We start from the raw sequence: 72,089 nt of genomic DNA, 5'->3' as shown, positions 1-72,089 counted from the left end.
TGGGCCACTGTGTTTTCTCATTCCAGAACTCAGAATATAATTTCATAGAAACACAATCACTAACTCTGTGAAGTTTGGAAGTGTGCATTTGACACCTCTAATCTGATTCTGGAAATTCAGTTGCCTATTTAATCTCCAGACCTGTTCATTTAAAATATAGATAAAACTCAAAATTCTTATGGTCTCCCTAAAACCCCAAATCTGTCCTCCTTCATTTTTGTTTGCTTAGTGTTTGTGGCAGCATTCATTCTATTTAATAAGCCAGTTACCTACTAATAATCCTTGACTTCACTCTCTCTTATCATCTACCATATCATATCCATCACCAATCTTATCTACTTTACTTCCTAGATTCTTCCTTAATCTTATCACAGTACTCTGTGTCATTCAACGCTATAAGAGGTAAACTAATTCATAAATCTAAATTTCCCTGCTTCCTTTGAGTGATCATTTTTATGGCAGAAAAGTTTATTAAATTTTTTTTTCTGTTAGTCTTCCCTGTATATTTCCTTCTGAAACTTGATCCTCCCCTTCCAATTTCAAGCAAGTATCTGGGACTCCCTAAGAATCTTTGCCCCAGGAAATGTGCCATTCTTAAGCATCAAGATATGAAGGAGATTGCAAGGCAGATAGAGGGTTAAGAGCCAGTGGGTAAAACAAGCAGTGCCTGACACTAAACTTGTTACTGGACAGAGCTCTGGAGCTGCACCAAGTCATTAGAAAGACATAACTGGAGGAAGATATAGGGAAGTCAGGTGAGAATTATGGTATATCTATCTCACTATTTTAGCATTGCACAGTACATTGCACAGAAACATTTACCAATGGGAAGGGAAGGTACCAGTGATCCTTAGAAGACCAGAGGGACTTCTGTAACACCTTTGTATTTTAGGATTTTTATAAAGCTCTGGTAGTATAATGTACCTCAAATAATGGCTACATCTGAATTCTCTACCTGTTCAGTTAAAGATTTAAATTCATTTAAATCAAATAAAGAACTACTGGTTTTACAGCAGCAATTCACAGCTGCTTACTTATATAGAAGATTTAGAACTAAATCATGGCAGCTGTCACCAATATATGGCAAACCCTTTGCTTGTTTAATTTTAAATACCTGGAATAATTCACCTTCCACAAGAAAACTGAAAAAAGAATAAACTAAAGAATAAAACATTTTTACCCATTTACACATTCTCTTTATAAGGATTCTTGTAAGGTTGACATTTTATTTCTGGGAAAGGGAAAAAAAGTAAAAACAATCTGAAAACTTAGAAATTGGTTTCTCTAACTAAAACTAAAGATCTTAGTACTGAATATATAGTATTATGTCATATGCTTTATTATTCAATATATAGAAATAATTGTTCATGTTTATTGGGAAGGAAAAATATAGTTTTATTCCTAGTAGATACTACATGATAAAAGGGGAATGATGACCATTTCTATTTCCAAAGGAAGAGAGGGAATTCAAAAATGCTATGCCATAAAATGTTAAATTCAACAATTTAATATATTTTGAGCATTTTGAACTCAATGTTTTGAAACATTTTAAAGGTATAGCATATATATGTAATTTTTACATGTTTAAAATGAGTTGTTCAATTGTTAAGATTTCCTTTTTAAAATTAAGATTTGCTAGTCAGACCTAAGAATTGCCTCCAGAGGGTGACCAAGTTGCATCACTGCAAAAAATTGCATCAAAATTTAACTTTGCTTCCAACAAAAGCATGGATTTTCTAAAGTTAGTTTGAAAGAACAGTAATAATAGATAATCTTGAAAAAACTGCCATCAACCGAAGTCTGAAGAGCTCTGCAAATATTGGATGTTTAAGAGGGAGACTACCTCTAATTTGATCTTTGGGAGATCAGGGACCTTTGAATCTAGCCCCACCTCACAAAGTTGCTACTAGATCAGCAAAACTTGTCATTAGTTCATTCATTCTCCAATTTTCCTCCTCACTAAAATCTATATTCCAAACATCTTGTATTAGCAGAATTTGGCTTTGCATTTCAATGGACTTAGATTCAAAGGTCAGCTCATCAACTGGTTGATACATTATCTTGTAAACAGAATTTCATCTGAAGAATGAGGTAAATAATATCTTCCTCATGTGTCATGGTTTTGTGAGAATTAAATGAGATAAATGTGGAAAACACCACAGTGACTGGTGTGTAAATGTTACCTTTGGCCCATTTCTTTTGTTTCTATCTTTTTTCTCCCTCCTTCACATTGAGAAAGAGAAAAATAGGATCTAATTAGGTCATTCACTTCAGTGTTTTAATGACATGTTGGTCTTTCATTACGTGTTCCAAAAATATGTTTTTAAAAATCTCATAGAAATAAAATAGTGATTAAGTTGAAATAATTGATATTTCTCAATCCCCAGGCAGAAATATATCTAACAAATTTTGTAGGTTTGTTATTCCTTGACTCGGTAATGGTTGCAATAAATAAAGAACTATTTCTAGTTGCAGAATCCATCCAGTTGGCTCTTACCTTGTACCAATGGATTATTATTTCTACTTATTTCATCCTTATTTAAGCAACATCCCTGAGAACATTAGTTGAATTTACCTTGTCACAGCTCTTTCATTTTATTCCTGACCTATATATAACCAGCAAATAATTACTTTTGATTCTTAAGAAGTTTCTCAAAAGAAACTACATAATCTACCATAGATTGTTTTTATAAAATAATCTTCCTGTGGGTATCCCTAATTTTAGTCATGAACCAAGATGGCCTTAATGTTTGCATCAGTTTGACTGCACTGTAGACAATTTTCCTCTTGACTGTAGGCCCCTAACGTCCCTTTTCTGAATACATTTACTTTTAAAAAGTTAGAATTGTAATTTTTTTCTCTGCCCCTTTGGGATGCACATTTTCTCCCAGTAACCTGATAGTTGTACAACCCAGGAATATCTTTCTTAAGAACCTGGGAGCCATCTCTTTGAAACATAATCTTTGAGAAAGATCGGAAACCTACTTCCTGGTCTCTGTGGGGAGTATGGGAGCCTAACTTTGGTAAGGGCCAGTTAGCAAACATGGACAATCTTATCACATTGACCACCCCCACTCTTCCCCAATATTGTCTACTTTTTCCCTATAGCTTACCCTGGCACTTAAAATCTTTCCTGATTTTTGTTTCAGCAGAGTTGAGTTCAGTTTCTATCCCTTATTGCAATAGTCATGATCGCTATTGCAATAGTCTTGAATAGACTCTTTTTGCCTGTTCAACCATCTGGTATAATTTTTCTTTGAAGTAACTCCATCACCAACCCTAAACTGCCTAACAAGTTCAGATTAATCTTTTCACTTATTATTTTTTCATCATGATAAGTATTCCTTTAATCTCTATCACCTGTTTCATCCATCTCCCTATCCTTTCCCCTCTGGTAACCATATTCGTTCTCTATAGCTAAGAGTCTGTTTCTTGCTTTGCCTCTCTTTTGTTTACACATTTGTTTTGTTTCTTAAATTCTGCATATGAGTGAGGTGGTATTTGTCTTTCTCTGACTTCTTTTGCTTAATATTATACTCTCTAGCTCTGTTCATGTTGCAAATGACAGGATTTCATTCTTTTTATGGCTGGATAATATTCCACATCTTCTTTATCTATTCATCAATCGATGGGCACTTGGGCTGCTTTCATAGCTTTACTATTGTAAATAATGCTGCACTAAACAACAGGGTGCATGTATCCTTTTGAATTAGTGTTTTTGTAATTTTGGGGTGAATACCCAGTAGTGTGATTACTGGATCATAGGTTAGTTCCATTTTTAATTTTTTTAGGAACCTCCATTTTGTTTTCAGAATTGGCTGTACCGGTTTTCATTCCCACCAACAGTGCACTGGTATTCCTTTTTCTCCTCAACCTCCCCAAGACTTGTTTCTTGTGATTTTTATTTTAGCCATTATGGCTATGAAACTTTAAATCACTCTATATTTCTTATGGCATAAAGCCCACCACTGAAACTCCTCCACAGTCTTGGAACTTCCAAATTCATAAGTCTTATCTTCTAATTCCTGACTTCCTTTCTTTAACAAAATAGGTTTATTACCTTTCCAAATGTGGCTAATATTTCCCCAGTATGAGATTTTTATGTCTTTTCTAACTTTTTTAATATTTGAAAATTTTTATAGCATTTTCCCATATATAACAACTAAAAAATGCCACCTCAACTTTTTGCAAATAGGAAATTTAACATAGGAAATTAATAACACCAGTGATGAAGTTAAGAAGGAACAGTGAAATAATGAAGTGATTAGCAGGAACATGAACCTACTCTTACTGGAAAGACAAAATCAAGGAGTAGGTTGAATGAGTGAGATCTTTCTTTTTTTCTTATTGAAGATGTTTATCACTATAAACTCCCTCTTAGAACTGTTTTTGGTGCATCCCAGAAGTTTTTTGGTGTGTTGTATTTTTATTGTCATTTATTTAATACATTTAAAAATTTTCTTTATTTTTTGACACATTGTTCAGAAGTGTGGCATTTAATTTCCACATATTTGTATTTTCTAGTTTTCCTCCTGGTATTGATTTCTAGTTTCATAGCACTATGTTTGGAAGAGATACTTGGTATGATTTCAATTTTCTTAAATTTGGGAAGACTTGGGGCGCCTGGGTGGCTCAGTGAGTTAAAGCCTCTGCCTTCGGCTCAGGTCATGATCCCAGGGTCCTGGGATCGAGCCCCGAGTTGGGCTCTCTGCTCTGCAGGGAGCCTGCTTCCTCCCCCCTCCCCTCTCTGCTTGCTTCTCTGCCTACTTGTGATTTCTCTCTCTCTGTCAAATAAATAAAATCTTTAAAAAAAAATTGGGGAAGACTTGTTTTGTGACCTGTCATATGTTCTATGCTGGAGAATGTTTTCTGTGTGTTTGAGAAGAATGTGTATCCTGCTGCTCTTGGGTGGAATTTTGTGTATATGTCACTTAGATCCATTTGTCTGCAGTTAAAGTCTAATGTTTTCATACTGATTTTCCGTCTGGATGATTTATGTATTTCTGAAAGCGGTGTCTTGAATTTCCCTGCTATTACTGTGTTGTTGTCTATTTCCTCCTTCTGATCTGTTAGTATTTGCTTAATATATTTAGATGTAGTGATGCTGGGTATATATATATATATATATATATATATGATTGTTATATCCTACTGATGAATTTATTCCTTTATCATTATATAATGACCTTCATCACTCGGTTACTGCTTTTGCTTAAGGTTTAATTTGTCTGATACAAGTATACCTACCCCTGGTCTCTTTTGGTTGCCATTCCTTTTTTTTTTTTTCTTTAAGATTTTTTATTTATTTATTTGACAGACAGATCACAAGTAGGCAGAGAGGCAAGCAGAGAGAGAGAAGGAAGCAGGCTCCCCGCAGAGCAGAGAGCCTGATGTGGGGCTCTATCCCAGGACACTGGGATCATGACCTGAGCCGAAGGCAAGGCTTTAACCCACCGAGCCACCCAGATACCCTTGGTTGCCATTTCAATGGAGTATCTTTTTCCATCCCTTTACTTCAAACTTATATGTTTCCTTAAAGCTGTCTCCTCTAGGTAGCATAGAGGTAGGTCGTGTGTGTGTGTGTGTGTGTGTGTGTGTGTGTGTGTGTGTGTATTTAATCTTTCTAGGCACTCTGTGCCTTTTGATTGTAGAATTTAGTTCATTTACATGTAGACTTACTATACACCAGTAAGGACTTCTATGTTTTGTAGTTCCCCAGTCCCTTTTCCTTCTCTTGCTCTCCTCTCTTGTGAATTGGTGATTTTCTTTAAGTAGAATGCTTTGTTTCCCTTTTCTTTTCCTTTTGTGAAACTACTGTAGGCTTTTGCTTTGTAGTTACCATGAAGTTTACATAAAACATCTTATAGATATAGCAGTCTATTTTATGATGATAACTTTGATCATAAACAAAAATGCTACCCTTTATTCTCCCTCTTATATTTTTGATGCCACTGTTCCCTCTTTTTGTATTCTACTCATTGATAAGTTATTGTAGCTATAGTTATTTTAATAATCTTGTCCTTTAAACTTTATAGTAGATTTAATTGGTTAACACAACACCATGTCACAGTATTGGAATGTTCTGAATTGTCTATATACCATATACACTTTACCAGTGTGTTGTACATATTCATAGTATATATTTCATATTACTAATTAATGTCCATTGATTTCATCTTTAAGAACTACTTTAAGCATTTCTTATAAGGCAAGTCTAGTGGTGATGAACTCTCTCAGCTTTTATTTGGGAAAGTTTTTATCTTTCTTTTATTTCTGGAAGATAGCTTTTCTCCAATAATTCAAAAATAATTTCTTTTGATGCTATCTCATAGATCATATAGATTTTCTTTTCATTATTTTGTTGTTATTGTTCTTCCCTGACTGGGTAATTTTAAAAGCTCTGGTCTTCTTCTTTTTTTATCTTTATTTTTATTTATTTAAGTGGGGGAGAGAGCACAAGCAGGGCGTGTGGCCAAGGGAGAGGGAACAACTGAAAATAGAAAGGCTAAAATTTTTCAGAATTTTCCTGCTCAAATCTGGTTATATTGCCAAAGGCCAGTTTGCAATTTGAATACACATTTGGGTTCATTCTCCTCATCTATAGCTGCCACAATAATCAGTTATGAGCCAGAACTATTCTTTCTGTACAGTGATAGATACCATAACTCCTTGAGTCACCTAATTTTCCTGTTGGTACAGTTACAATAGGTTTGGAAGTACAGAGAGCAAAACAGTACTCAGATGGACTAACTGTGCAAATGGTTATATAATAGATTGGAGGCACAAGAAGAGGGGAAAGCCTCTGGGTTTGTGACTCTAATTTCTCAGGTAGAAAGCAGTAGCCTGTGTCAGAGGGGCTGAGTAATGGAAATATTTCAGACAGAAAGTTACATTTGGTCCTTGATACAGATGAACTTCCCTTGTTTATGGTATATTAGATGTCACTTTGTCTTTTTTAAATAGTTCTATGTTTTATAGGATTGTTATCTGAGGCAGCTGGTGGGAGTAGAAAAATATTTCAGGAGGTAATAGAATTTTTGAATTATATTGCGACTAATATCAAGTGGTGTTATTTTGTATGGAAGGATAGAAAAAGTTTATGAATCAATGTCACTGTATTCAAGTGGGGATCCTGGTTGTTCTAATTATAGGAAAGATAACATGTATATAAGGATTTACATGTTAACTTGTGGAGATGGGGATGAAAAAACTGATACGAAATAAAAGCAAAATTTGGAAATTTCTTAAATAACCCATAAAGTAAAGTATTTGTACCTTTGTGTTTATAGTCCTGAAGGGCAGTTTTAATGTGAGACCATGAGAAGCATTGAATTAGACAAAAGAAAGCAGCCAGCCACAGGAATGTGTACAACCAGAGATTTCTTTTTTAAAGATTTTATTTATTTGACAGACAGAGATCACAAGTAGGCAGAGAGGCAGGCAGAGAGAGAGGGAAGGGAAGCAGGCTCCCCGCCAATTGGAAAGCACAATGCCGGGCTCCATCCCAGGACCCCAGGATCATGACCTGAGCCGAAAGCAGAGGCTTTAACCCACTGAGCCACCCAGGCGCCCCTACAACCAGAGATTTTGATTTTGAAACGATTCTGTCTTTATAATAATTGTTAAATACTTAGCTATGGTAAATAATTCTAAAGCATTTCTGCTTTTTTCTAAGATTTATCTTACATTTTTTATTTACTAAACCTCTATATTCTTTTTTTTTAATTTTCCCACATTTTTATTTTTTTATTTTTGTTTTATTTATTTATTTATTTTATTTTCAGCATAACAGTATTCATTATTTTTTCACCACACCGAGTGCTCCATGCAATCTATGCCCTCTATAATACCCACCACCTGGTACCCCAACCTCCCACACCCCTGCCACTTCAAACCCCTCAGATTGTTTTTCAGAGTCCATAGTCTCTCATGATTCACCTCCCCTTCCAATTTCCCCCAACTCCCTTCTCCTCTCTAACTCCCCTTGTCCTCCATGCTATTTGTTATGCTCCACAAATAAGTGAAACCATATGATAATTGAATGTCTCTGCTTGACTTATTTCACTCAGCATAATCTCTTCCAGTCCTGTCCATGTTGCTACAAAAGTGGGGGATTCATCCTTTCTGATGGAGGCATTATACTCCATAGTGTATATGGACCACATTTTCCTTATCCATTCGTCCATTGAAGGGCATCTTGGTTCTTTCCATAGTTTGGCGACCGTGACCATTGCTGCTATAAACATTGGGGTACAGATGGCTCTCTTTTCATGACATCTGTATCTTTGGGGTAAATACCCAGGAGTGCAATTGCAGGGTCATAGGGAAGTTCTATTTTTAATTTCTTGAGGAATCTCCACACTGTTCTCCAAAGCGGCTGCACCAACTTGCATTCCCACCAACAGTGTAAGAGGGTTCCCCTTTCTCCACATCCTCTCCAACCTTTTTTTAATTTATTATTTATTTATTTTCAGCATAACAGTATTCATTGCTTTTGTACTACATCCAGTGCTCCATGCAATCCGTGCCCTCTCTAATACCCACCACCTGGTTCCCTCAACCTCCTACCCCCACACCACTTAAAACCCCTCAGATTGTTTTACTAAACCTCTATATTCTTAACATAAAGCATTAGATTTTTTTTTATTGCCATGAAGATTAAATAAGATAATAAATGTGGATACTCCAAAAACAAAGTCTGACACACAATATATATTAAATATATTGCAGGATTTGAATAAAAATTTTCCTTGATCAGACATGATATAATCTGTTATTCAAAAAGTTAAAGGCAAAAATGTGACCACCCATTTCCCTGCATTCCAAACTGATTATTATTATTTTCTCATGAAAGAGCTTTCATTCTCAAGCCTTTGGGTATTGATCTTACAACCCTCCAAAGAGCAGCTTTTTATAACATGACTCCATTGTAAAGTGAAATAATTTTCCAGCACCTACTTTGCATGTCCTACCGGCTATTGAGCTACAGAAGTGGTAGAAGGGAGACCTGAAAATGTAGATTAAGGATCATCAGCATATAAGAGATAATTAAATACATGAAAATTGGTGAGGTCCATAGGAGTAGAACATAGGATTATTACAGTATTTGGGAGCTGTTTGAGTAGGAAGAAGAGTGAAGGTGGAATATGATGAGAATTAAGTACTAAAGAAGCCAAAGGGAGAAAATATTTTTTAAAAAGATATGGGATTAATTATACTACTTACCAACTAACTTATTCTGAGTACTTTCTGAGTACATGAGAGATATCATTTATTGAATTATCTATGGATTGGTGGGACATGTAATATTGGCCAGTGATGTATGAGTGGACTTAACATATGTCACTTGTACAGTGGAACAATTAACCATTGTGAGTCATTACAGGGTTCTGCTTTCCATCTAGTTTGGCAAATGGCAATGTTCATGATGATGGTTGTTCCTTCATCTTGAATCCCTGAATGACATGAGAGAACCTCTCTCCCTCATTGCCCAAGTAACCTATGATGGTCCTATTTCATGAGAAAGAAATAAATTTACTGTTTTAAGTAATTAGAGATTTTAATTAGTTGCAAGTGCACACATCTTAGCTTATTTACTTATTCTGATCACAGTTGATGGTGGAAAGTGGTTCATTTAGCTAGGAAAGATATGTGAAAAAGGATACAAGGACATTGAATTTAGCTTATTAGATACATTAATATCTATCTGCTTACCTATACATATATACATATATGTATGTATATATATGCATATATATTATATATAACTCTATGTAAAGAGACATATAAAACTATACATATATAGCTATATAAGGAGAGAGGGAGAGAAAGGGAGGGAGGAAGGGATAACAGATCATTAGAGGAAGCATCAGAAGGAGGTAAGATATTCATTTTTTTTTTCCTTCTGAAGAATGAGAAGATGAGTAATTATGGATCATGGATGAGGGAGAGATACGGGGAGAGTGGGTGGGTGGTGCTCAAATAGGATGAGTGAGTGGGTAAGGTTTTAAGATTCAGGATTGGATAGAATGGGTTTGAAATCAGAGATAGGTTACTTAGGTTTATTCAGGAAGAGTGATGCCCCTTTCTTTACTAGTAGAAGGAAAATAAGAGAGAAGCAAGAATATGTTTAGTATTAACATCTAAATGGCATCTTACATTTTATCAGGGAAGGGTGGCAGATTTTAAATCCTGTGATAGAAATGCTAATCACTATCATTATTCTGGCATAATGCATACTGTGGACAGCACCCCTTCTGTTCTCACTGTTTTCGGATCCTCCCACACAGAACTTCTCAACTTTTGAAGCAACCTTTCTCAGAGACATTTGCCATGTGTAGTTCATACTCTGAGTTTTAAAAAGGACAAAATTATATTCAGAGCAGCTAACAATTTGCAAAGGGTCTATCACCTTGAAAAGAATAATTTGCCATTAGTCCAAAGTTTACCTAATAAATTGATTTCTATTGTGAGAGGAAGAATCTGTGGGAACAAAATTATAGAGGGAAAAGTCACTTAAGTCTATCTAATACCTTGATGTGGAAATTAGACCAGTGTGTAACTCAGAAATTACATATAAATGCCAAAGTCTAAACCAGGGGTTCTCAAATTTTGGATGGCATCAGGATCATCCAGTAAGCTTGTTAAAAATGCAGGTTTTGGGGACCATGCTGAAATTTCCTCTGTCAGAATATTGAAAGGAGAGGTCCAAACTTTTGTCCAAGTGTTGTCTGGTTCTGAGTAGAGGGCCTGTACTACTTAGGGACCAAAAAAGCCAGGATCATAGACCACAGGGTGTTAAAATCTGAGAGGGATCTTTGTGTTTGTCTATCAAATCTTCACATTTTATTAATGTGGAGACTGGGGCTTAAAAGGTATATGAATCCTTTTTATGGTCACAAAGTGGCATATGAGGGCTAACAATGGAAGATTTTGACTTCATCTTCTGTGCTTAACATTGGGTATACTCATATGACTTTTTTTTTAAAGATATTATTTATTTATTTGTCAGAGAGAGAGAGAGCAAGAGCGAGTACAGACAGAGTGGCAGGCAGAGTCAGAGGGAGAAGCAGGCTCCTTGCAGAGCATGGAGCCTGATGTGGGACTCGATCCCAGGACACTGGGATCATGACCTGAGCCGGAGGCAGCTGCTTAACCAACTGAGCCACCCAGGCGTCCCCTCATATGACTTTCGTCTGCTGAAATTATTCTACCATCTTCCTCGAAAATGTTATTTCTTGTATTTCCAGACATTCTGCTTTTTCTCTGAGTGTTTTAATTTACAAGGGAAAAGGAAAGCTACCTAAGTTTGTGGGTTGATTTTCTGAATTGTATATATTTGTAAAAGCGGCAAATTACCCATGTATGTGGAAAGACTTGAAGTACTACTCTCTGAAATATAGGTACTTGCTCTTTTTTTAAAAGATTTATTTATTTATTTATTTATCAGAGAGAGAGGGGGGCAGAGAGCAAGCACAGGCAGACAGAATGGCAGGCAGAGGCAGAGGGAGAAGCTGGTTCCCTGCCGAGCAAGGAGCCCGATGTGGGACTCGATCCCAGGACGCTGGGATCATGACCTGAGCCGAAGGCAGCCGCTCAACCAACTGAGCCACCCAGGCGTCCCTAGGTACTTGCTCTTTGCCCTGTGTTCCCACCCAACCCCATGAACAAAGTTTATTTCCTCCAGAAGAAATTAATTTGGGGGTGTAAGTAATTTCTTTTTACTGTGGTTCTTTAAAAGACTGCTGTTTTGGAAAGAGCTGACTCATTATCTTAGCCAGTAGCTTCACAAAACAAATAGGTTTTTGATTATTTCCTTTTGTGATTAGAAGGCTTCAGGGCAGGAAAAAAACTGCTAGAGACCTTTTATTTGAGGGGCAAAATATATTGATACTACAAAAAAGGGGATTGAAAGACAACTAAAGATAGCTTATTGAACAATATTTCTGGGGATTGGCTCAGGAAGTGCCTCACAAAACAATTGGGAGTAGTCAATGAGAAGGGCCTACCACTGATTATTTTCCACCCTTTTCACCATCAAATGAGAAGTTAAACTTAAGTCAACATGTTTATAAACAACTCCATATATTAAATCCCTTCTCCAGGGATTTCTCTTTGAAATACCTAGCGATTACATTCTTATTTGCTTGGAACCTATACTGCTATAATAACTCTATTAGGGGATACATTCCAAATTTTGATAAAGAGAAAAAAATTGGTTATTATTTATTATTACTCCTGCTTAATTCATTGATATTTTTGTATTGGAGTATTTAACTTATTGTTGTTTTAAAAAAATTTCTCATGGACTATAATGCCATAAACAAAAATTAAAATATAAACTATCGACTAGAAGAAAATCCAGGATTTAGTTAACAGCTTTAAATAAAGCCTGCATGTCAAGAAAAAAATTAGTGAATTGGGGTATTTCACCTTAAAGCATCAATGATACACTATTTTTTATTTTTCATTACATTGACAAAAATGAAAAAGAATGTCACATTCAGTCTTGGCAAAGCTGTGGAGAAACGTGCATTCTCATATACTTTTGAGAGCATGTGGATTGGCCTATCATCTTTTAATGGGGGTTAGTATCAAGTACTAAAATTTAAAATGTCCACAACTTTGATATGGAAATGGCATGTCTGGGAATACATGCTTGAAAACCCTTGCATTTGCCCTGAGCCACTCAGGTGCCCCAGCAGCCTCCTTCTTATCTAAAAGCAGCACCAACACAAACTGTTATGTGGAATAGGTTTTGTGGTTATGGGGAGTACAAAATAGCATGGGATAGTAATTCACCTACATTTAAAGGTAAATTGCTGTTCTTTGACTATTTCTGCTACTGATATGTCTCTGTGGCCATTTTTCTTCCTTAAACTGTATTTTGACTACTTTTTCTCTTCTTTTCTGTATGTTCTGGGGCTCTCCAAACCCTGAAATCTTAGTTTGTCAAGAACAGATTCTAAAGCTTACTACTTGATTTTTAAAGTAATCTAGCTCTCAACCTCTACCCTTGGATATTTTAGAAATTTCAGTCTTCTTCAATGTGTCTCAGTTAAGAATTTGGGCAGTATAATGCATATTAAGAGCATAAGGCATTACATTTTTTTTTGTAACATGAGATTGACATTTTTTAGTCTGTCTTTCAGATTCAATCTGATGAGCTCCATAAATTAATAATTTTCATACAAGTATAAATATAAACATTTGATTTACGGGGTCTTTTACATGACTACATAATCCTAGCCTAAAGCTCTATCTTCCACATTTCTGGATCACCTGTTAGAGATAGTTACCATAACCTTGTTGCTTAAAGTATAAAAGCCAACTAACTACTCTCCATTGAAATAAGTTATTTCTTTAGTGAATTACAGAGCTGTCATCTTTTTAAAACAGCTCTAATTTATCTTCATTGTTCTAGTAATTTTATTCTCTATGTACCCTAATGGTATTTGAAAAGCACACTATTGACTAATAGAGCCATTCCCCCAAACACTTATTGAGTCCCTACTATATGCCAGGCACATGGTGTTCGAAGTTTTTGGAGCACAATGTGGAACAAAACATAAAGCGTTCCCTTTTTATCTTCCCTTTTTATCCTGGAACTTAGGTTCTGGAAGATGGTTAAACTTATGATGTTCTATCTATTTATCTACTTACTTGCTACTTTACTTACCAATACAATAAACTTTTTATGTATGGTAGAAAGTATTAAGTTCTATGATAAAAAATATTTGATAGGTTTTGCTGATATAACTACCTCCAAATATTAATGTTTTTAGCAACACATATTTCTTTTTAAAAAAGATTTTATTTATTTATTTGAGAGAGAGAGAATGAGAGAGAGAAAGAGTATGAGAAGGAAAGTGTCAGAGGGAGAAGCAGACTCCCCGCTGAGCAGAGACCCTGATGCGGGACTTGATCCCAGGACTCCAGGATCATGACCCGAGCCGAGGGCAGTTGTTTAACCATCTGAGCCACCAAGGCGCCCCACATATTATATTTCATACTCCATCATCTGGAGTGTGGCTGGTTCCTGTGGCAGTGGGGAAAGAAAGTGACAAATTAAGTATGGCTCCTATAGGCTTCTAATGAGAACTGATACGTGTCACTTATGCTCATTTCATTAGCCAAAGTAAATCAGTTGGGCAACTTGAACTTATAAGTGTGAAGTATAGTTTTCTCATGATCCTGAATAGAGGAAAAATACAATCTCTATAAACTGTTCTAATGACTTTTTGTGTAAAGAACTGGGACATATGATGAGGACAGGTTGCATTTGTAAAGAAGTTTGTAAAGATAGGTTTAATGGAGAAGATATGATTTGAATCAAGACAGAGCAGACAAAAGTTTTGGCCATGGATAAAACTGGGGTTTGGAAACCCTGTTTTTTTAAAAAACAATTTTCCAGATTTAGGAAACAGCCAGTGTAAAATCATCAGGTAAAAGCATGTTCAGACTATGTCAGGAACAACAAAACCAAGTGGCTGAAGTAGAATGAGCAAGATGGAGGACAGTAGGAGATCATATCAGAGAGAAAAAGAATAAACAATAATATTTAGGGTGTTTAGGTAATAATAATAATAATAATAATATTAATAATAAGGTCATAATATTTAGGGCCTTTAGGTCATAAGCCTGGCCTTTACTTCAAGTGAAATGGAGAGTGATGAGATCTTGACTTTCTTGCAGACTGGGCCTCTTTCTCATCTATCAGGTCTTCACTACTCCTGTTATGAAAGTATTTTACTCTTTCGTTTTCCCTGATCTATCTGCAAACACACTCATATTCCATCATCAACTGATGGTCTCCAAGTTTGTTCAGGATCCCTTTGTGGCTGCGTGTAGAAACATTTCTGCCTTGCCAGGATTCTGCTGACCTCACTCCATTACTTAACCACTGGTACCCACCTCTCCTCTTCTTGTTATTACGTACCAAAGCATTTACACTTACTGTCCCTCACACTTTCCAAAGTCTCTGACTCAGTAATGCTGCCCTTCAAAATCAGTTTTTCTTGAAAATACCAGAGGGCACTTGTATATTTTCCAAGTAATTTTCCTATGTTTTCTCTACTAGGACACAGTCCATATCACTGAAAGATGCCTTTCATTAGTGTGTGGCACAATGTAATGGTTACCAATTATGTTCAGAATAAAGAAGTTTTTGCTCAATATGGCAATGTTACTTTTCTGAAGCAAAACACAATAATTGAGGTTTGCAGAGAGTCTTATTGCCATACCAGAAGCATACAGCTTCAAGTAAAAACAGAAATCCTTCTCAAGTCTTCTCAGAAGATAGCCTTGATTAATACATCTGTTAGTCTGTTTGGGCTAGTGTAACAAACATATCCTAGACAGGGTGGCTTATAAACAGTACAAATTTTACTTCTCATAGTTCTAAAATCTGGGAAAGTCTAAGATCAAGGCACTAAGAGATTCAGTGTCTGATGAAACCATGCTTTGTGGTTCATAGATGGCTATCTTTTTCTATGCCCTCACATGGCAAAGGGGCAAGGCAGGTCTCTGGGCTTTAATAGAATGGCACTAATCCCATTCATGTAGGCTCTACCCTTGTGACCTAATCACCTACCCAAGGCTTCACCTCCTAATACCATTACTTTGGGGTTTAAGGTTTCAGTATATGAATTTTGGAGAGACACAAACATTCAGTCCGTAGTATTCTGCCCCAGCCCTTACTCCTTCAAAAATTTAGGTCCTTCTCACATTCAAAATAAAATCATTACATTCCAACAACCCAGAATTTTTAACTCATTCCAGCAACAACTCTAAAGTCTAAAATTTAAAGTCTCATCTAAATCAGATACAAATGAGACTCAAAGTATGATTCATCCTGGGACAAATTGCTCTCTAGCTATGAATTTATGAAACCAAATAAATGATGTTCTTCCAAATACAATGGTGGTACATGCATAGGGTAGACATCTCCATTGCTAAAAGGAAATATAGGAAAGAAGAAAGAGATAAGGAATCCCAAGCAAGTTCAAATGACAAAGCAAACTCTATGAGATCATAAGGCTCATAAGTAATCCTCTTTACTTGATGTTTTGCCTTCTAGGCTTAGCAGGATGGCCCAGGAGTGGCTCTCAGTAGGTATCCTGTGGCCTTTTTGTGCTTGAGTTTCAAGTCTATGGCTCTGTGTGGCCCCATCCTTTGAAACCTAAGTAGAGGCAGGCAGCCACGACTGCATAGTTCATATAATCTGTGTGCCAATAGAGATGGCACCACGTGAACACCACCAAAATTTGTCACTTGTGCTTTCTGGACAGGTGGCTATGGAGGTGTGTACTATACCCAGGAGACATACATGAGCAGACAGAAGACCACTGGGCTAGAGTACGTAGAATAGAGCCTGGGATGTGAGCCAGTGCCAGGCAGCATGACCATGGTCCCACAGGCACTGGTGAATCTTCCTTTGAAACCACTCTGGCCTTTGGCCTTTCCACTCTGTGCCTGTGTCCGGAGCGGCAGCTCTTCTTAACTCTGAATTGCATTCAGTCATTTTTCCATTGTTTGGGAAAATAGCTGCCAGCTTCTGTTGAGATGGCTGATACACTCTAATCTTCTTTTGCTTGGCCACACCCTTACTGTTTTACTGTTCTTTCCTGACCATGCTTTCTCATTTATTGTTCTTACAAATACATAGCGTGAGGATTTTCCAAATCTTTGAGTTCTGTTTCCTTTTCACTTAACAATTCCATCTTTAGGTCATTTCTCACTTCTCATATTTTATTCTGAGCAGTCAGGAAGAGCCAGCTTGCAGCTTGTTTTGAAAAAGCTTTGGCTAAATATCTATAATATCTAAGTATCTAAATACCCAATTTCATCATTCCCAAGTTCTACTTTCCACAAAACACTAGAACATGAGCACGATTCAGACAAGTTCTTTGCCACTTTTGCCATTTTGTGACAGATCATCTTTTATCCAATTTCAATGACATGTTCCTCATTTCTGTCTGAAACCTCATCAGAATGACCTTTATCATCTATATTTCTACCAACATTCTGTTCAAGATTATTTACATGTTCTTTAAGAAGATTGAAGTCTTCTTTACAGAAGACAGAGCTCTTACCAGAATCATCTTTAAAGTCCATTTATGCTGTGTAGACATTTTCCAGTATAAACTTTAGAATTCTTCTAGCTTCTACATTTTTTGGTTCTAAAACCAATTCCAAATTTTTAGGTATTACAACAGCACCCTTACTTCTTGGTCCCACTTTTTATCTTAGTCTGTTCTGCTGCTATGACACCTTAGACAAGGTGGCTTATAAACAATAGAAATTTATTTGGCACCATTCTGGAGGCTGAGAAATTTAAAATAAAGTTAAGAGCAGAGTCCTTGTCTTGTGAGGGCTCACTTTCTGGTTCTTTGAAAGCCATCTTCTCACTGTGCCCTCATATGATGGAAGGGGTGAGGGAGCTCCCCTGGGTGTCTTTTATGAAGGTACTAATCCCTCATGAGCACCTTACCTTCATCATCAAAACAACCAAAGGCCGCATCTCCTAGTAACATCACATTAGGGGTAGGGTTCCAACATATGATTTGGTGGTTGTGGGGGGAGATAAACAGTCTATAGCAATATCTAAGCACAGTTTCTAGAGGGAGAGAATATCTGGGTTTGAATCCTGACTCTGATACTTACTTGTGTTCTTGAATTCTCCTCGGTTTCCTTGCCTCTTAAAAAACAAATAGGATATATCTTACATGTATTGCTGCCTGGCATGTAGTAAGTGTTCCATAAAGTAACTTTTATTATTCATGCTCATGGAAGTCAGTGTCCATGTAAAGGCCCTAGACTACCCCTGATTTAGTGGAATGATCTGAAGCCTAAGCTTTCTTTAGTCATAGACAGTCTCCTGGTTTTCTTGGGATTTATTTTATACTGCTATTCCTGTGAGAAATCCCATAATAAATTGAGTGGTAGTTACTGATTTCTTGGCAACACCACTCTTCCTCTTTAGTTTCCTTACCAAAGCCTGAATGAAATGGTTGCCTCTGTCCTATCATTAGGACATTAGCACACAAAATTCCTATTGGGTAACAAGGAATGCTTGAGCTACAGTGTATATACTGTAAGTCAAAGCTGTCTACCTATCAGTTACAATATCAATAAACAGACACGTTTTACACATGCCAGCTACTAGTGAAAGGACTAAGGGCCAAAGGATCATGGCTATTCTGTAGCTTTTGCCAGCAGGCCTGTGGCTGCTTATGTTTGGGGATTTTGCATAGAAGCCTAGAAGTCATTGGCTAATTTGAGTAATGAGAACTTCAAATGACTGAAAACAAAAAATTATTTTTGGAGTTAGAATATTTTTTGATTATATAGTTACATTAGAGATGTCTACTCTTTGGTACAGTAGAAGTATAGCATATGGAATCAGTATTTCCTAAAATAAAAGTGAAGAAAATCAGATTTACTTTTGTTAAGAATTCTCAAATATTTTCTAAAAAAGACATAGTCTGCATGGAGAACTGGGTATGGTGAAAAAATAATGAATACTGTTTTTCTGAAAATAAATAATTTAGTTAAAAAATAAAGTTAGCATTGCACACACACACACACACACACACACACACAAAGACATAGTCTGAGATTGCAAAATTAGTTCAAGAAATTATCATGCCACTTTTATAATCAGTCCCTCAATGATTCCGTCCTGATGCCTGCCATTTGTCCTATGCATTTTTGGTCCTGGATTTCAAGGATCTGTTTGGTTGTCCCAATGGTATTGTTACAGTCTACCCTCCTATTTATCCTTCACACATTCTTTGTGCTCTAATGAAATTGGCCAAATCTAATTTTACCCAAACATGCTCTCTAATGTTTCTCTTCTGTGTGACTACTAACACTGTTCTCAGTGCATAAAATTCTTCCCATCCATATAACAATGTACCCAGTATTCAAAGTCTATCTCAGATATCTTGTCCTTGATACATTTCCAGAAATCCCCTTGTAATTGATCTTTCCCTCTGCTGGAGACTGAAGTTCTACAATCTGTTGTCTGTAACTCTCTTATGGTCTGTATATCACTTTCTTCTTCTTCTTTTTCTTTTTCTTTTTTTTTTTTTTTGGCCATACTTCTACATTTTCCTTACAGCTACTTGGCTATATATGCCTAAGAGGGATTTTTTTTTTTCGTCATCTTTGCCGATATATTTATGTTCAAGGTGAGGGGACAGGCACCCTCTAATATGCCATACCTACAGGTTTCTTTGCTAAAAATGCTGTTCGAGGGGTTTTGTTTTGTGAAAAGGAAGTATCTGAGAAATCACTGCCCTTCAGCCCAACCTTGGGGCAACCCTTGGTCAGCACCCTTACAGATTTAGGATTATGGAATCCCAGCTCCCTTTCTTGTGAGGAGGTTGTGGAGGACAACTCTGAGGTAAATTTATACTCCAGAGCTATCTTGTAGTATCATGCTTTATTTACTCACTACTGGGATTTCAGATCATATCCTATATAGGCTTCCTCAAATTTCCCATTCTATTTCCCCCACTCCCTTTATAAATCACCTATACAGCAATCCCTACCTCAAGGTCTCTTTCCAGACAACCGTACCTAAGGCAGTCCTGATGTGAAAAGCTATATCCTATTCATCCTCTTACTTCCCAGAGTTTCTTTTTCTTTTTTTTTTTTAAGATTTTATTTATTTATCAGAGAGAGAGGGCAAGAGAGCAAGCACAGGCAGACAGAATGGCAGGCAGAGGCAGAGGGAGAAGCAGGCTCCCTGCCGAGCAAGGAGCCCGATGAGGGACTGGATCCCAGGACGCTGGGATCACGACCTGAGCCGAAGGCAGCTGCTCAACCAACTGAGCCACCCAGGCGTCCCTACTTCCCAGAGTTTCTAATAGAGTGCCCAGTATATAGTAAATCTTTAAATATTAGCAGACTAATAAAAGAAGAAATGAATATATGAATAGTGACTTCTTTATTGGTATTTCAGAGAGAAGTCCAAGTAGTTATCTCAAAGAGTAGAAAAAGAAACTTTTAGCTACTAGCTACTGTCCTTTATCAAGTTTCCCACTAAATCTATCGGCATTTCCTCCCTTACAATTGTTCTGAGAATAAAGGGATAGTATCAGAAAGAAATTGTTCATCCATGCAATCAATCTTTATTGTACATCTATTATTTATCATGATCTCTTAGAAGGATTTTTTTATTAAGATAGTTTTACTATATTTTGTTGATGTAAATGAAACCAACGTGTTCACAGTGAAATGATAATCAGTTAGGTTTTAGGGCACACATTAGATCGCTCTCTTGAGAGTGATGTGATGTTTCCTCTTCAGTCAATGCTCACTCATCTGGAAGTGCTGAATTATGGAACTGGGATAATAATTTTATTACTGTTTAATACTTCAAATATTTAAATTCTCAGAAAAGTGAGTCTTAATACAAATGTTCAATTGAAAATATAAACCAAAAATAGTTTACATGACTCAAGTAGAGGTTTAAGGCTCTATTTAACTGATGTGTATCAAGGAGCACTTGAAGGCCAAGTAACTGCTCAAGTGGAAACAGAATTGCTTTTATAGGGATTGGGGAAGAAAAAGGTACTGGGACAGAATGCAGGTCTTTATTGCAAAACTCAAGGCAGGAATGGTTTGCTGGGCCTCCTGCTTAGGAACATTGGTGCAGTCCCCTTCTTGCAAGTCAGAACAGTTCTTTTCATACTTGTTTTTATAAGTGTTGCAGTTTGTCAAAATTTAGGAGAGGAGGAAGTGGCAACGAAAGGGGAAAAGGGAAAGAGAGGTGAAAATATTAGAAGAGTCAAGGCTCAAGGCAAGGGAAACTGGAATTTTTTAAAATCCTTTGTATAAAAACAATAAAACTGTTAAAAAATTTTAGTAGAAATATCAACAGTTATCTACCTTCAACAATATGGAAACACTGACTAATGCTCTAAGAAACTGGTTGTCATAAAACCCGATGAAAATCTGAAAGTAAAGGCTATGAGTCTGTGACTCCATAACTCTATAATATAAAAGAGGTATCTTGTCACTCTCTTCCGAAATTTGTCTTATTCCATTCCATTTTGTCATATTGCATTTCTATTTGTATTTTATATTTCTATGGTATTTGAATTTAAGCTTGCATTTTCTGAATTTGTCATGTGATAGTGAAAATTTGGGTTATGTAATTACTTCAGATATCTAATCATGTTAGTCTGTGATTCATCCTGAAAGTTAACCAAATCTGTTGACCATGTCTATTTTAATTCAACTTCACTGTAAGATTCTGTTGAGAAATAATCTAATGATGAAAGCTCATCTAAATCATGAAAATATATTTTAATAATATCAACCCCAAGATTTTCGCATTATTAATTTTTCCTTTCATCTTTGAATGGAACAAGAATCTGCAGCAAAGTGAGATTTGCTGCCTTTACTGCACTCAGCAAACTATAGTGAGGTTTAAGTTTGAGTATTTGTACACTTTAGCTAACGGTTAAATTGAACTGTTTTGGAATCACTGTAAATAGGAAAAACAGCACAGTAGTGCAAAATGTAAAGATGTTACAAAACCATCTCTTTCAAAATGGTAAATAAGGATGTAAATAAAAAAGATTGATAACTGAGTGCTATCCATTTTTTATTGCATTAAATATCAGTTTGAATATATAAAAAGTTCTTAAATAATGCATCAAAAATACATTTTAGACTACACATATGGTATTTAAATGTTAATATGATTCTGAATTAACCATAACATTTTAATGCCTCACATTAAGCATTGTAGTCTGAGAACACCAAAAGAAAAGTAAAAAAAAAAAAAAAGTAAAATATGGTTTAATAATCTTTCTCTCTTGTGCATTTTGCAATAGTCTTCAGTAGTTTATTTATTGGCAATATTACTCTTAAATATTGCTTCTTACTTAGGCTTTCAGGGCCCAAGTGCTTTCTCAAGTTCTATATTTTCAAAATTTGTACCTCATTCTGCTAACCTATAAAATGATATTTCAGAGATCCTGAAAGCCATAGAAACAGAACATAATTGATTATGCAAATGACTTATTGGCATCAAAGTCCTAAACTTGAAGAACAGAAAAATTCTGGTATCTTTAACAAAGCTTAGTAACTGTTTTGTTTTGTTTTGTTTGGTTTTTCTATCTCAGTCAAAAACTGACTCTATACTTAGAAAATGTTCTGAGACTGTTTTATTCTTACACAAAAACCATGACTAGATCTGGTAATTTTATTTTTATTTGTTTATCGAGTAATTTTATTATAAGAATTACTCAAACAATTGTTTGACATCACTTGAGAATAGTAGTTCTATTAAGTATTTATTTATTTATTTATTTTCGCTTTTTCAATTCTCTGTTTTGATGATTTTTTTTGCCTTTTATATAATTTTTTATTTTTTATAAACATATATATATGTTTTGATGATTTTTAAACATAGTTTAGGGCAGAGGAACTGGAAAGACATGACTAGCCTCCAGAAAAGAAAGGAGAGTTATTAGAAAGTTAATTTTGGCATCTTGGGGATGTGTACTAGCCTTAAAAATCACTGGCTTTACTGTCAAATGTAGGTTTTCATTTTCATAAACTCAAACACAGTAATATTTAATACTCTCCTCTTTGAGATGTATTTTTGGTATACTGCATTTCACCCTTTCTTCTTTCTGGACTCAACTATGGAATAAGGAACATTTTTGCTGTTGTTTTACATGCTCATTTTAGATTGGTTTCCAGCCTCCCAGCTCTTTGTTTTATTTCTCCAATATATCACTTGAAAAGTTAAAAAAAAGTAGCAATAATAATAATACAAGGAGACTTCAAACATAAACAAATAACACCTGTCAGTAAGTGCAATTTTTTTCAGGAGCACACATCAGAAGTGATACTTTTTAATTTATATTGGCTGTATCATTTTGCTTCTATATTTCCATCTAAAAATTGTAAACTGGTACTAGAATGGGTAATTCTATGCTAAGAGAACTTTGAATCTTATTTTTTAGACGATTTAAAAAAGTTAAGAATAAGCATTTACAAGACTTTGTGATATACATATGGCTGGAAAGCCTGAAATTTCTTATGATCCCCTGCTACTAACCAAATGCATAGTCAACTAGGTGTCAAGAGATATCTGCACTACCATTTTAAAGGCAACTCTGTCTTAAAATTAATTCAACATTTATTTTTATGTATTTGGTAGTATCATGAATTCAATTAAAATATTTTGAATTTCCTTTGCATTTTGAATTTCCTTCCCAAATTAATATGGGCAGCATTCATTAAGATAACATGCTTATTTTATTTTTATTTCATTTTATTTTATTTATTTATTTGAGAGAGAGAGAGTGTGAGAGTGGAAAGATCAGAGGAAGAGCAGACTCCCCACTGAGCAGGGAGCCCGATGCGGGACTCGATCCCAGGACTCCAGAATCATGACCGGAGCCGAAGGCAGTCGCTCAACCAACTGAGCCACCCAGGCGCCTGTGTATTTTATTTTTTAAACATGCTTATTTTAAAAGTATATTTGTTTTGTTTGGGAGAAGAGTCTTCTTAAACAGTTGACTTTTTCACTGCTGGGACTTGCTCATCTTATCTGGAGAGCAGGTAGAGATGGTATTGGGTGAACCATCCAATTCTTTAACTCATACTCTTGAAAATGCCTGAAAAATGGGTAGGAATGCCTTATGGGTACCAAGAACTTATTTTCATGGGCAACTTGCTCAACATTTGATATAGATGAGGATGACTGCCTTGCCTAGGTCTGTTTGTAGCTGTGTTGTGAGGCAAGGTGGGCCTTTTTATCTGCTTGGCCAGAGAAAGAACCCACAGTAGTCCGCCCCCACCCCCCGCCTCCAATGCAACCACTGCAGATGGATTTAGGCAGATGCATACATAGCACTTGCTCTAGTAGTAGTCACTCTCTCTGGTTCTTCCTTGAACAGGGTACAGAGATGAAATTTGCAGTCTTTTCAGCTCTACTCAAGGCAAAGACAGGGATAGGATGTGACCAAAAGAGAGGATAGGGACCAGGGTCTGATTTCTACCAATGAGGCTACATTAGGAAAAACTACTACCAAGTTCTTTTCTGTGTTCTCTCTTAGTCTGATAGTGACATGTTAAAAGCTTAAAAGTATCATGTAGCATTGCAGTCACTGCTATATTTTGGGGCAAGGATGAAAATAAAGAATCCCTAAGGACCATGGACATAAGTTTTCTGGACGAACTAAATAGATTGAATTCTTTAAATAGTTAATAAATATTCAGAGTGTTTCAATTCTAAAAGCATTTTAGAATTGGAATAGACAGGGATGCCAAGAAAGATTATTTCAAAAGCCTGTAATTTTCTTTGCAGAACCACATGCCTTACTCCATGTAATATTTTTTTTAACACTTTTGAAATAAAGTTGTCAATGTGGCAGGCAAAAATGTGGCAAGCAAATTCCAGTAATAATTACTCTCAAGACAAATAAACTCCAAACATTTGTTCATTTTGCCATTATAAAGTCATTTTTCTCACCCTAGTAGATGTCAAATACCTGATCAATTGAGAGTAGAAAATTTTGTCTCTGGTAACCAGAAATCATCTGACTCTCAGAAATGAGATTTTTTTTTTTTTTAGCATTCCCATTAGGGCTTTCATGTTGGCTTATTAAGACAGAATGGTCAGCTGAAAAGATTACCTGTCCCTGATAGGAAGGGAAATAAAGTTAATGATAAGACAAGCCGGTTGACTATATTCTTTAACCTTCCTCTTAAAATACACAGCCAAGTATCTACCTGAGGACTTAACACCATGGGGAGATCGATCAGTTCATTTTGTTAAGACGTGGCTGATTTATACTTTGACTTGAAAATTTGATTCAGGAAAGCATTTTGTAATTGTATGGGATAATTTTTCAATGGACAAAGATGGCAGAGGAGTAGGAGGACCCTGAGCTTTTCTTGTCCTTGGAGCACAGCTAGATAGTTATCAAATTACTCTGAACACCCAAAAAGTCAATCAGATGTGTGAGATAACAAAATCTGAAAGTCTTCAAATAGAAAAGTAACCACTTTTTGCGAGGTAGGAGGTGCAGAAGTTCACCTTGGGGAGATAGCTTTGGATGCTGTGGTGGGGAGGTAGGCTGCTTACAGAGGCTACCACAAAGTATTAGAAGTGGTAGAGCACAAAATTTGAACTTTTAAGTTCACTACCACTGGGGAAGTGCCTGGATTAAAAGTGCTAAGGTGTCAAAGAGGGCAGAATCCCAGAAGTGACAGGATGGTCTGAGGATACCTGGGGTTGCAGGAAGAATGGTGGCACCAAAGTGCTACAAGGTTCCCAGTATGGGAGCTGGAAAGCTGGCAGAGAGCAGCAGGTTTTGGTGCTGGCTTTGTGCTATAAACTGCAGATTGCGGTGTGGTCATGCAACCACTTTCCTAGGACCCGCTGGCAAATGTGCTATGACCCTTCCCTGGAGGAACAGTGTGGGTCCATGCTGCAAGAGTCTCTGAAATTTGGAGTTCTTGAAACTTGGTCCCACACCTGAGATTGCTTTTCTATGAGGACACACTGAAGAATAGGGGGTACAAATTTTCAGATCCAAGGCTAGAGCAGGGCACGGTCGTTATCATACCACCCATCTACTGAAAGCCTTCAAGGAGCAAAACAGCACTACCTAGTGGAGACCAGAACCGTATACATCAAGCCTAACCCCACTGTGCCCTGGAAAAGCATTTCCTCTGAAACAAGTCGGCCTGAGAATCAGCTAAGCAGGCCTGTCCTCAAGACCAGGACAAATAACAAGCTTACATCACCTTTATTGATCATGGAGTGTTGCAAAGCTTCAGCTCTAGGGGACATAAGATCATGCTTCCTTTTGACGTATTCTTTATTTTTTAATTTTAATTTTTATCATTTTTTAATTTATCTTCTTATACTTTCCAATTTCTTTTGTTAATTTTTAGGATTATTTTTTAAATTTATATATACACATATATATTTGTTTTTTCATATATATTTTTATTTTTGTCTAATGTTATTTTATTTTATTTTTAAATTTTGGGATCTAGATTCTTTTAACAAATGACCAGAACACACTCAAGATCTATTTTTTTGTTCTATTCTGTTTTTGTTTTTCTTGTTTTGTGTCTTTGTTTTTTCCTTTGTTTGCTTTTTGTTTCTTTTCTTTTTTCTTTCTTTCTTTCTTTTTTTTTTTTTTTACATTTTTCGGTTGTTGGTTTTTGTTTTTGTTGTTCTTTTTTCACTTTCTTCTATTCTTTTCTGGAAAAAAATGATGAAATGGTGGAATTAACCCCAAAAGAAAGAACAAGAGGTAGAACTCATGGCCAGAGATGTAATCAATTGACATAAATAAGATGTCTGAACTAAAATTTAAAACAATGAATGTAAGAATACTGGTTGAGCTTGAAAAAGCATAGAAAGCACTAGAGACTCTTATTACAGAGATAAAAGAACTAAAATCTAGTCAGGCTGAAATAAAAAAATGCTACAACCAAGATGCAAACATAAATGGACGCCATAAAAATTAGGATGGATGATGCAGAGGGGCCAATCAGTGATAAAGAAGATAAAATTATCGAAAACAATGAAGCTGAAAAGAAGAGGAAAAGAAAGGTAAGGGACCAGGAAGGTAGAATTAGAGAACTCAGCAACTTAGTAAAATGTAATACCATTCATATCAGAGGAGTCCTGGAAGATGAAGATAGACAGAAAGGGGCAGGAGGTTCATTTGAAAAAAATTATAGCTGAAAACATCCCAAATCTGGGGAAGAACACAGACAACAAAATCCAAGAAACACAGAGAACTTCCATTAAATTCAGAAGAGCTGAACATCGCCAAAGCACATCATAGTCAAATTCACAAAAGACACAGATGAGGAAAGAATCCTGAAAGCAACAGGGGGCAAAAAAGTCCTTATCTTCCAAGAAAAGACAGATCGGGTTTGCAGTGAGCCTGTCCACAGATGTGGCAGGCCAGAAAGGAGTGGAAGGAAATATTCAATGTGCTGAATGGGAAAAATATGCAGTCAGGAATTTTTTATCCAGCAAGGATGTCATTCAGAATAGGAGAGATTAAGAGTTTTCCAGACAAACAAAAGCTAAAGGAGTCTATGACCACTACACCAGCACTGAAAGAAATTAAAAGGGGAAATTTTGAGTGGGAAAAAAAAGACCCAAAATAGCCAAGACTAGAAAGGAACAGAGAATGTCATCAGAAACACCAACTCTACAGGTAACACGATGGCACTAAATTCATATCCCTCAATAATTGCACTGAATATAAATATACTAAATGCACCAATCAAAAAAAGTAGAATATCAAATGGAGAGATCAAAAGTAGAGATCAAAAGATTCATGTATATGCTACCTACAAGCTCATTTTAGATCTAAAGACACCTGCAGATTGAAACTGAGGGGATGGAAAACCATCTATTTTACTAATGGACATCAAGAGAAAGCCAGAGTAGCCATAATTAGGCAAGCTAGGTTTTAAAATAGGACTCTAACAAAAGATGAAGAAGGGTGTTATATCATAATTAAGGGGTCTATCCATCAAGAAGATCTAATGATTGTAAATATTTAAGCCCCTGACATGGGAGCACACACATATAAAAATCAATTAATAATAAACATAAAGAAACTCATTGATGACAATACAATAATAGTAGGGGACTTTAACACCCCACTTACAGCAGTGGACAGGTCATCTAAACATAAAATCAACAAGTATTATGCTTCCATCAGAGAGGATGAATACCCAACTTTTGTAGCAACATGGACGGGACTGGAAGAGATTATGCTGAGTAAAATTAGTCAGAGAGAGTCAATTATCATATGGTTTCACTTATTTGTGGAGCATAACAAATAGCATGGAGGACAAGGGGAGTAAGAGATGAGAAGGGAGTTGGGGGAAATTGGAAGGGGAGGTGAACCATGAGAAACTATGGACTCTGAAAAACAATCTGAGGGGTTTGAAGCAGCAGGGGGTGGGAGGTTGGGGGAACCAGGTGGTAGGTATTAGAGAGGGCACGGATTGCATGGAGCACTGGGTGTGATGCAAAAATAACGAATACTGTTATGCTGAAAATAAATTAAAAAAAAAAAGAAGAAAATGGCTTTGAATGACACAATGGACCAGATGGACTTAAGAGATAGATTCAGAATGTCTCATCCTAAAGCAGCAGAATACACATTTTTTTTCAAGTGCATATGGAACATTCTTCAGACAAGATCACACATTGGGTCACAAATTGGTCCTTAACAAGTGTAAAAATGAAGATGACACCATGCATATTTTCAGACCACAACACTGCGAAACTTGAAGTCAATCACAAGAAAAAATTTGAAAAGACATTAAATACATGGAGGTTAAAGAACATTCTACTAAAGAATAAGTGGGTTAACCAGGGAATTATAGAAGAATTTTAAAAATACATGGAAACAAATGAAAATGAAAGCCAGACAGCCCCAAACTTTTGGGATGCAGCAAAAGCAGACCTAAGAGGGAAATATATTTTGCAGGCTTACCTCAAGAAGCAAGAGAAGTCTCATATACACAACCTAATCATACACCTAAAGGAGTTAGAAAAGGAACTGCAAATAAAGCCTAAAGCCAGCAGAAGGGAAATAATAAAGATTAGCACAGAAATAAATGATATAGAAACAAACAAATAAAAACCCAGTAGAACAGATCAATGAAACTAAGAACTGGTTCTTTGAAAGAATTAATAAAATTGATAAACTCCTGGCCAGGCTTATTAAAAAGAAAAGCGGAGGAACCCAAATTAAAATATCACAAATGGTAGAGGAGAATTCACAACAAACACCACAGAAATACAAACAATTATAAGAGAATATTATGAAAAATTGTTTGCCAACCAACTGGGCTATCTGGAAGAAATGGACAAATTCCTAGGAACTTCCAAACTACAAAAACTGAAACAGGAAGAAATAGAAGATTTGAATTGACCCATACCCAGCAAAGAAATAGGATCAGTATTCAAAACTCTCCCAAGAAACAAAAGTCCTGGGCCAGATGGCTTCCGAGGGTAATTCTACCAGACATTTAAAGAAGAGTTAATAACTACTCATCTCAAACTATTCCAAAAAATAGAAATGGAAAGAAAACTTCCAGACTCATTCTGTGAAGCCAGCATTACCTTGATTCCAAAACCAAAGACTCCACTAAAAAGGAGAATTACAAGCCAACATATCTGATGAACATGGTTACAAAAATTCTTAATAGAATATTAGCAAATCGAATTCAACAGTACATTAAAAGAAATGTTCACAACTATCAAGTGGGATTTATTCCTGGCTTCAGGGGTGGTTCAATGTTCACTAAGTCAATATGATAAACCATTTTGATAAAAGAAAGGTTAAGAACCATATGATCCTCTCAATAAATACACAAAGAGCATTTGACAAAATACAGCATTCTTTCCTGATAAAACCCTCTACAAAATAGGGATAGAGAGAACATACCTCAACATCGTAAAAGCCATCTGTAAAAGACCCACAGCTAATATCATCCTCAATGGGGAAAAACTGAGAGCTTTTCCTCTACAGTCAGGAACATGACAGGGAGGTCCACTCAAACCATTGTTATTTAACATAGTACTGCAAGTCCTAGCCATAGAAATCAGAGAAAGAGAGAGAGAGAGGGAGAGAGAGAGAGAGAGAGAGAGAGAGAAAGAAAGAAATAGAAGTCACCTAAATCAGCAAGGAAGAAGTCAAACTTTAACTATTTCCAGAAGACATGATACTCAATGTTGAAAACCCAAAAGACTCCACCAAAAGCTACTAGAACTGATACACAAATTCAGAAAAGACACAGGATACAAAATTGACGTACGGAAATCTGCTGCATTTCTGTACACCACTAATAAAGCAGTAGAAAGAGAAATCAAGTAATCGATCCCATTTACAACTATGCCCAAAACAGTAAGATACGTAGGAATAGACCTAACCAAAGACAAACAATATCTATACTCTGAAAAGTATAGGACACTTATAAAAGAAACTGAAGGGGACACAAAGAAATGGAAAAAAATATTCCATGCTCATGGATTGGAAGGTCAAACATTGTTACCAAGTCTATACTACCCAAAGCAGTCTACACATTTAAGGCAACCCCTATCAAAATACCAGCAACATTTTTCACAGAGCTGGAAAAAACAAATCCTAAAATTTGTATGGAACCTGAAAAGATCCCAAATAGCAAAAGCAATTCTGAGGAAGACAGACAAACCTGGAGGCATTGGAATTCCAGATGTCAAGCTCTGTTACAAAGCTGTTGTCATCAAGACAGTATGGTACTGACACAAAAACAGACACATAGGCCAGTGGAACAGAGTAGAGAACCCAGAAATGGACCCACAACTCTATGGTCAACTAATCTTCAACAAAGCAGGAAAGAATATCCAATGGGAAAAAGACCGTCTCTTCAACCAGTATTGTTAGGGAAACTGCACAGCAACATGCAGAAGAATGAAACTGGACCACTTCCTTATGCCATACACAAAAATGAATTCAAAGTGGATGAAAGACCTTAATGTGAGACAAGAATCCATCAAAATCCTAGAGGAGAACACAGGCAACAACCTCTTTGACCTTGGCCCTAGCAACTTCTTACTAGACATGTCTTCAGAGGCAAGGGAAATAAAAGCAAAAATGAACTACTGGGACTTCCTCTAGGTATGAGGTTCTGCACAGCTAAGGAAACAATCAACAAAACTAAAAGACAGCCTATGGAATGGGAGAAGATACTTGCAAATGATATATTTGATAAAGGGTTAATATCCAAAATCCACAAAGAACTTATCAAACTCAACACCCAAATCAAAAATTTAAAAATAGAACTACCCTATGACCCAGTAATTGTAATACTATGTATTTACCCAAAGGATATAAAAGTACTGATTTGAAGGGGCACCTGTATCCCGATATTTATAGCAGCATTATCAATAATAGCCAAATTGTGGTGAGGGCCCATATCTCCATCAATGGACAAATGGATAAAGAAGATGTGGTGTATATATACACAATGGTATATTACTCAGCCGTCAAAAATAATGATTTGTAAAAACATGGATGGAGCTAGAGTGTATTTTGCTAAGTGAAATAAGTTAGAGAAAGACAAATACCATATGATCTCACTTGTATGTTGAATTTAAGAAAGAAAACAGATGAACATATGGGAAGGGGGGAAAGAATGAAAGGGAGAAGGAAACAAGCCATGAGAGACTTTTAAAGATAGAGAACGATCTGAGAGTTAATGGAGGGTACTGTGGGGTGGATGGGCTAGGTGGGTGATGGGTATTAAGGAGGGCACTTGTTGTGATGAGCACAGGATTTTGTATGTAAGTGATGAATCACTGAATTCTATTCCAGAACCCAGTATTGCACTGTATGTTAACTACCTAAAATTTAAATTAAAAATAATGATATAATAAATTTTATGGGGTAAACAAGGTGGTGCAGGTAAGGATGTTGTAAAATTTTGTCCCGCTTTATCCTCTTTTGGGGGCTCACCATTTCAAGCCAGAATTTTACAAACCTCTAACCTGCAGAGAGTGGTTATGTGCATGAATGAAAAATATGGAAGGGGATGGCTGATGGTTGGGACTTCACAGGCTATCAGGGGAATTTCTATATTTCAATCCGGGAGGATTGCTGCCCTACTATATCCTCTTTTCTACTTTGGGAAGTTAGAAACATTAGCAGGTGTTACTCCAGGCAAACAGGTATCTTTGTCTCCTCATTTTCTTTCTTGAGAAAACTGCTTCTGTATAATATGCTCAGCAACTTCTTATCTCTTTACCCTTTAGAACAGATCAGAACCTGCTTTGGAAAAGATCTTATAATTTTAGTGAACTTGTGCCTCAAGCTTCATTCTTTTTTTTTTTTTAAGATTTTATTTATTTATTTGACAGAGAGAAATCACAAGTAGGCAGAGAGGCAGGCAGAGACAGAGGAGGAAGCAGGCTCCCTGCTGAGCAGAAAGCCCGATGCGGGGCTCGATCCCAGGACCCTGAGATCGTGACCTGAGCTGAAGGCAGCGGCTTAACCCACTGAGCCACCCAGGCGCCCCTCAAGCTTCATTCTTAATTGTGGAATGAATTATCCTATCAAAGACATTTCAATCTCTACCTAGCAGAAAGGAAAATGTTCTTTAAAAGAAATTCAGAAATCACAGCATGTAGCCGTTAGCTCTGGTATTCTGCTCTTGGCCACTTTGCTCTGTAGGGTTTTCTCTATAATTTGTAGAGAAGGCTAAGGGGTGAATACAGCACAAAATTTGCATGAGTGTATGGTCTGCATATTATGCTTGACCTAACTATCGTCAAACTAGTTACTTTATACTAATGTTTCCATTGATAATTTTTGTAAGGAGGGCTGCAGTTGACTCTAGCATGACTTACATACTATGGTGTAATTTATCACCAATTCTCTGGTGTACCATTCTTAGAGGGTGGGAGTTACAGGAGATTTAGAAGAAATATTAAGACTTAGTGACACAGATCATAGCCACAAAAATTTCTAACATTTGTTAGAAAGATAAAACTAATACACATGAAAACAAGTCCATGAACCATTATATTTAAAAAAAAGATGTTTTAACTCTGTAGGAGGGGAAGTGATTATGGGCTGCCATATGTAGGGAGATATTCAGAGAAAGGACTGGTGGTCTATGAAGAGCGCATAAATGGTTGGGGGGATTTAGATTAGAGGGGGTGAGCTTGGGGGTATCCCAGGTAAGGAGAACAAAGGTATCATGGGAAGTCCAGTACAGAAGAAGGAGAGAGATAGAAGACTGCATAGGCAGGAACAGGGAAGATTGTGGATGTGTTAGAAACACAGGAATTTAGTTATGTTGTGAGAGAGCATAGAGAATCTTAGTAAATTTCCTGGTAGAATAAAAAGATAATGAAATAAAATGGCAAAGCCATATCTGTGTTTGAGTTCTTTTTTAAAAAATTATTTTTAGTAACACATAATATTTTATTTGCCCCAGGGGTATAGGTCTGTGAATCATCATGTGTTTGAGCTCTTATTGTGTGTCTTTTACCAAGTCACAAAACTATTTTCATCCTCACTTTCCTCAAATACAAAATCAGGACATAGGGTTATGTGATTTCAAGAATCAGTAAGAAATATGGGAAATGATAATAACGAGCAATAAGATGTTGGTTATTAGTATTTTATGGTTTTGATTTAAGCAAATTGAGATAACTGGTTTCTGTGACCATCCTTTTAAGAGAGGTGGAAATTACTTCCTTTCCTTTTGAATTTGGGCAGGTTCTATGACTACTTTGAGTAGTAGAATATTGCACAAATTATGATATGACAAATTATACATCTAGACCTTATTCCACTCCTTGTCTCTTAGAATGCATGTTCTTATATACTCCTTCTAAGAACCCAGTCACCATGATTTGAAAGCCTGAATTATGTGGAGAGGCCACTTGTAGATACTGCAATTTACAGTATCAGCTTTAATCCCAGTTGGCATCTACCAATAACTTGCAGTCAGGTGGAAATAAATAGTCATGTTGGCCATGAAGCCTTCTTCAAGCTTCAGATTATTTCATTCCTAGCCCCTGTCCAGCAAACACATACGTGGTCCCAAGCAAAGGCCACCCAGCTGAGACCAATGAACTCACAGACTCTTGAAGAAAATAATCTGTTTTTTAGATCACTGTTTAAACAAGTTTGGGGGCACCTGGTTGGCTCAGTTGGCTAAGAATCCAAGTGTTCATTTCAACTCAGGTCATGATCTCAGGGTCATGAGATCAAGTTCTTCTTCTGGGTCTGCACTCAGCATGGAGTCTGCTTGAGATGCTCTCCCTCTCCATTTGCTCCTCACCCTGAGCTTGCTCTCTCTCTCTGATAAAAAAAAAATGTTTAAACAAATTTTGAGATGACTTGTTACATAGCAATTGATAACTGGAACATTGATTTTTTTTAAAATCAGGATAATATTAAGGGGGTGTTTATTTGTTATGAGTGTTACATATGGAGGGCAGAATTCCAGGTATGGAGATGAAGGCCTTTATTAGGGAATCAAGGTTGAAAATGAAGAGTATTTCTTTCATTACCTATTCATTCATTTACTCAATAAATATTTATTGAGTAACAGTATTCATTATACCAGTTTGGTGAATATTATTTATTATTTGGCTATTGAATCCTCAAAGATGAAAGAATAATATTGTATGGTAAATTTTACTTAAAATATTTTTTTAGAGATTTTATTTTTAAGTAATCTCTATACCCAACATGGGGCTTGAACTCACAACCCTGAGATCAAGTCACATGCTCCACCAACTGAGCCACCCAGGTGCCCCCTTTTTTCCAGTAAATTTTAAAACTTCATATTTTCCTGCCATGTAAACATCCCTACAAAGAGGCTGTGAGCACCCCACCTGGACGACGACCATGTGCATCATGTGTATGATAAATCTGGTCCCTGCCACAAGTTCCCCTTCTTGCTATCCCCTGCCTGTGACTGCCAGTGAAAACTCAACAATGAAATCCCTCATGCCTTTTGCCTGTGTACTCCACCCTGATCCTTTTTCACTGGTCCTCACTCTCCTTTGGGTACCCTGCTTGGTTGAACTTGTTTCCTTGGGCCTTCTCCTATATGGTGACCTATGTGGTGTGCTGTGCTCTTCACTAGGACCTACATGTGAGTGTAATAAATCCTTCAATTTTATATGCCTCTCAAAATGTAATTTCTGTTGACATGGTGGAGTGATTATTAAAGACCCCACAAGGGATACTTACAGATATCTGTGTTCAAAACATTTAAATCTTACAGTATTGGCCAGGAAACTAACTAAAACTGGGTTGCTTATGAGACATATAAGGTATATTGGAAAACTCAGCACCCCTAGCCTTCTACATCTGCAAAAGAAAAAGCAAGGAAAATTAAAATATACACAAAGTCACACAGTGGAGTCAGGGACAAGTGACATGATAATTTACATTCATTTTTGAATCACAATGTCTAGGTTCAATCCAGATGCCGCCAATAGTCATATGCAATCTCAAGTAAGTCACTCATATAAAATGGAGATGGACAAATTACAACATCTACTGTTAATAAGTATTAATGAAGTAAATCTGTATAAAGAATTGTGTCACCCATCTGTTGCACTGTTTGAGTACTATCCTACTAACTTTAAATGCTATGTTTCAGTTCCCATATTTCCAGGAATGTATCTCCTATATTCAGCATAATGTATTCAGTGACTTTTCTGCTTGGTTATAAGTGTTTCCTTTGTTTTTGTTTCTCATAAAGAATGAGGTTTTCCAGGAAAACATATCTCTATTAGTAGAAATGTTAATGTAAATGCTTTGATCCCTGTTGTATATTTTATTTCTCTTGGCCATTATTCTTTGATGTTTTACAAACTGCTCTGATTATTATCATAGTCTTACCACCTTGTTGTTTCCCTTTTTTGTTTGATCCCATCTCTTGTTTTTATGTTCAGTTTCCCTACGTTTTCCAAAGAGGAATTCCTTGCCTGCAGGTAGAGTTCCTCTTCCTCACAAATAGCTGATTTGGTTGGGTTAATATTTAATGGTCATACTACATAGACTTCTAAAAGAGGTAATAATAGGAAGTGTTTACATTGTAAAAATAAAAGCACATATATGACTTTTTGGAGATTTAATTGATACCTTTGTAAACACTTGAAAATCTAATTGTATTTTGGGTGGATAATTTAGAATATGTTCGTTATTGTCTTTTGTTCTCCATATCAAATTGCTAAACAGATGATAACTTCTAGTGTCATACCAAGCACATTGTCAAATACTTCTCTCTGAAGTATTAAGCACCCCTAAATTTATATTTACTTTGAGACAAATTCAGAAGCATTCAGGGAAATACAGAATTGTTATAACATGGAGAAAATTATCCAAATGAAAGCAAATGTAGTAATCAGCTTATTTAAAACTCACTATGAGAACACTGCTATTCAGACCTACAACACTAGGTGGCAAGATAAGTACAGATTGATACAAACAATTGACTAGGAGATTCAAATTGTTTTCTTAATGTTTAGGGAAGGAAGGCATTATTAAAGCAATAGAACACTGCAGTGCTCCCCTTTCAGATACCAGTAGTATGTGGAAGCTTACTTCTTTTTGCCATTATTGGAAAAGAGCATGGGAAGGCAGGGCCTAAAGCGTATACATTTATCTAATAGTAAAAGTTCTGAGATGAGTTTTTTGCTAACAGTCAGACCAGTATCAATTGTAGTAATAAACTTCACATCTAATAGAAACCCACAAAATCTTGTGCTTTGCATTTTTCAAAGATGTTCACATATATTATCTCATAGTCACAAATAATCCATATTATAGAGGAGTGATGTAACATTTAGAGATATTAAGTGATTTGCCCATTATCAGATAGGTGACATAAAAATTAAAAGCAAGGTCTTCTGTCTAATGCTAAACTATCTCACAAAATAAAATGTACAATATTGATCATAGAGACACAAAGGATGGATCTAGATTTTAATTGAAAACCATGTAGGTCGGGGCACCTGGTTGGCTCAGTGGGTTAAGCCTCTGCCTTCGGCTCAGGTCATGATCTCAGGGTCCTGGGATCGAGCCCTGCATCGGGGCTCTCTACTCAGCAGGTAGCCTGCTTCCCCCCCATCCCCTATCTGCTGCTCTGCCTACTTGTGACATCTCTCTCTGTTAAATAAATAAATAAAATCTTGAAAAAAATGTAGGTTAAAAATATATGTTAAGTCAAGACCAATTCTTTGTGGGGGAGAGTAGGTTGAGCACAAAGCTCCAAATAAAGAAGCTATAAAATATAAAGTTCCTTACTGCTTTAGTGTTTTTCCAACCAACTTTTGGGTCTGTCAAGACAAGGTCAAGCATAATAGTAGTGGAAAAATAGATCTGGAAACAGACTAATTTGGAAGCAAAATTTGTAGAAAGAAGCAAGTAGGAGAGAGCTGTGAAGCACTAAGGGAGCATTAGTGACAAGTAGTTAGAAATGAGTGTGGCTCATACAATTCTTATCCTTTTTTTTTTCAATTAATGTGGTATATCATGTTGCCTGATTTGCAAATATTGAACCACCTTTGCAGCCCCGGAATAAATCGCACTTGATCATTGTGAATAATTGTTTTAAGGTACTGTTGAATTTGATTCTGTGAAGAACTTATGCATCCATGTTCACCAAGGATGTTGACCTGTAATTCTTTTTAGTGGGGTCTCTGTTTGGTTTTGGGATCAAGGTAATGCTGGCTTCATAGAATGAGTTTAAAAATGTTCTGTCCATTTCTAATTTCTTGGAACAGTTTCAGAAGAATAAGTAATAACTCTTGTTTAAATATGTGGTAGAATTTGCCTTTGAAACCGTCTGGCTCTGGACTTTTATTTGTTGGGAGATTTTTTTCTTTCTTTATTTTTTATTTATTTTCGGTGTAACAGTATTCATTATTTTTTCACCACACCCAGTGTTCCATGCAATCCGTGCCCTCTATAATACCCACCACCTGGTACCCCAACCTCCCACCCTCCCCGCCACTTCAGACCCCTCAGATTGTTTTTCAGAGTCCATAGTCTCTCATGGTTTACCTCCCCTTTCAACTTCCCCCAACTCCCTTCTCCTCTCTAACTCCCCATGTCCTCCATGCTATTTGTTATGCTCCACAAATAAGTGAAACCATATGATAATTGACTCTCTCTGCTTGACTGATTTCACTCAGCATAATCTCTTCCAGTCCTGTTCATGTTGCTACAAAAGTTGGTATTCGTCCTTTCTGATAGAGACATAATACTCCATAGTGTATATGGACCACATCTTCCTTATCCATTCGTCCATTGAAGGGCATCTTGGTTCTTTCCACAGTTTGGCGACCGTGGCCACTGCTGCTATAAACATTGGGGTACAGATGGCCCTTCTTTTCACTACATCTGTTGGGAGATTTTTGATTGCTGATTCCATTTCTTTGCTGGTTATGGGTCTGTTCAAATTTTCTATTTCTTCTTGTTTTAGTTTTGGTAGGTTATATTTGTAGAAATTTGTCCATTTCTTCCAGATTACCCAGTTGCTGGCATATAATTTTTAATGAGATTCTCTTACAATTGTTTGTACTTCTGTGGTGTTGGTTGCAATTTCTCCTCTCTCATTTGTGATTTAATTAATTTAATTTAATTTCTCTTTTCTTTTTGAAAAGCCTGGCTAGGGGGTTATTAACTTTATTAATTCCTTCAAAGAACCAACTCTTAGTTTTATTGATCTGTTCTACTGTTTTTTGTTGTTGTTGTTCATTTTGATATCATTTATTTTTGCTCTAATCTTTATTATTTCCCTTCTTCTGCTGGCTTTAGTTTTCATTAGCTGTCCTTTTTCTAACTTCTTTAACTGTCAGATTAGGTTGTGAATTTGAGATTTTTCTTGCTTCTTGAGAGGCATGTAGTGCTATATACTTCTCCCTTAAGTCTGTCTTTGATGCATTTAAAGGTTTTGGGCCATCGTGTTTTCATTTTCATTTGTTTCCATGTCTTTTTTAAAATTTCTTCTCTAATTTCCTGGGTAACCCATGCATTCATAAGTAAGAGGTTCATTAACCTCCATGTATCTGTGGTCTTACCCAGTTTTTTCTTGTGATTGACTTCTAGTTTCTAGTGCTGTGGTCAGAAAATATGCATGGTGTCATCTTCATTTTTACACTTGTTAAGGACCAATTTGTGACCCAGTGTAGATCTTTTCTGGAGAATGTTCCACATGCACTTGAAAAGAATGTGTATTCTGCTGCTTTAGGATGAGATGTTCTGAATCTATCTGTTAGGTCCATCTGGTCCAGTGTGTCATTCAAAGCCATTTTCTTGTTGATTTTCTGTTTAGATGACTTGTCCACTGCTGTAAGTGGGTTGTTAAAGTCCCCTACTATTATTGTATTGTCATCAATGAGTTTCTTTATGTTTTTATTGATTTATATATGTGGGTGCTCCCATGTTAGGGGCTTAAATATTTACAATCATTAGATCTTCTTGATGGATAGACCCCTTAATTATGATATAACACCCTTCTTCATCTCTTGTTAGAGTTCTATTTTAAAATCTAGCTTGCCTAATTATGTCTACTCTGGCTTTCTCTTGATGTCCATTAGCATAAAAGATGATTCTCCATCCCCTCACCTTCAATTTGCAGGTGTCTTTAGGTCTAAAATAAGTCTTTGTAGGTAGCATATGGATGTGTCTTTTTTTAAAAGATTTTATTTATTTATTTGACAAACAGAGATCACAAGTAGGCAGAGAGGCAAGCAGAGAGAGAGGAAGGGAAGCAGGCTCCCCATTGAGCAGAGAGCCCAATGCAGGGCTAGACCCCAGGATCCTGGGACCACGACCCGAGCTGAAGGCAGAGTTTCTAACCCACTGAGCCACCCAAGTGCCCCAAGATGTGTCTTTTTAAAAAATCTATTCTGATTCTCTGTGTCTTTGGATTGGAGCATTTAGTCTGTTTACATTCAGGGTGATTATTGATAGATAAAAATTTAGTGCCATTGTATTACCTGTTAAATCATTGTTTCTGGAGATTTTCTCTGTTCCTTGCTAGTCTTTATTGCTTTTAGTCTTTACCACTGAAAGAGTCCCTTTTAATATTTCTTGCAGGGCTGGTTTAGTTGTCACTAACAACTTTCAATAGATACAGAAAAAGCATTGACAAAATACATCATTCTTTCCTGATTAAAACCCTCTACAAAATAGGGATAGAGGGAACATATCTCAACATCATAAAGGTCATCTGTAAAAGACACACAGCTAATATCATCCTCAATGGGGAAAAACTGAGAGCTTTTCCTCTACAGTCAGGAACACGACAGGGAGGTCCACTCAAACCATTGTTATTTAACGTAGTACTGCAAGTCCTAGCCATAGAAATCAGAGAAAGAAAGAGAGAGAGAGAGAGAGAGAGAGAGAGAAAGAAATAGAAGTCATCTAAATCAGCAAGGAAGAAGTCAAACTTTAACTATTTGCAGAAGACATGATACTCAAAGTTGAAAACCCAAAAGACTCCACCAAAAACTACTAGAACTGATACACAAATTCAGAAAAGTCACAGGATACAAAATTGATGTACAGAAATCTGTTGCATTTCTATATACCACTAATGAAGCAGCAGAAAGAGAAATCAAGTAATCGATCCCATTTACAACTATGCCCAAAACAGTAAGATACGTAGGAATAGACCTAACCAAAGACAAACAATATCTATACTCTGAAAAGTATAGGACACTTATAAAAGAAACTGAAGGGGACACAAAGAAATGGAAAAAAATATTCCATGCTCATGGATTGGAAGGTCAAACATTGTTACCAAGTCTGTACTACCCAAAGCAGTCTACACATTTAAGGCAACCCCTATAAAAATACCAGCAGCATTTTTCACAGAGCTGGAAAAAACAAATCCTAAAATTTGTATGGAACCTCAAAAGACCCCAAATAGCCAGTTCTGAAGAAGGCAGACAAAACTGGAGGCATTGGAATTCCAGACGTCAAGCTCTGTTACAAAGCTGTTGTCATCAAGACAGTATGCTACTGACACAAAAACAGACACACAGAGCAGTGGAACAGAGTAGAGAACCCAGAAGTGGACCCACAACTCTATGGTCAACTAATCTTCAACAAAGCAGGAAAGAATATCCAATGGGAAAAAGACTGTCTCTTCAACCAGTGTTGTTGGGGAAACTGCACAGCAACATGCAGAAGAATGAAACTGGACCACTTCCTTATGCCATACACAAAAATGAATTCAAAGTGGATGAAAGACCTTTTTTCTTTAGATTTTTATTTATTTATTTGACAGAGAGAAATCACAAGTAGATGGAGAGGCAGGCAGAGAGAGAGAGAGGGAAGCAGGCTCCCTGCTGAGCAGAGAGCCCGATGCGGGGCTCGATCCCAGGACCCTGAGATCATGACCTGAGCCGAAGGCAGCGGCTTAACCCACTGAGCCACCCAGGCGCCCCTGGATGAAAGACCTTAAAGTGAGGCAAGAATCCATCAAAATCCTAGAGGAGAACACAGGCAACAACCTCTTTGACCTTGGCTCTAGCAACTTCTTACTAGACATGTCTTCAGAGGCAAGGGAAACAAAAGCAAAAATGAACTACTGGGACTTCCTCTAGGTAAGAGGTTCTGCACAGCTAAGGAAACAATCAACAAAACTAAAAGACAGCCTATGGAATGGGAGAAGATATTTGCAAGTGATGTACCTGATAAAGGGTTAGAATCCAAATCTATAAAGAACTTATCAAACTCAACACCCAAAGACAAATAATCCAGTTAAGAAATGGGCAGAAGACATGAACACACATTTCTCCAAAGAAAGCTTCCAGATGGCTGACAGACACATGAAAAGATGCTCAACATTACTAATCCTCAGGGTAATGCAAATCAAAATGACAATGAGGTACCACCTCACCCCTATCAGAAAGGCTAAAAGGAACAACCCAGGAAACAACAGATGTTGGTGAGGATGCAGGGAAAGGGGAACCCTCTTACACTGTTGCTGAGAATGCAACCTGGTACAGTCACTCTGGGAAACAGTATTTTTGAGGTTCCTCAAAAAGTTGAAATAGAACTACCCTATGACCCAGCAATTGTACTAGTAGGTATTTACCCAAAAGATAACAACAAATACTGATTCAAAAGGACACATGTGTCCTGATACTTACAGCAGTATTATCAACAATAGCCAATAGCCAAATTATGGGAAGAGCCCAAATGTCCATCAACTGATGAATCAATAAAGAAGAAATGGTATATATATATTTAGCTCAGCCATCAAAAAGAATGACATCTTAAAAAAAAAATAAATCTTGCCCTTTACAACAATGTGAATGGAGCTAGAGTATATTATGGTGAACTAAGTAAGTCAGAGAAAGACAAATGCCATATGATTCCGCTCATTTGTGGAATTTAAGAAACAAAACAGATGAACATAGGGGAAGGAAAAGAAAAAAGAAGGGAGGCAAACCATAAAAGAGACTCTTAACTATACAGAAGAAACTGAGGGTTGCTTGAAGGGAGGTGAGTAGGGGGATGTTCTAAATGGGTGATGGGCATTAAGAAGAGTGCTTATGATGATCACTGGGTGTTATATGTGAACGATGAATCACTAAATTCTACTTCTGATACTAATATTACATTATATGTTAACTAACCGGAATTTAAATAAAAAGTTGAAATATAAAGAAAATCTTAAGAAAAAGAAATGAGTGTGACACTATCATCAGTGAGGTCAGGCTGCAGTAGCAGAGTTCTGGTAATCAGAGAGCAGGCCCTGAGAGACTTTGTTACTTTAAGAGAAGGTGAAGATCCAGGCCTCCAGGGTACTCAGGCAAGGGAACCTGGGCAAATACCTAGAAATAGAGCAATAAAATTTGGCTTACCTGTTGTAATGGAGTTAAAGTAAGGGCTTGGCCACAACATGCAACCACCCGCCACTGCAACCATTCAACCTTTCTGATGGAGGTAAAATTGAAGAAGACACAAAAAGATGGAAGACCATTCCATGCTTTTGGATCAGAAGAATAAACATTGTTAAAATGTCTATACTGCCTAGAGCAATCTATACTTTTAATGCCATTTCCATCAAAATTCCACCGGTATTCTTCAAAGAGCTGGAACAAATAATCCTAAAATTTGTATGGAACCAGAAGAGACCCCAAATCGCTAAGGAAATGTTGAAAAACAAAAATAAAACTGGGGGCATCATGCTACTTGATTTCAAGCTTTACTACAAAGCTGTGATCACCAAGACAGCATGGTACTGGCATAAAAACAGACACATAGACCAGTGGAACAGAGTAGAGAGCCCAGATATGGACCCTCAACTCTATGGGCAAATAATCTTTGACAAAGCAGGGAAAAATATATAGTGGAAAAAAGACAGTCTCTTCAATAAATGGTGCCATACACAAAGGTAAACTCAAAATGGATAAAAGACCTCAACGTGAGACAGGAATCCATCAGAATCCTAGAGGAGAACATAGGCAGTAACCTCTTCGATATCAGCCACAGCAACTTCTTTCAAGATATGTCTCCAAAGGCAAAGGAAACAAAAGCAAAAATAAACTTTTGGGACTTCATCAAAGTCAAAATCTTCTGCACAGCAAAGGAAACAGTCAAGAAAACAAAGAGGCAACCCATGGAATGGGAGAAGATATTTGCAAATGACAGTAGAAACAAAAGGTTGATATCCAAGATCTATAATGAACTCAAACTCAACACACACAAAACAGACAATCATATCAAAAAATGGGCAGAAGATATGAACAAAGACTTCTTCAATGAAGACATACAACTGGCTATCAGACACATGAAAAAATGTTCATCATCACTAGCCATCAGGGAGGTTCAAATTAAAACCACATTGAGATATCGCCTTACACCAGTTATAATGGCCAAAATTAATAAGACAGGAAACAACATGTGTTGGAGGGGATGTGGAGAAAGGGGAACTCACTTACACTGTTGGTGGGAATGCAAGTTGGTGCAGCCTCTTTGGAGAACAGTGTGGAGATTCCTCAAGAAATTAAAAATAGAACTTCCCTATGACCCTGCAATTGCACTCCTGGGTATTTACCCCAACGATACAGATGTAGTGAAAAGAAGGCCATCTGTACCCCAGTGTTTATAGCAGCAGTGGCCACGGTTGCCAAACTGTGGAAAGAACCAAGATGCCCTTCAACAGATGAATGGATAAGGAAGATGTAGTCCATATACACTATGGAGTATTATGTCTCCATCAGAAAGAACGAATACCCAACTTTTGAAGCAACATGGATGGGACTGGAAGAGATTATGCTGAGTGAAATAAGTCAAGCAGAGAGAGTCAATTATCATATGGTTTCACTTATTTGTGGAGCATAACAAATAGCATGGAGGACATGGGGAGTTAGAGAGAAGTGAGTTGGGGGAAGTTGGAAGGGGAGGTGAACCATGAGAGACTATGGCCTCTGAAAAACAATCTGAGGGGTTTGAAGTGGCAAGGGGCTGGGAGGTTGGGGTACCAGGTAGTGGGTATTATAGAGGGCACGGATTGCATGGAGCACTGGGTGTGGTGAAAAAGTAATGAATACTGTTAAGCTGAAAATAAATAAAAAATAAATAAAAAAAACCCTTCATTTAGCAAGACTGGCTGGTAGCTGAATCCCTAGAAATAGTCCTCAAATTCTTAATAATGTATTTACATGCCATATGATACCTTCTGATACATGGGATGACAGAGCAAATTCGTCAGACATGAGGTTAATTTCTCATCTATATTAGATCCCCTTTGATAGCTAATGAGAAATTGGTTTTATTATATTGATGGACCTACATAGTCGTTTTATACACATTGATTTTAAAAGGATAAATTCTAATAAACATTAGATAATCATCTACATTAATTTTATTTTATAATGTTATGAACATTAAAGATAGCATAAGAGAAATAATTATTGGTGGTGGTAATATTTACATATGTTATTTCTGGTAATATTTAGTCCCTGATATTTATCTAAAAAATATTCTACTTAATATGATATTGTTATTTCAAAAATATTCATAAGTTTTTCAGTCTTCACAGTTGAATATATTATGGTTATAAATTCAAGTTTTTTGACATCTTCATGGATTCTCCTGTGTTAAACATACTAGTTTGTTTTTGGGAGGTAATGTATCTGGTAAGTTTAGAGAGAATTCTGCAGAATGGAAGATAGTTTTATTTTTTCATTAAAATGTATAAACACATCAGCCTAAATATTCTTATTTAGTTATTTTTAGAAATAAATTTGCCAGATAATTCCTATCTATTTGTGAATCTTTTGAATGTTTCACCAAGTTTAGATGCTTAAATAGCATAGGTCTTCTCAATTCCATTTCATTCCATATAGAATATAATTTTTGCCATTTAAAATAGGCTCTGCATCATAAGGTCATTCTAATAAGTCAATATATTGAAATGGACAATTATAGAATATTAAATTTAAATCTTTTATACTCTTGAGTTCTCATCATTTAATATTTTTTGATTCTTTGCCCACTTCTCAAGGGACAAGTTTTAATGTGTTTTGGTTTTAAGTCTCACTTCCTATGCTTACTACTCAGGAAAATATTGAAGGGATGATAATTTAGGGCACTACTTTTAAAAACCTTTTTTATTAATAATCTCCAGCTAAATATGAACAAAATTAAACTAAAATGTAAGAGGGATTATGTACTTAAAAAGTTGAATGAAATTATAGGACATAGGATAATTTATAAAATAGTACATCAAAATTCACTTGAAGATAGGCAGCAAAGAGAAGATATGCATAACCAAATTGAGAAATTTTTTTGTAATCAACATTAGCTTTATCCCATTTTTTAAATTTTTTTTTTAGTTACAAATACACGTGAATTTTGACAGCTTTAGGTTTTATTTTGATTAAATATGAAGTCTGAACCACAAAGAGTTTCAACAATATTATATTCTATAGATTCCTTAATTTAAACACATCTCTTTTTCTTTTAACCACAACACTGTGCCTCATTAAATTTGTATTTCCCCAAATAATTCTGTCTGCAGTATTAAGCATTAAAATTCAATTTGTGGGGTGCATGGGGGCTCAGTTGGTCAAGCGGCTGCTTTCAGCTCAGGTCATGATCTCAGGGTCCCATGATCGAGCCCCACATCAGACTCCCTGCTCAGCGGAGAGCCTGCTTCTCCCTCTCCCTCTGCCTGCTGCTCTGCTTACTTGTGCTCTCTATCTCTTTTGTCAAATAAATAAATAAAATCTTAAAATTCAATTTATAAGATGTTTTGTCTTTGAGAGACTGAACTTCTAAAGGTTTTATTTTGATTTCATAAATTGGATGACAAATTGAGCTGTTCTTGACCTTAACTTTATGTGATTTCCTTTTGAAGCTTCTGAAGATGTCCATATAAAATTGGCATTCTTTAGCTATATGTGAATTTCTTTTACTTTTGGAGCCAACACATTGACAGTGATTTTTTTATACACACATCAAAATTTAGAATTGAAAATTAATAGAATTAATTTTGATCAGTACTCATTTCATCTAAATAAAAAGTCATTTTTCACAGTATTATTTTATCATACTTTCTGCACCTGAACGTATTAAATCATCATATTTGGGCACTGTATTCCCAAAGTTTTTTCTCACATTTGAAATAGATGCTAATGCTCTTCAATAGATTTGTGTCTTGTTATTGTCATGTGCTCAGTGATAACATCTTCATGGATACTGAATATCAAAAACATTTCATGCTACTTAACTATGTAAAAAATCAACTCTCTTGTTCATTAAAAATTTTCAGTAAAATTTTTTCTTTTTTCCCCTTTCTTTTTAAGCACATTGCTATCTAAAGAGCTTACTGCAAAAAGTAACCCAAAAGATTAAAAAAGCACTGCCAAATAAATATAAGTGAAAAATTATATATTTATCTCATGCAATAAATGACAAAACCATTATAGAAAAAGCATTTAGAATACTTTTATATGCTCTCTAGCAATATTACTAAACCTCTGGTTTCTACATATAATTCACATATATTTAACCTATAATTTTCCAGATTTTTCAGTCAGCTGTCAAATGGCTTCCTGGAAGTCACACTATAGCATGGATCAAAGAACCCAAATGGCAGGCAGGGAGGCACTGTTAAATAATCCTCCCACCATAATTGTAGTTGGGAAACAGTTACCTGTTACTACTCAGTTTAGTCTGAGTTCCCTTCAAGTTGTCAGGGGAAGCCCTGCATGCTGTCTTTAACAGGGAGGTGTTAATTATACTGAAAATAAAATGAGTCAGGGAAGAGAAATAGGTTCTTGCCAGTCTTTTCTTTTTTTCTTTTATTCCCCAGATTTAACCATATGGGATTGTTAAGAACCTTTGAACTGTACATGCATGTCACATAGTATTAGATGAGACCATGGAAGAAGCTGGAAATAAAATGCCAAACACATACTGGGCTATTTCAGCACAACTATTAACAAAAAATGCTTTGTTACGAAATGAAAAAATAGTAAGAAGTACTGAAAAACTTTAGGGACTTTTTATTTTTTTATGGATTTTATTTACTTATTCATTTGACAGAAAGAGATCACAAGTAGGCAGAGAGGCAGGCAGAGAAAGAAGGAGGAAGCAGGCTCCCCGCTGAGCAGAGAGCAGATGTAGGGCTGGATCCCAGGACCCTGAGATTATGACCTGAGCCGAAGGCAGTGGCTTTAACCCGTTAAGCCAACCAGGCACCCCCTTGGGGACTTTTTAAAAAAACCAGAAGCTAGCCTGAGGGAACTCATTATAGGGCAAATCAAGGACAGTTTAAGCATCAAAACAAATACTAGAGTAATACAATATAAATAGGGTAAATAATAAATTAGAGGGAATTGTACAACAGAACTACACTAGGACCATCCAGGTAAGCTGGGCATAATAATGAGTGATGGGGAAAATAGCACTGGGAAAACTGGAGAGTGCATAGAGGACAGAGCAAGTAGTCCCTTGTACGCCATATTGAAAAAACTGAATTGTTTTTTCAAACTGAAATGGGAAGCAACTAAAACATTTTACACAATTTTCTGATTTTTTCCTGCAAGATCACTCCAGTTGCTATGTGATGAGCAGAGTGAAAGGATTTGGTAAGGTGATAGTAGGGACCCTGTGAAAAAATGACAATAGTCAAGGAAGGAAAAGAAAATATTTCTTAAAAAGTTAAAGATGAGGGGAAATATATAGAAATGTCATCCTTCCCATCTTTACTTAAAATCTGTGGGTTCATTGTTCAAGACAATCTTAAACGTGGTTTCTTGCTGTCAAAAGTCTTTAATGGCAGGTTGCCAGTATGTGATACAACCTTAACTTCAGAAAATTAGGGAAGAAATTACAAATATGTAAGGTCTCCAGTAATTCTATTATGTTGCTGAATTCACTGAATATATATAACAGAAAACGAAATAGTATGCAATACCAGCATTTCTTTTCTTTCCTCAAGGAAATATATTAAAAAATAAGCAGTACCATCTAAATCATTCTGCATAAGTGGAATCATATTTTAGTGGGTTAGATATTTATCAGGCTGCATTTTGTATTTTAACATCAACAGCCATTAACAGAAAAACTGAATGTCTTGTATAGGAGAAGATGCATATCTTCGAAATCACTTTGACTCTCCACTGCAGCCTTCAAAGTTCATATTCATAACAATAGTATAAATGTGAAATAATACAGCTTGGCATAAGGGTAAAAAACTGATTCCCTCAGCTATACTGATGATGAAGCATGTTATCTTTCTTATTTATAGAAAATAATATGAACATGGCATTATGAGTCACCTTCACACTTCTGTGCTATTTTTTCCTCTTCACATCAGCCCACATCAATAAGATATTGCCTGCAAAATAACATGCCAGTATGATTTCCAGTTATTTCAGTATCAAACCTCTCTTATTTATGGAAAGGAAGAGATCAGGTAGAGTGAACATGCATCTACTCAAATGGGGCTGTGTTCCAAGTTTATTTAGTCTTACTAATCCAGTAGTAAATGAAAAATCACTCATTCCTTATGCCCCATTTGAGCTTAACCCAGTGATGCGGTACATACTTTTATTGCCCTAGAACATTTTTGTCTCAGTTGCCCAAAGGAAGGAAACCTAGAAATTCCAATAAATAGATAACATATGAATTATATATGCCATAATATTTTATATGTTGATCACTTTATTCAGTACTTTTAAAGAGTCTGAGAAATACCTGTCAGCTGAGGCTAAGAGGAAGGTCATTCTTTAAAACTATTACTATCTTCATCCATGTTTTCCAGAGTACCATGCCATTGCTTATTATGCTATGTTATTTTTGCATGATACCAAAAATAGTGGGGTTGGTGTTTTGAGTCACTGGGAAGAAGAGCTCAATCTCTCAACTTAGAGTATCAAAAGTTATTAAGATAGGGGTAACCAGGTGATGGGTATTAAGGAGGACGTGTAATGTGATGAGCACTGGGTGTTATACTTAACTAATGAATAGTTGAACACCACATCAAAAAGTAATGATGTACTATATGCTGGCTAACTGAACATAATAAAAAAGGTTATTGAGATACTGCAGATTGAAATGAAGGCATGATATTGGTCTTTGGTGACAACAACAGCCAAACCCATTAAATTTTTTAAATTTAATTAATTAATTTTAATTTTTTTATTATGTTCAGTTAGCCACTGTGTAGTACATAATTTGTCCTTGATGCAGTGCTCAGTGATTCATTAGTTAAGTATAACACCCAGTGCTCATCCCAGCATGTGCCCTCCTCAATACCTGTCACCCTGTTATCATTGCCCCCCATCTTCCTCCCTTTTGAAACCCCCAGATTTTTTCTCGGGGTCCATAGTCTTTCATGGTTCATCTCCCTCTCTGATTTCTCCCCCTTTCGTTTTCCCTCCTTCCCCTATGGTCCTCCATGCTATTGCTTATGTTCAACGTATGATTGAAACCATACAATAATTGTCTTTCTCTGACTTACTTCACTTAACATAATCCCCTCCAGTTCCATCCATGTCAATGCAAATGATGGGTATTCATCATTTCTGATGGCCGAATAATATTCCATTGTGTATATGTACCACATCTTCTTCATTTGTTGAAGGGCATCTTGGCTCCTTTCACAGTTTAGCTTTTGTGGATGTTGCTGCTATGCACATAGGGGTACACATGCCCCATCTTTTCACTACTTCTGTCTTTGGGGTAAATACCTAGGAGCACAATTGCTGGGTGGTAGGGTAGCTCTATTCTTAACATCTTAAGGAACCTCCATACTGTTTTTCACGGTGTCTGTACCAACTTGAATTCCCACCAGTAGTTTAAGAGTGTTCCTCTTTCCCACATCCTTGCCAACATTTGTTGTTTCCTGTTTTGTTAATTTTTGCCATTCTGACTGGTGTAAGGTGGTATGGTATCTCAGTGTGGTTTCGATTTATATTTCCCTGATGGCTAGTGATGTTGAGCTTTTTTCATGTGTCTGTTAGCCATTTGTATGTCTTTTTTGGAGAAGTGTCTATTCATGTCTTCTGCCCATTATATGACTGGGTTATTAATTTTTTGAGTGTTGAGTTTGAGAAGTTCTTTATAGATCTTGGATATCAGCCCCTTATCTGTAATGTCACTTGCAAATATTTTCTCCCATTCTGTGGGCTGTCTGCTTGTTGTGTTGACTGTTCCCTTTGCTGTGCAGAAACTTTTTATCTTAATGAAATCCCAAAAGTTCATTTTCACTTTTGTTTCCCTTGCCTTTGGAGATGTGTCTTGAAAGAAGTTAATGTGGCTGGTGTTGAAGAGGTAACTGCCTATGTTCTTTTCTAGGATTTTGATGGAGTCCTTTCTCACATTGAGATCTTTCATCCATTTTGAGTTTATCTTTGTGTATGGTGTAAGGGAATGGTCCAGTTTCATAAAATACCATCAAATTCTAAATTTGAGCATTTACTTAATTTGAGAATAAACTGTCTTAGATTATTACATGAATAAGAAGTAAACTCACATTACAGATTTTATAGGTACCTGTTTATAAATGACCCACCTGACTAGAATGTTATAGTATCAGGTATAGGAGAAAGCTACTAAAACTTTTGCTATCCAGCTGAGTCCTGGGTGACCAACTCGAAATTCATTTTCATGGACTAAGTCTCCAAACAGCTAATAGGGATGAATATGTAAGATGTGCTTTTCATGCCTTTAGAATATTCTGGGATCTGAAGAGGTATGCCTACTTCTTCAGCTAACTATGTGGTAGGTAAAGTTCTACAGGAATCCTAAGCTCTTCCCTTGCCTTTTCTTTACTCCATCCCTAAATCATAGAAGAAATTCCATGATGACTCAGATTTGAAGACATTTTATCTTCTGCTGCTAATGTGTGGCATTTTCCTTTTCCCTGATTTGTTTTTGGTGGGGAGGGAGTTCTTCAAGTTGTGATCCCTTTGGCACACTTTCTTTGCCATACTTTTTGTAGTTCCTAGGGTTAGAAATTTCAGAGCATGAGCCATTTTGTGAGCTTATTCCATTATATAATCCCCTTTCAGGGTAAATAAAACAAGGTTAGAGGCATATCCCTACCCAGTTTTCTTTCTATGTGGGCAGTAAAAGAAAAGCTCTCTAAACTTCACAAAGATCACAAAGGAAAAAAAAAAAAAAAGAACCCAAACTTATTTTCAGTATGTGCGGGGAATCCTTAAGTAAAAACTTGAAAATCAAATGTTACAATAAATTAAAAAATGAAAACATGAACGAAAAAGATTTGTTCAAAAATGCTAGAATGATTTAATGTTCCGTAAGCAATGAACATAATTCATATTGATAGTTCAGTGAAAAATATGATGTGATGGCTTGTTATTTCCTGAATTTATATGGTAATGGTCATTCTGTAGGGCAATTAGTCACCTAATGGTGAGATAGGACTCTGCTAATCCTGCATAATTTCTCTGTGTGTGAAAAATTTGCTTGTTGTTATTAGTGTACAAAGTAATCTAGAGACATTCAGTGTTTAAGATCAAAGAAACCAACAGGAATAGAGCCAGGAGTGAGGAGAATAATCAAATGGAGGTCATAGGACAAAGCATGAATGTTTGATCAATTGGCATTCAAAAGAGCATAGTCAAAGGCGTGGGACTGGGACTTGGAAATAAATATCTTCTATTTAGAGATACTGAAAAAATTAGCAAAATCCAAGCAAGTATTTAGATAACAAGAATAGTATAAGCCCCTAAATCTAGAAAGGGTGGAAGATAAGACTTTGATTTAAAAATAAAGCAAGAGTTCAAAAAGAGAAGGATATGAGCCATAGAAGATTAAGGTCATGTATTATCTGATATTGAACCCTCTAATGACTGACTAGTCTAGGCTTCTTTGAGTCTGACACTACCATAAATAAGAACAGGAAGGAGGATAGGTGGTTCAGCTGCTGAGGTTGGGATATGTAATGTTGCAGATTAAAGAAAGGTGTCAGGAAAAGCAGGCATACAAGGCAGGTGGGTTAAAACAGAATGGGACTATACCTGTAATACGAGGATAAAAGGGAAGCTTGAAGGCATTAATGCACTAATGTACCTGGGCACAGTTGTCCTGCTTCTATAAAACTGTTTCTGTTCCTGATTCTTGAAATAATTACTTCTAATGAATGATATTAAATTCAGCAAGATCTTATTGGTATAACCAAGCACAAATGATAGCACATGGTATTTATTCACTAAGTATTAATCTTATAGAAATGCAAACTGGTACAGCCACTTTGGAAGACAATTAGCATTTTCTTACAAAATTAAGCATATTCTTAGTATACAATCCAGCAATTTTACTTCTTGGTATATACCCGAAGGAGTTGAAAACTTATGTCCACACAAAAATGTTCACATGGATGTTTATGGCAGCTTTATTCATAATTGCCAAAACATGGAAGCAACCAGGATATCCTTTGGTAGGTGAAAGGATAAATATAATACATGCAAGCATTGAAATATGATTTAGCACAAGAAAAAGCTATCATGCCATGAATAGATATAGAAGAAATTTAAATGCATATCAGTAAGTGAAAGAAGTTAATCTGAAAAGACTACATTACATAATTTATGTTTCCAAATATATTATATTCTGGAAAAGATGAAACTGTGGAGTTTGTTAGAAGGGCGCTGATTGCCAGGAGTTGGGTAAAGGAGGCATTAATGGGCAGAACACAGGATTTTTAGGGCAGTTAAGCTATGCTGTATTATGCTATAATTATGGATACATGTCATTTTATATTTGTCTGAATCCATAGAATATACATCACCAAGATTGAAGCCTAATGTAACCTATAGGCTTTGGATGATAATGCTTTGTCAATATAGGTTCATTAACTGTAAAAAATGTAGCACTCTGGTGGGGAATGTTGACTATGGAATGGAAAGACTATGCTGTGTGAGAGCAAGAAGTTTATGGAAAATCTGTGTACCTTCTTGATATTCCTGTGAGCCTAAGACTGCAGTAAAAATATAAAGTCGCTTAAAAACAAGTATGTTGGGGCACCTGGGTGGCTCAGTGGGTTAAGGCCTCTGCCTTTGGCTCAGGTCATGATCTCAGGGTCCTGGGATTGAGCCCCGCATCGGGCTCTCCGCTCAGCAGAGAGCCTGCTTCCTCCTCTCTCTCTGCCTGCCTCTCTGACTACCTGTGACCTCTCTCTATCTCTCTCTCGGTCAAGTAAATAAAAAATATCTTGAAAAAAAAACCAAATATGTTAAGTCAAAAAACAAAACAAAACAAAAATCAACACTGCTTTTCTTATCCGTATTCAATAAAACACTTTAATGAAAATTTAAAGGTAGGCAATTCAGAATTAATGTTTGCCTTTATACATGTTTAGTGCAGTAGTCATAAACGATTTTCCACCTATTTCCTGCCCTATCCCCTCCCAGAACAAGGTAAGATTTCATTGCCTGGTGCCATTTTGATTAGAGAGCTATGTAACTAATTTTGTCCAGTGACCTGTGAGAGGAAGTAAGGTATGTCACATCCTTATTGACCACATCTGAAAACATGGTTAAACCTTCACCTCAACCTGGCGATTCACAGACCTGTACCCCGGGGATAAAAATATATTATATGTTTATAAAAAATTAAAAAACTTAATAAAAAAAAAAACCTTCACCTCAGGCCATTTAGTGATGAGCCGAGTCATTCTGACAACCCACAGTGGACATGTAGCAGAAATTGGAAATAAATATTTGTTTTTTGCAGCTGAGTTTTGAGGGTTTTTGTCTAATGGTAGCTAAAGTTGGCTTAGTGTGACTGGCACACATGAGTACATTTTAGTGTAGAGGGGAATAATAAGACCTTGCTCAGTGTAATCCATAGCTCTTTGGGCAAAGAGCACAAGATAGAAGTGCTAAAGTAATGAGACTAGACAAAAACATCTCTCCCTCAGCAGTATCATGTAAATGTACAAAAGTGCAGAATACAAAGAGAAGAAAGAATACTGTAGCAGCAGCAAAAGCAGTAGGAGGCTGCTAAGAGGCTAAGAGTTTTGTTCATTGGAAATAGCACTTAGGTAAATGCATAGTTAGAGGATCTGTGACTTGTGATGGGATCTGGGGAGTGATAGTTGCAAATGTGTCACCAATCAGAAGCACAGGAACTTAGTGAAAAGCCACTGGTTGCTGCCTGCATGTATCTCTTCTATGAAAATTTGGTATATGGTGCTTATTTATTGAATGTGTTGGGATCATGATAATTCTGCTGACTTCAACAAGGTATGAATTCATCCTTCAACTTATTTTCCTAATGTGTAAGGACATTACTAATATCAGTCATTCAAAAAGGGGTAGGGGTCTCAGATAGGAAAAAGTGATGGAGAAGACACCTCTGCCATATTGTAAAAGTAGCTTATGACTAAACTATAATTTGCATTAAAATGCTCTGTGCCTTTTCAAGAATACTCACATACAGTTATAGGATGAGGAACAAAAGTTTTTAAAAATAGCTATGAAACTGTGAGCTACTTATTTCTCCTAACCACATTTCTTCAGCATATTCATTTTAGTTGTCCTTATGTCTAATTTAATGAAGCACTACATTTTCTTTTATATTCACATTGTATTAGGAACATTATATTTAGGCTTTAAGGATTAAGATATAATGTTGAAAGTATTAACACTTTGATCACCTTTGGTTTACATTCCACCGACAATCTAAAACAGTGGAGAGGCAGGTCACAAGCCCTCAAATGTGATTAAAACAGGGTACAGTGACAGATATAAAAGCTTCTGAATCTGAAGAGCTTCTTACTAATTCTTACTGTGAAATGGGGCAATGATTCCTACTTTCTCAGATTATTATATGACCTGATTGAGGTGGTGCTTTTATCATGTCTGATACAAAAATGCAAAATGAACATGTTGCTTTTCTACTACAATCCTCCCTTCACTCATGACCCATCTAAATAGTTGCTCTTTCAGAACATCATGGTTGTTGATAAAGTAGAATATTTGTTCGTGTTTGTAACACATGTGATTCAACTGCAGATACTCAAAGTGAAGAAAATGGAAAAATTGTGTCTCGTTATGTCATTTCTCTCCTCTAGTGTCCCAGTCAATACAGTATCTGATCTTAATCTGGTCCTGTAGATATCTGAATAGTTTAAGTTTGGACAGCATAAGTTTGTATTTAAGCATTTTAAGTGGGAAGGATATTGTGTTCCCAGCCAGTGCAGACAATTTCTCTAATAATGCAGTCTATCAAGGATTTTTTCATAATAGGAATCTCTTATCAAACCTACTATTTAAGTACTTAATGTATTCATTAGTAGACACACTTAGGTATAGTTTGGCTCAATACTTCACAATAGTGGGTATAAATTATTTTTTTCTTTTATAGTTCAATAAATATCTACAATAAGATAAAGGAACAGTAAAATAATATATAAAATATATTAACTGACCGAACATCACCTATCATTAGGAACACATCTTCATACAAATAAAGTTAGGTTTATGGTTGCTACAGAAAAGGGGACTGCACCCCAGGAAAAAAATATATCATTATTTTTACATATTTATCTAGGAAAATGGGAAGATTAAATCAGGACTCTAGTTGACATTGGTAAAGAAGAGGTAGTCACTCATGTTCATCAGAAAAAGGAGGTATTTAATTTCTCTTTTCATTCATGTTTGCAGAATGGCCTTGCCTCTATTTTCTTCCAGATATGGCTACTGAGTGGTCTTACTTTAGTACTGTTTTAGGCTCTTAAAGCATTGTATATATTTATTTAGGAACATAATGACCCAAAAATCCATTGGTTTACTTTCTCATTATCTAATTTACACTTGGTTAGTATTGTACTGAGACTTTTGCTGCAGGTAAATACTGGGACCCCTGAAAAACTAAGTGTATAGGGAAAGGGTGATGAAGATGAAAATGGTAATACCCAATAAGTCTAAGCAACTTGAATATCAGACTTGAGCATATTAGGAGAGCAGCTGAGATAGCACCAGCACACTTTGTATCTCTTGGATTCCTCATAAAATAAGGATGCATGTACTTTAAGATTCAAACACTGAATTCTGGATATTTAAAATTGTATAACTCATTAGGAAGTAAGAGTTGATATAAGGGATACTTGTACTTCTAGCTGTAATTGTTCAATGAGGACAGTATTTAATGGGGTAGGGCATTTGACTACCAATGGCATCAATTCTGAAAGGTAATAATTTCTGTATGAATCGATTTTATTATAAAACAAACAAATAACTTCTATTATCTCATACATGTAATATTTGTTATCTGATCATGGATTTCATTGGTGACAAATCAAAATAAGTTAAATCAATTCGTGTCTTATCTAGTTTAGAGAAGAAAATAATGGCTCTTACCAGGTTTTTGTAAAGGTCTTACTGCTTCAGTTTAAGCTGAAATCATGAGATTTTATCTTCATGTAACATCAAAACTGGAGAGCAATCAGTAACTATTAATGATTATTCAATGATTATCTGGGAAAGAGCTTAATAGCTTCTTGTTCACTGTCCTGATTTCAGTTAATGTTCCAGGAAGAAAATAGTTTTTGAAAATGCTGGTTGATAATCAAAGTTAAAATTGAAAGATTAATATCTTAAGAAATGACTCTTGGAATCACCTCCCACCCAATAAATTAGCTTAGATATGAGAAGTAGATGCAATAATTCAATTAGCTTAGATATGAGAAGTGGATGCAATAAATGTTAAGGATTCTGAGGTCACTTTCAAGCCTCTTAAAACATCTGAAAGTTTGTATTAAAAGTGAGAAAATTGTTTTCTTCCAAATATTTATTTAATTCTATTTTTTTTTAAATTCTATTAAGGTAATATTGGTTTTAGGAGTAGAATTTAGTGATTCATCACTTACATATAACACCCAGTGCTCTACATGACAAGTGTCCTCTTTAATACCCATCACCCATGTGGTCTATCTCTCCCCCTATACCTCCTTCCATCAACCCTGTTTGTTCTCTATTATTAAGAGTCCCTTGGGGCACCTGGGTGACTCAGTGGGTTAAGGCCTCTGCCTTCAGCTCTGGTCATGACCCCAGGGTCCTGGGAACGAGCCCTCCATCAGGCTCTCTGCTCAGCGGGGAGCCTGCTTCCCCTTCTCTCTCTGCCTGCCTTTCTGCCTACTTGTGATCTCTTTCTCTGTCAAATAAATAAATAAATAAATAAATAAATAAAAGAGTCTCTTATGTTTTGCTTCCCTCTCTTTTTTTTCTCCTTCCCATATGTTCATCTATTTTGTTTCCTAAATTCCACACATGAGTGAAATCATATGATATTTGTCTTTCTCTGACTTACTTTGCTCAGCCTAATACACTGTAGCTACATACACCTTATTGCAAATGGCAAGATTTCACTTTTTTTTTTTGATGGTTGAGTAATGCCCTGTTATATATCTATTCCATATCCATATTTATCCATTCATCAGTTGATGGGCACAGGCTCTTTCCATAGTTTGGCTGTTGTTGATAATGCTGCTATAAACATCAGAGTTCATATGCCCCTTCAAATCTGTATCTTTGTATCCTTTGCATAAATACTAGCAGCGCAGTTGCTGGATTGTAGGATAGTTCTATTTTTAACTTTCTGAGGAAACTATATTAAAAGTGAGAAAATTTATGTTGGCATTTGATTTTATTAAGTATGCTCATACATATTGACACTTTCTACACTAATAAATAAAAAAATCTATATTATGCAAAGTAAAAACATAATGAAATGCCCCCAAAATGTAAACAACATGTGAAGGTGATAGTTTAGTCATACTGTGTCATAATTAGCAAACAGTAATGTACCAGAAATAGAGATGAGAGGTGTTGGTGCACAAATTCTGCGAAGAAAATCTCTTGGCATAAAGCCACTTTACAGGAAATGGTCAGAGAGAGGAAAAAAGTATGCCTAAGAGAGGAAGGAGGACAATGGGAGGGGCAGAAATAAGTACTGAGTAGTATTCAAAAGTAAATCTTTTGAGAGAGACAGACTTGGATTTCCCCCACTAGCTCCATCATCTTTGTGAGAAATATCACTTTCATTAAACTCAGATTCCTCAACTGTCATGTGGTAATAATGCTTACATTATAGGAGTTCTGTGCAAATTAACTATGATATATGTAAGGCTATTAGTCTAGTTAGTGACACCATATTTGTGCTCAATAAAGAATAATTATAACATTGGGGCGCCTGGGTGGCTCAGTGGGTTAAGGCCTCTGCTTTTAGCTCAGGTCATGATCTCAGGGTCCTGGGATCGAGCCCCACATCGGGCTCTCTGCTCAGCAGGGAGCCTGCTTCCCTTCCTCTCTCTCTGCCTGCCTCTCTGCCTACTTGTGATCTCTGTCTGTCAAATAAATAAATAAAATCTTTAAAAAAAAAGAATAATTATAACATTAATATTTCTTTGTGAATTTTTCACTATGAAGATAGCTATATGATATATATAAATCTTTATATATTGTAAATATAGAAGAAAGCACATACTCTGATACTTACTACATCAAGAAGGCTTCCATTAAGGTTTTTTTAAAATTAAAGTTTTAATAAGTATCTTTTCATGTGTCTCTCTCTGCATACCATAATATCTCTATATATCCTTTTATAAAAGTGAGGTCCCATTATACATCACTTTTTAAAAATATTAAAAAAAATATTTTGTGTGTGTGTTCTTTCTTCCTCTCTAACTCCCTACCTTCCCCCAAGAAAGTAACCAATAGTAACATCCAGGATTTTATCCTTTCACATCCTTCTCAGTGCTCATATGACATATACATAAGGGCATGTGCATGCATACACACAACACTCAGACACATCAAGATTAATTCTATATACACAGCTCTGCATTTTGTCTTTTTTTAAACGATTTTATTTATTTGACAGAGAGAGATCACAAGTAGGTACAGAGAGAGAGAGAGTAGAGAGAGAGAGAGGAGGAAGCAGGCTCCCTGTCGAGCTGAGCCTGATGCAGAACTCGATCCCAGAATTCTGAGATCATGACCTGAGCCGAAGGCAGAGGCTTAACCCACTGAGCCACCCAGGCACCCTGCATTTTGTCTTTTGACAAACAAGTTTTGGAAATCTATCCAAGACTCATTATTTTTAAAGGCCACATAATGTTCATGGTGTGTTTATAGTATTTATTAAAATATTCATTCTTCAGGCACCTGGGTGGCTCAGTTGTTTATCTTCCTTTGGCTCAGGTCATGACCTCAGGGTCTTGGGATCCAGCCCTGTGGAAGACTTCTGCTCAGCAGGAAGTCTTCTCCCTCTTCCTGTCCTGCTCCTGCTCTCTCTCTCTCTCACTCTCTCAAATAAATAAATGAAATCCTAAAAAAAATTCACTCTTTCTATCTTGGCTTTATAAATGTGCTGAAATAAACATCTTTGTACCAAATGTCCCTTAAAAGTTTCCACCTTTATTACCTCCCCTTCAACTCCTAGGTTTTCCTAATTGATTAAACATTTTATGTTCTAACTATATTTATCTTTTAATAGTATGACTATTTGACTTAAATATTACATATTTTCATTTATATTGCAACCACTGTATTATTATGCATTATTTATGTGTACATATAATATATGGGTGTATATATACATATATGTATAGACTGGAAATGGATGAAATGTTTTCTCTCATCCATTATTTCCTTTTCTATTCATCTTTCCCTTCTTAAATTCTGTTTTGATTCAGTAATTGTTTGGTTAGCAAAGCATTTTCCTTATATAGAGTGTTTGTGGATAATACATGGAATTAAAAAAAAATATTTTGACAGATGAGCCAAATATTTAGGTATAGCATTTGGGAATTGTTACCTTTTCTCTCTGTAGCTTGTAGATGGCTTTTCCAGTTTCAAGTATCAAATGCCTGTCTCATACTTTTCTTTTGTAAGTACTTTTAATTTCTTACTTTCTGCCAGATTTTGTAAGGTACTTCTCTTTATTCTTCAGGTTCAGGAAATTTACCAGTATATGCTTAAGTGAACATGTTTTCTCATTAAACCTAACTGGAAATCAGTTGAGTCTGTTAATAATCAGATCCAAGTCTTCCTTTCCCTAAGGAAAATATTTTGCTATTGTTTAATCATCCCCTCTTTTCCAACATTTCTGTCTTTTCATTCTGGTACACTTTGTATTCATTTCTTGGGTTTTCAAATCTTGTCTCTGCTGCTCTTATTATTCTTTCTTCTGGAATTATCATCTATTTTTTATACCTGTAATTTGAAGTATGTTTTCTCTTGACTTTTGAAAGCATTAATTCGGGTACAAATAATGAAGATTTTCTTGGTCAAAAATTCTTTGCTGTGACTATTTGTGGGTCTCTACTGGTTCCATACAAATTTTAGGATTGTACTAGTTCTGTGAAAAATGTTGTTTATATACATTTTTATTTTTATTTAAATTCTAGTTACTTAACATACAGTACAATATTGGTTTCAAAGTGGACCCCATTGATTCATCTCTTACATACAACAACCAGTGATCTATATAACAAGTACCCTTCTTAATACCACTACCCATTTAAACCATCCCCAGCCCACTGCACTCCATCAACCCTCAGTTTATTCTTTCATTAAGAGTCTATTATGGTTCATTGCCCCTTCTTTCTCCAATTCCCCCTATGTTCACCTGTTTAGTTTCTTCAATTCTACAAGTAAGTGGAATCATATGGCATTTGTCTTTCTCTGAATACTTAGCTCACTTATCATAATATATTCTAGCTCCATTCACATTGTTGTAAAGGGCAAGATTTCTTTCTTTTTTTTTAAGATTTCATTCTTTTTGATGGCTGAGTAATATATATATATATATATATATATATATATATATATATATACCACTTCTTTATCAATTTGTCAGTTGATCGACATTTGGGCTCTTCCCATAAGTTGGCTACCATTAATACCGCTGTAAGTATCGGGACACATGTGTCCTTTTGAATCAGTATTTGTTGTTATCTTTTGGGTAAATACCTACTAGTACAATTGCTGGGTCATAGGGTAGTTCTATTTTAACTTTTTGAGGAACCTCAAAAATACTGTTTCCCAGAGTGACTGTACCAGGTTGCATTCCCAGCAACAGTGTAAGAGGGTTCCCCTTTCCCTGCATCCTCATCAATATCTGTTGTTTCCTGGGTTGTTCCTTTTAGCCTTTCTGATAGGGGTGAGGTGGTACCTCATTGTCATTTTGATTTGCATTACCCTGAGGATTAGTAATGTTGAGCATCTTTTCATGTGTCTGTCAGCCATCTGGAAGCTTTCTTTGGAGAAATGTGTGTTCATGTCTTCTGCCCATTTCTTAACTGGATTATTTGTCTTTGGGTGTTGAGTTTGATAAGTTCTTTATAGATTTGGATTCTAACCCTTTATCAGGTACATCACTTGCAAATATCTTCTCCCATTCCATAGGCTGTCTTTTAGTTTTGTTGATTGTTTCCTTAGCTGTACAGAACCTCTTACCTAGAGGAAGTCCCAGTAGTTCATTTTTGCTTTTATTTCCCTTGCCTCTGAAGACATGTCTAGTAAGAAGTTGCTAGGGCCAAGGTCAAAGAGGTTGTTGCCTGTGTTCTCCTCTAGGATTTTGATGGATTCTTGTCTCACATTAAGGTCTTTCATCCACTTTGAATTCATTTTTGTGTATGGCATAAGGAAGTGGTCCAGTTTCATTCTTCTGCATGTTGCTGTGCAGTTTCCCCAACAACACTGGTTGAAGAGACAGTCTTTTTCCCATTGGATATTCTTTCCTGCTTTGTTGAAGATTAGTTGACCATAGAGTTGTACTATTACATGCCTGGGCCTTTGTCTGCTCTCATTGGGTGGTGGTCTCTCTGCCTCTGGGAAATGACTGCTTGTTTCAGTCCCCAGTTTAGGGAAGTTATCAGCTACAGTTTGGTCCAACATATCTTCCAGTTCTCTCTCTCTCTCCACCCTCGGGGATCTCAATAATTCTGACATTGGAACATTTCATATAGTCCTTTATTTCTCTAATTCTGTTTTTATGGATTTTAAGCTGTTTTTTTGAGGCCTCCTCCTGTTCCTTCTTTTCTGTCAGTTTGTGTTCAATATCACTAATCCATTCTTCTGCCTCATTTACAGCCAAAAACATCAACCACTATCCAGGAAAGGTGCACCCTGGGAAGGGTCAGAGCAATTGTAAATCACCACCAAAATGAAAACAAACAAACAAACAAACAAAAAACCCAAACTGAGCCCCCAAAGTAAGATTTATAAAGACAAAAACAAACAAAAAGACCAACAAAAAAAGGAACCCAAAATAAAAAAAAGGCGGGGGGAAGTGACAGGAAGGTGGCTATAATCCCTTGATATGGACGAGGAAGGGTATTTCAGTTCTTCCTGGGTGTATTTTGTTATCTTTGTTAGAGAACCCTACTTCCCAGAGATACAGGGAAATTAAAACTGGTATAAATATAAAGGCTGTATTGAATAGGAAAAAAAGGAACACATTGAAGCTTTTATCTATATCTATAATCTATCTATCTATCTATCTATCTATCTATAAGTATGAATAAGTTCAAGTTAAAAAGTTACTATGGAATATGTTGTATTAAACATCTAGTTGAAATGACAAGTAGGGAAAAATAAACAAAAATCATGAAAAAGTATTTTAAAAAAGAGAGAGAGAAAAGCTGTATCTAAGAAATATACAGGCTGTGAGGCAATATCAGAATCTTAGTATACTGTTTCCCCCTCAAATTGGGGTTTTATATTTTTATGGGGACCCTATGGTTGTTGTCCTCTTTTTTTTTCAGCTTATCTTCTGGGGGAGGGGCCTGCCCATTGCTTTTTAGTCAGTCCTGCTTGGATGGAGTTGCCCTGCCCACTATCAAGGGGCTGGGCTCTGTGAAACCAATTTTGGGGCTTTTTTTCTATGGAGGCTTTTGTTCTCTGGTGGCTTTTTACACCTTTTCAGAGGGTCAGAGCAAAGTAAACTGCCTGCACCTGGACCTCTGCCTCAGAGAGAAGCCACAGTCTACTCCTCTCTGAATCCTCCAGAAAACACAGAAACCCCCTCTGCAAATGCCATTGAATACAGCAGCCTCCCATAGGCAGTGTGCACCCCCAGCGACCCTTCTATTTGTTGACTGAGGCCCCTCCTTGTCTCTGCATCTGTGTGCCACCAAAACCGTGAGTGATACTGGTCTGGATGAGCCTGGCCCAAGTGGCTGCCATTCCTGGGACCATGGGCTCTAGTCCATGCTGGGTCCTCTCAGCCGTGGAGGTGGTGGAGGTGGCGGTGGCGGCTGTAGTGGTGGTGGTAGCTGCCAGCCCCAGAGCCCACTGACTCAAGTCCCCACCAGATCCTCTCAGGCAGGGGCCAATGGTGGCTGTGGCTGGTCCTGGGACCTTGGGCTTAGGTCTGCGCCTGCAGCTGCCGAGTCCCAACAATTGTCCATTAAATTGTCCACTAAACCTCTTTTCTCTGTTGAGTGCTGTTACCAGTCCCTTCCTGTCTTACAGCCACTGGTCTCCAGGCTATCACTGGTCCATAAGCACAGGGCACTTTTGTACTGGGGTAGTACTTTCCAATGGCTTGCTTCTGGTGGCTCCCTACCCCTTTTGTTTATCCTCCAATATTTGTCTGTGTAATCTCAATTCCATCTTTTGTACCTCTTCACTGATGATCCTCTACTCCTGTAGAGATCCAGACCTTGTATAATCTTAAATCTCAGGGTGATTTCATGGGTGTTTAGAGGGGCTTGGTTCAGGGGACTGGTTGAAGTGGTATCCCCCCACTTCTCTGCCATCTTAGTGGAACACTTCTGCCTCTTAATATATACCTAATTTAATCCAAACACTATAGAATGTTAGCTGTAATGCCCTTCTTCACCACATGTTCTCTTCTCAGCACACATGCTTGGGATCATTCACTGATTCATATACACACAGAAATGTGGACAAACACACACAGATCTGCATCCTAAAATTACTCTTAATTTAACATAGAACCTACCCTGTGTATATTCAGTTCACTTTCACTGTTGTTAGTTTTATATAGTGTACAGTTTGCTCAAAGAGCTGGAAAGGATATCAGTATTTTGGATTTTTAAAATAACCTAGATACAGTAAGTATTTTCAGTGAATCATGTCAGCTCTATCCTAGATTGAAAAAAAAGAGAGGAAGAATGAAATATGGAAAATGAAAAGTAATTGGCATACATTAAAAATTCCATAGCTTGTACAATACAGGGAAGGAAAATACATAAGTTTTTATAACCTGGATTTGAATAAAACTGCAAAAGAAGAAAAACCAACAAAGAATCTCAAATAGATATAGAGATAGCTTTGATTTCTGTCTTCTGATTAAAAACAAAAGAAAACAAATGCCAAAGAAAACTTTATCACTGCAGGAAGTTGGATTTCAAAATTTTTCTGGCTTTGAGCTGCTACTTTTGTTGGAATTAGTGCAGATACATATATACATGATAGAAATGATAGTCATGTAATCACTGAAACATATTACCCTCTCTGCTCCCTGTGACCTGCAGACTTCTCCATGGTCCCCAGGCTGTGCTATATAATCCTGGATAGAGAGACAAATCAGAATAATTGGTCACAGGAAATAGTAGGACTAATGGGTATCTGGATAAGGTCCAGGATATTGGCTGGAAATGGAAAAAAAAAAAAGAAAATATGAAAGAACGAATGAACAAAGGAAAAAAAGAAAGGCAGATAAGAGAAAGAAAGAAAGAAAGAAAACAGAAGAAAAGGAAAGGAAAGAGAGAAAGAGGGAATGAAGAAGGGCAGGAGAAGAAGCCAAATGAAATAAATCTTACAAAATGCAATGTGAAGGATAGAGAAAATTAGGAGAAGAAATAGATTCATAACCATATTTCTGAGGGCCGGGATATTAAAAGCTTTATTGAATACTTATGAGTAGGACAAGCTAAATGGAGTAAGATAAATTCAGTTCATAAGGGGTGCCTGGCTCAGTGGGTTAAAGCCTCTGCCTTTGGCTCATGGCAGGGTCCTGGGATTGATTCCCGCATCGGGCTCTCTACTTAGCAGGGAGCCTGCTTCCTCCTCTCTCTCTTTCTCTGCCTTGTGATCTCTGTCTGTCAAATAAATAAATAAAAACTCTTTTTTTAAATTAATTTATTTATTTTCAGAAAAACTATTCATTATTTTTTCACCACACCCAGTGCTCCATGCAATTCGTGCCCTCTATAATAGCCACCACCTGCTACCCCAATCTCCCACCCCCCGCCCCTTCAAAACCCTCAGATTGTTTTTCAGAGTCCATAGTCTCTCATGGTTCACCTCTCCTTCCAATTTCCCTCAACTCCCTTCTCCTCTCCACCTCCCCTTGTCCTCCATGTTATTTGTTATGCTCCGCAAATAAGTGAAACCATATGATAATTGACTCTATCTGCTTGACTTATTTCACTCAGCATAATCTCTTCCAGTCCCGTCCATGTTGCTACAAAAGTTGGGTATTCGTCCTTTCTGATGGAGGCATAATACTCCATAGTGTATATGGACCACATCTTCCTTATCCATTAAAAAAGACTTTAAAAAAATTCAGTTCATAAAAAGAAATTCAGAAATGCATGCGAAGGTAGAAGGTGCTTACAAGAAAAAGTTAAGAGAAGGATGTGCAAAGAATATAGTATACCATTGCTTAAAAATCAGTGATTTATCTAAATAAACTACCCATTAATTCTCTTTAGTCACTCATGATCTTTGGTGCTGGAAAGATAGGCATCAGGATTGTCTTTTATTGTGTTTATGCTGTTATTTTGGTATTTAGTGGAGACAGCTTAAACCTGAACTTCAAGAAGCTCATAAAGAGTAATGATTAAGTAACTGATAGCTATATTTATCATTGTCTTAGTTTGGGTTCCCTCAAATATGGAATCTTTGATAAGGATTTGAGCTGAGTGGTTTATTTGGAATATGATATCAGGAAGTATGGTGATGGAACGAGGAAGCAAAACCAAGAAAGGAGAAAGGGCTCTAAATGGTGCGTACATGAGCAGTTTAAAACTGTGGGAGAATAAACTGTGGGATTTTCCACTGAGGCATATTCAACTTTCATCCCTCTTTGGCTGAAGATTACATCTAGGAGCACTCAATCTCCTCCATGCCATTTCTGGATTCCTACATCCAGAGAATTGATTCCAGAATGCATAGATATACGTGGGAACTTGAGGAGAACACAATAGCTTCTGTTATAACTATATAACATTTCTTTATGGTCACACATAAAATAAAAAAGCTTGTGCTTTGGAGGTTATCTATACTGTGGGACTTATTTCAAATCATGTTGTTGTTGTTTTATTTATTTTTATTTTTTTAGTTTATTTGACAGACAGAGATCACAAGTAGGCAGAGAGGAGGAAGCAGGCTCCCTGCTGAGCAGAGAGCTCAATGCAGCGGCCCTAGATCCCAGGACCCTGTGATCATGACCTGAGCTGAAAGCAGAGGCTTTAACCCACTGAGCCACCCAGGCGCCCCTGTTGTTGTTTTTTTAAATCAGTCTTAGACATTTCCATCAGGTGGAATGATTCCATTATCTCTCAAGGGAATGTGGTATCTATGAAGGCAGAAATACTTGTTTTTATTTTTCACTGCTTTTATCACCCAACACTTAGAACATTTCCCAATTCATAGTAATAACCCCAATAAATATTTGGGAGTGAATGTACAAATGCAGTTGTATCAAACAACAAAATCCTAAGCCAATCTAAAATATGATTAAATGTGTTGCTTCATAACACACAAGCAGTCTTTTTAAGGTTGACAATTAGTTGTGTTACCTTTCTAAGAGATTCTGGCTTTATTCTCTACTAATGAATGGTTGGCTTCATTTGCAGAGTAGGAACAAAATTGTTTACTGAAACCCAGGCCTCATATCTGAAAGTGACCAGGATAAAAGAAAGGGGAGAGCTGCTCTTGGAAAAAATATTTAAAAAGATTATAGAAAAGCTTTCACAGAACTACTCAGCAAAACTCCCTTTTGTGTCTCAGTTTTATAAATGACACTAAATGCCCATTTCTGAAACACTGGCCAAGAAAAATAGGGTTACTCTGAACCCTGTAATCCTGGCATCCTAGCTCCTTCTCTTGTGGCAAATGAGATACATGTTATCCCTTTGATACCTAAACAGAATTGGAGTTTTTAGTAACAGAGGGGGGAATGTATGCTATATAGGCATCCATTTATTGGATAAGCAACTAATAACATTTCTTTCTACATATTCTTGCTACCAAATACTGGCATGATGCAAATCCCTACAAAATAAAACTCTGATATCTATTATTATTAATTTGTAGACTTCATTCTATGTTCTAGGGAAGAAGGGTTGGTAATTTTTCCATCATTTTGAGATGTAGCACATATATGTATGAGTGTATGCTGAAGATGGGCTTTTCCATTTTGGCCATATGGAAAAGTGAAAATGGACTGAAAATTACTATCTATTCCTTGACAAGTTAATTAAGCCTCATAATCAGTCACAGTCATTTGAACAGCATGGTTGCTGGAATGAGAATTAGTAGGATACCTCGATGGACAAATGGGGCACATTTGTAGAAGGAAATCACCAATGAATACATAAGTATTGTGAAAATATGAAAGGAAAACTATGTTTTAAAAGAGAAAAGACAATTTAATTATTAAACAGTGGGGTTTCTGTTAAGAAAATTTATTAAAAAATCCAAGAAATGGAATTCTGCACTTCATACATTAATCTCATTTTACCCAGTATATTAAGTTATTTTATATTTGTTTCCCTACTCATCTGTGAATTTCTTGGGTATAAATATCATGTTTATCTATTTCCCTTGTTTTAAGTACATTGTCTATCACACAACTGTTTGTTGCATTAAGTTAAATGAAATAATTTACTTTTATAAACTGTATAGTAAATTACATAGATTTCACTTTGTTTTTAATTTTTTTGTCAAGAAGTTTACTGGCAATGAGTAACATGAATATTTTCCTGATAATTCTATTGACTATCATAAGATTGACACCCCAAAATATTTTCTGTTTAGTGGGGATGGGGGATTAAGGAGTGTTCTTGAGCACTGGGTGATGTATCGGAATGTTTTTTTTTAAAGATTTTATTTATTTATTTGACAGAGATCACAAGTAGGCAGAGAGGCAGGAGAGAGATAGGAGGAAGTGGGCTCCCTGCTGAGCAGAGAGCCCGATGTGGGGCCCAATCCCAGGACCCCAGGATCACGACCGAAGCCGAAGGCAGAGGCTTTAACCCACTGAGCCATCCAGGTGCCCCAGATATATGGAAGTGTTAAATCACTATATTGTACACCTGAAACTGACACTACACTGTATGTTAACTAACTGGAATTTAAATAAAAACCCCCAAAATATATATTAAGTAAAACAGAATAAAAATTTTAAATCTGTTCTGGTTGTATGATTTAAATAGCAATTCTGCTGTTGTACATTGAAGGTCCCCTCCCCATTTTTTGTTACCTTTACCGACACTCCAGTGAACATGTTTTATTTATGATTTTCTCTAGGATGATGTGCTTGATATGAATTTATTCTGTGGGAATTCCTGGATGTACATTTTTTTTTAAATGACCTTATTTTTTTTCTGATTAGGGATCTGAGGAGTGACTAAACTTCTTAGACACATAATCTTTGGTAAGAATTACTCATGAAGTATTTTAGCTTCAGTTTTCTCATCTATTGGAAAAAGGAATGACAGAATTTGAGCTTTCTTGTGATAGGATTATTTGATTTAAAAAATTGAGTTAAAGTGAACTGAAAAATAAAAGAGATTTTAAGAAAATCACAGTAGCAAAAACAATCTAACCTGTAACTCAAACCAGAATGTTAAAAGTCTTCTGGACCGGGGTCCCTTCATCTCACCATTGCGTGTTCATTTTCTTTATGGCTTTTCCTTTCCTTTTTCTATTTGTATGTGTTTGTTTTTGTTATTAGTCCCATCTCTCTGAACCCTGCTTTTGTTTTGTTTCGTTTTCTTGACCAGACCATCAGGGTGAAATGCAAACAAGGTCACTCTTAGCCCCTGAGGTTATATGACCTTTTATGCCTAATGCTCACATATAACTTACAAGAGATTCTGTCTACAAATCAACAGAGGATACTAACTATGTGCCCAGGGGTGGATCAGCTATCTTTTCAACCACAACCAGAGGAAGTCATTGTATGATATTTAAACATTTCATAGTCCTACTCCTGTTCGTGTGCCAAAGCTGGATGTAATCTGAGAAAGCTACCCAGGCTTGCAGGTGTCCCAAAATATATATAGCTTTAGAAAGCACTTCGTATCTGGTAAAGTGATAAGTTCATTTTTTAATTCATCAGTATCATTTATCAACATTATCCATATTAGGGGCACCTGAGAGGCTCAGTGGGTTAAAGCCTCTGCCTTCGGCTCGGGTCGTGATCCTGGGGTCCTGGGATTGGGCCCCACATCAGGCTCTCTGCTCAGTGGGGAGCCTGCTTCCCCCTCTCTCTCTGCCTGCCTCTCTGACTACTTGTGATCCCTGTCTGTCAAATGGATAAATAAAATCTTTAAAAGAAATTATCCATATTATATATTTTAACCATCAGTAATCTTTTGCTATCTCTTGTTTACTAGACATAGTACTACATATTGTGAAAACAAAGAATGATTAAACAGAGTCCTTTACCTCTTCATCTGTTTAACTTGAGAGCTTGTTAGAAATGTGAAATGTCCTGAAAAAGAAACTAGTATTTTGTCAGGTTCTCTGGTAAGTACAGTAGGTAGTAGGACTAGTTTATGTATCATTGCCCCCAAAATAAAGATACGTGAGGTTTTTAATTCCTAGATCTGTCTCTAACCAAATTCATGCAGTTCTTTCTCTTTTCAGTCAGTACTGAGCTGATTGTGCTAAGTGTTGCTAGACCATGAAATAATTTTCTTCTGTGTACTTAAAGTATAGGCTTCTGTATTGATTAGGTAAAATTCATCAGTTGTATTTTGCATAATGTCTTCCTATTGAAATGTCTCATTCTTTTTTTTTTTAAGATTTTATTTATTTATTTGACAGAGAGAGATTACAAGTAGGCAGAGAGTGGTTGGGGGTGTGAACAGGCTTCCTGCTGAGCAGAGAGCCCGATGGAGGGCACAATCCCAGGACCCTGGGATCATGACCTGAACCAAAGGCAAAGGCTTTAATCCACTGAGCCATCCAGGCACCCCTGAAATGTCTCATTCTTAGAAGTCTTGTTCTGGTAAAAGTCTGTGCGGTACAATAAGGTCTAGACTTGTAGTTATTCTATGTAATTCCTTTAACTATCTTACAAGAAGTGTTATAAAAGTTCTGTGTTTTCAGGTAGAGGGAAAATATATTTCAAAATGTTTCCTAGAAATCTTTTTTCTCAAAATTCAACTATTACTTTCTTAATAATATTTTGATGATTTTTGATGATTTTTATTATAAGTGAAGATATATATCTGTGCTTCCTGTCTGCTTGCTACACATAGTTGTTTATCTTTTTCTTGGTTGTACATGTACATTACACAGATGTAATTTAATGTGAATTTTAAAGAAAAATGGGAGAATTCTAGAACTTTGTATTGATTGATTGATTTTGATTCATCATTTGTATATACCACCCAGTGCTCATTACATCACTTGCCCTCCTTAATGCCCATCATCCAAATGCCCCAACCCCCACCCTCTCCCCTCCAGCAACCCTTAATTTGTTTCCTAGAGTTAAGATCACTTATAGTTTGTCTCCCTCTCTGATTTCACCTTATTTTATTTTTCCATCCCTTCTGCTATGTTCATCTGTTTTGTTTCTTAAATTCCACACATGTGTGAAATCATATGGTATTTGTCTTTCTCGGACTTATTTTGCTTACCATAATACACTCTAGTTCTATCCACATCATTGCAAATGGCAAGATTTCATAGAACTTAATATTTATTATGCTTCACTATTGTTATTCTTCATTGTGTTTGTTTCCTCTCATGGTTACTTGATGCAACCAAATAAATTTCTTTAAGAATTTCTTTGTAAAAAGGGCGTTGAGCTAAACAGTATATTGAGTCACTTTCAACTCTGATATTCATTTATTTATATACTCTTTTCCTTCATCAACATTTATGGAACACCACTGGTAAAATAAAATGCCATTGTACATACAAAGTACAATGCTTTGTGTATTCTGGGAACCCACAAAGTATGTGTTGCCTGGAAGCAACTGCAGCTTTCATGGCAAAGTGATCATGTTGGGATGACATTGATGGGTACAGCAAGCAAACAGTAATGATAGCCCTTGTCTCCTCCTCTCATCTTCCAACCTTTTCAGGCCTTCCTGGCAAAGGTAAGGTCTTTTTACACAGTCCTTTCTCTAGCATCATGTATGACATTATTAAATTGTTGATTTGTTTTGTGATATGTCATATAAATAATCACACAGTCCTCCCGTTTGCCTGTGCAGCATTAACTTACAAACCACACCACATATTTGAACCAACATGGAACAGAAATATTAACTTCTTTATGCTTTTGCTAACAAGACATCAGTCCTTTGTACAAAGACATTCATATCCTCTTTCCTAATAGAGGAGATACTGAGTCCCAGCAGATAATGTATCTATCCCTTAGCAAAGTTAAATTCATTGCCAGTTCAGTCACAATCTAATCTGAATGCTCTGTAACCTAAAGAATAAAATTTAAAGTTAGCTACCCACAAAATTCTGGGGATAAAAATATATGTTTATAAAAAATAAAAAATTAAAAAAAAAAAAAATTCTCATGTAAGATAGTAGTTTAAAAGGACAAGGAATGAAAACATATATATCACAATCAAGAAAGGAAATATGTGTCTAATGTACTTGTCATTTTTATAAGTGGTCAAAAAGCCAGAGTTGATCATTATAATTCCATTCTTTCCCACCATTCTATATCATCTTTGTCCTCAACAAGCACTTTAATTAATCCTGATTCTTTTAAGCTGGCAGGATGAACCAAAATTTCATAACTAAAAGATCTGATTCCTCATTTGTTCTGCAGGATTTTGTTGCTGCTGCTGTGATTTTCTGTTAA

This window comes from Mustela putorius, unplaced genomic scaffold (assembly GCF_011764305.1).
Source record: "Mustela putorius furo isolate JIRA1106 unplaced genomic scaffold, ASM1176430v1.1 tig00003836_pilon_pilon_pilon, whole genome shotgun sequence".
Taxonomy (NCBI): domain Eukaryota; kingdom Metazoa; phylum Chordata; class Mammalia; order Carnivora; family Mustelidae; genus Mustela; species Mustela putorius.
The sequence above is the reverse complement of the archived record's forward strand: the minus strand, read 5'-3'. Positions refer to the sequence as shown.